The sequence below is a fragment of the Ranitomeya imitator genome, chromosome 1 (assembly GCF_032444005.1).
Source record: "Ranitomeya imitator isolate aRanImi1 chromosome 1, aRanImi1.pri, whole genome shotgun sequence".
Taxonomy (NCBI): Eukaryota; Metazoa; Chordata; class Amphibia; order Anura; family Dendrobatidae; genus Ranitomeya; species Ranitomeya imitator.
In genome coordinates this window covers 904,410,262-904,476,085 of record NC_091282.1, presented here as the reverse complement: position 1 = coordinate 904,476,085, position 65,824 = coordinate 904,410,262, and the positions used below count along the sequence as shown (strand labels likewise).

The following is a 65,824-nucleotide window of genomic DNA, read 5'->3' as shown; positions in this document are numbered from 1 at the left end:
ACTAGATGGTGGCCCGATTCTAACGCATCGGGTATTCTAGAATATGTATGTATATAGCAGCCACATACTACAGTCATGGCCAAAAGTATTGACACCCCTGCAATTCTGTCAGATAGTACTTAGTTTCTTCCTGAAAATGATTGCAAACACAAATTATTTGGTATTATCTTCATTTAATTTGTCTTAAATGAAAAAAACACAAAAAGAATTGTCCTAAAGCCAAATTGGATATAATTCCACACCAAACATAAAAAAGGGGGTGGACAAAAGTATTGGCACTGTTCAAAAAATCATGTGATGCTTCTCTAATTTGTGTAATTATCAGCACCTGTAACTTACCTGTGGCACCTAACAGGTGTTGGCAATAACTAAATCACACTTGCAGCCAGTTGACATGGATTAAAGTTGACTCATCCTCTGTCCTGTGTCTTTGTGTGTACCACATTGAGCATGGAGAAAAGAAAGAAGAACAAAGCACTGTCTGAGGACTTGAGAACCCAAATTGTAAGGAAGCATGAGCAATCTCAAGGCTACAAGTCCATCTCCAAAGACCTGAATGTTCCTGTGTCTACCGTGCGCAGTGTCATCAAGAAGTTTAAAGCCCATGTCACTGTGGCAAACCTCCCTAGATGTGGACGGAAAAGAAAAATTGACAAGAGATTTCAACGCAAGATTGTGCGGATGTTGGATAAAGAACCTCGACTAACATCCAAACAAGATCAAGCTGCCCTGCAGTCCGAGGCTACAACAGTGTCAACCCGTACTATCCGTCGGCGTCTGAATGAAAAGGGACTGTATGGTAGGAGACCCAGGAAGACCCCACTTCTTACCCCGAGACATAAAAAAGCCAGGCTGGAGTTTGCCAAAACTTACCTGAAAAAGCCTAAAACGTTTTGGAAGAATGTTCTCTGGTCAGATGAGACAAAAGTAGAGCTTTTTGGGCAAAGGCATCAACATAGAGTTTACAGGAGAAAAAAAGAGGCATTCAAAGAAAAGAACACAGTCCCTACAGTCAAACATGGCAGAGGTTCCCTGATGTTTTGGGGTTGCTTTGCTGCCTCTGGCACTGGACTGCTTGACCGTGTGCATGGCATTATGAAGTCTGAAGACTACCAACAAATTTTGCAGCATAATGCAGGGCCCTGTGTGAGAAAGCTGGGTCTCCCTCAGAGGTCATGGGTCTTCCAGCAGGACAATGACCCAAAACACACTTCAAAAAGCACTAGAAAATGAGAGAAAGCACTGGAGACTTCTAAGGTGGCCAGCAATGAGTCCAGACCTGAATCCCATAGATCACCTGTGGAGAGATGTAAAATTGGCAGTTTGGAGAAGGCACCCTTCAAATATCAGGGACCTCGAGCAGTTTGCCAAAAAAGAATGGTCTAAAATTCCAGCAGAGCATTGTAAGAAACTCATTGATGGTTACCGGAAGCGGTTGGTCGCAGTTATTTTGGCTAAAGGTTGTGCAACCAAGTATTAGGCTGAGGGTGCCAATACTTTTGTCTGGCACATTTTTGGAGTTTTGTGTGAAATGATCAATGTTTTTTGCTTCATTCTCTTTTGTGTTTTTTCATTTAAGACAAATTAAATGAAGATAATGCCAAATAATTTGTGTTTGCAATCATTTTCAGGAAGAAAATGAGTATTATTTGACAGAATTGCAGGGGTGTCAATACTTTTGGCCATGACTGTATATAGCACAGTATAGCACAGGCCATGTAGTATATAGCATACAAATAGTATGCCCACTATATATAGATAGATAGATAGATAGATAGAGATATATATATCCATAATTTCCCACGGGATCAATAAAGTGTATCGTAAATACCCGATGAGTTGTATATAATGCAGCCCACGCAGTATCTAACACTGCCCACTTAGTATATAGCAGCCATGTAGTATATAGCAGCCATGTAGTATATAGTACTGCCCACGTAGTATATAGCAGCCATGTAGTATATAGTACTGCCCACGTAGTATATAGCAGCCATGTAGTACAGTTAGGGCCAGAAATATTTGGACAGTGACACAAGTTTTGTTATTTTAGCTGTTTACAAAAACATGTTCAGAAATACAATTATATATATAATATGGGCTGAAAGTGCACACTCCCAGCTGCAATATGATAGTTTCCACATCCAAATCGGAGAAAGGGTTTAGGAATCATAGCTCTGTAATGCATAGCGTCCTCTTTTTCAAGGGACCAAAAGTAATTGGACAATGGACTCTTAAGGGCTGCAATTAACTCTGAAGGCGTCTCCCTCGTTAACCTGTAATCAATGAAGTAGTTAAAAGGTCAGGGGTGGATTCCAGGTGTGTGGTTTTGCATTTGGAAGCTGTTGCTGTGAGCAGACAACATGCGGTCAAAGGAACTCTCAATTGAGGTGAAGCAGAACATCCTGAGGCTGAAAAAAAAGAAAAAATCCATCAGAGAGATAGCAGACATGCTTGGAGTAGCAAAATCAACAGTTGGGTACATTCTGAGAAAAAAGGAATTGACTGGTGAGCTTGGGAACTCAAAAAGGCCTGGGCGTCCACGGATGACAACAGTGGTGGATGATCGCCGCATACTTAATTTGGTGAAGAAGAACCCGTTCACAACATCAACTGAAGTCCAGAACACTCTCAGTGAAGTAGGTGTATCTGTCTCTAAGTCAACAGTAAAGAGAAGACTCCATGACAGTAAATACAAAGGGTTCACATCTAGATGCAAACCATTCATCAATACCAAAAATAGACAGGCCAGAGTTAAATTTGCAGAAAAACACCTCAAGAAGCCAGCTCAGTTCTGGAAAAGTATTCTATGGACAGATGAGACAAAGATCAACCTGTACCAGAATGATGGGAAGAAAAAAGTTTGGAGAAGAAAGGGAACGGCACATGATCCAAGGCACACCACATCCTCTGTAAAACATGGTGGAGGCAACGTGATGGCATGGGCATGCATGGCTTTCAATGGCACTGGGTCACTTGTGTTTATTGATGACATAAGAGCAGACAAGAGTAGCCGGATGAATTCTGAAGTGTACCGGGATATACTTTCAGCCCAGATTCAGCCAAATGCTGCAAAGTTGATTGGACGGCGCTTCATAGTACAGATGGACAATGACCCCAAGCATACATCCAAAGCTACCTAGGAGTTCATGAGTGCCAAAAAGTGGAACATTCTGCAATGGCCAAGTCAATCTCCAGATCTAAACCCAATTGAGCATGCATTTCACTTGCTCAAATCCAGACTTAAGACGGAAAGACCCACAAACAAGCAAGACCTGAAGGCTGCGGCTGTAAAGGCCTGGCAAAGCATTAAGAAGGAGGAAACCCAGCGTTTGGTGATGTCCATGGGTTCCAGACTTAAGGCAGTGATTTGCCTCCAAAGGATTTGCAACAAAATATTGAAAATAAAAATATTTTGTTTGGGTTATGTTTATTTGTTCAATTACTTTTGACCTCCTAAAATGTGGAGTGTTTGTAAAGAAATGTGTACAATTCCTACATTTTCTATCAGATATTTTTGTTCAACCCTTCAAATTAAACTTTACAATCTGCACTTGAATTCTGTTGTAGAGGTTTCATTTCAAATCCAATATGGTGGCATGCAGAGCCCAACTCGCGAAAATTGTGTCACTGTCCAAATATTTCTGGCCCTAACTGTATATAGTACTGCCCACGTAGTATGTAGCAGCCATGTAGCCCCTGCAGTATTTAGCAGTGTGGGCACATATCCAGGTTAGAAAAAAAAAAAATTCAAATAAAAAATTGTTACATATTCACCCCCTGGGATCCAATGGCGCTGTGGCGATGGGCGCGCGGTTGCTGCCATCTTCCGGTCCCAGGATGCATTGTGAAATTACCCAGAAGACTTAGCGGTCTTGTGAGACCGCTAAGTCTTCTGGGTAATTTCGCAATGCATCGCTGGGAACGGAAGATGGCGGCGGCTCGGCGGACTACGGAGGGTGAGTATAGCAGGTTGTTTTTTATTATTTTTAACATTACATTTTTTTTACTATTGATGCCGCATAGGCAGCATTAATAGTAAAAAGTTGGGGACACACAGGGTTAATAGCAACGGTTACGGATTGCATAATATATATATTATATATATGTCTCAAACCAGCACAATAGCTCTTTTTCAGTCACTGCAATTCTCTGTAAAAATACAATACAAAAGCAATTGACAACTACAGCTCACTGCACAAAATAAGCACTTCAGAATTCTTTTTAACCCCTTAGCGACCGCCGATACGCCTTTTAACGGCGGCCGCTAAGGGTACTTAAACCACAGCGCCGTTAATTAACGGCGCTGTGGAAAAAGTCCATAGCGCCCCACAGAGGCCGATTTTCTCCGGGGTCTCGGCTGCCGAGGGTAGCCGAGACCCCAGAGAATATGATTCGGGGGGTTTTTAACCCACCCCGCATTTGCGATCGCCGGTAATTAACAGTTTACCGGCGATCGCAAAAAACAAACAAAAAAAAGCGATCTCTTTTTAATTTCTCTGTCCTCCGATGTGATCGCACATCGGAGGACAGAGAAAAGGGGTCCCAGGTGGCCCCCCAATACTCACCTAGCTCCCCCGATGCTCCTCGTGTCTCCCGGTGGGCGCCGCCATCTTCAAAATGGCGGGCGCATGCGCAGTGCGCCCGCCGGCCGGCACCGGGAGAATCTTTGGGGTCTCGGCTGCCGGGGGTAGCCGAGACCCCAAAGAGCATGATCGGGGTCGGTATTACCGACCCCTGTTTTGCGATCGCCGGTAATTAACTGTTTACCGGCGACCGCAAAAAAAAAAAAAAAAAGTAAAGTGTAATTCTCTGTCCTGTGATGTGATCGCACATCAGAGGACAGAGAAATAGGGGGATTCGGGGACCCTAGCATACTCACCTAGGTCCCTGGATCCTCTTGCTGCTCCTCCTGGCCGCCGGCAGAAGAACATGGCGGACGCATGCCCAGTGCGCCCGCCATCTGTCTCCATCTGCCGGCCGGCAGGAGAACAGCAGTTGGGGCTAAAATTAGGGGTAGGGTTAGGGCTAGGGTTGGGGCTAAATTTAGGGTTGGGGCTAAATTTAGGGTTAGGGTTGGGGCTAAATTTAGGGTTAGGCTTCTTTCACACTTACGTCGGTACGGGGCCGTCGCAATGCGTCGGCCCCACATACCGACGCACGTTGTGAAAATTGTGCACAACGTGGGCAGCAGCTGTAGTTTTTCAACGCATCCGCTGCCCAATCTATGTCCTGGGGAGGAGGGGGCGGAGTTACGGCCACGCATGCGCGGTCAGAAATGGCAGATGCGACGTACAAAAAAACGTTTCATTGAACGTTTTTTTGTGCCGACGCTCCGCCAAAACACAACTGATCCAGTGCACGACGGACGCGACGTGTGGCCATCCGTTACGATCCGTCGGCAATACAAGTCTATGGGCAAAAAACGCATCCTGCGGGCACATTAGCAGGATCCGTTTCTTGTCCAAAACGACGGATTGCGACGGATGCCAAACGACGCAAGTGTGAAAGTAGCCTTAGGGTTAGGGTTGGGGCTAAAGTTAGGGCTAGGGTTGGGGCTAAAGTTAGGGTTAGAGCTGGGATTAGGGTTAGGGTTTGGATTAGGGTTGGTATTAGGGTTAGGGTTGGCATTAGGGTTACGCTTGGGATTAGGGTTAGGTTTGGGATTAGGGTTAAGGTTAGGGTTGTGATTAGGGGTGTATTGGGATTAGGGTTAGGTTTGAGGTTAGGGTTGAGATTAGGATTAGGGGTGTGTTGGATTTAGGGTTTTGATTAGGGTTATGGTTAGGGTTGACATTAGGGTTGTTTTGGGGTAAGGGTTGTGATTATGGTTAGGGTTAGTGATTAGGATTATGGATCAGGTTGGGATTAGGGTTAGGGGTGTGTTGGGGTTAGGGTTGGAGCTAGAATTGGGGGGTTTCCACTGTTTAGGTACATCAGGGGGTCTCCAAACACGACAGCCAATTTTGCGCTCAAAAAGTCAAATGGTGCTCCCTCCCTTCTGAGCTCTGCCGTGCGCCCAAACAGTGGTGTACCCCCACATATGGCGCATCAGCGTACTCGGGATAAATTGGACAACAACTATTGCAGTCCAATTTCTCCTGTTACCCTTGTGAAAATAAAAACTTGGGGGCTACAATATCTTTTTTGTGGAAAAAAAAAATATTTTTTATTTTCACGACTCTGCATTCTAAACTTCTGTGAAGCACTTGGGCATTCAAGGTTCTCACCACACATCTAGATAAGTTCCTTGGGGGGTCTAGTTTCCAAAATGGGGTCACTTGTGGGGGGTTACTACAGTTTAGGTACATCAGGGGCTCTGCAATCGCAACATAATGCCCACAGACCATTCTATCAAAGTCTGCATTCCAAAAAGGCGCTCCTTCCCTTCCGAGCTCTGCCGTGCGCCCAAACAGTGGTGTACCCCCACATATGGCGCATCAGCGTACTCGGGATAAATTGGACAACAACTATTGCAGTCCAATTTCTCCTGTTACCCTTGTGAAAATAAGAATTTGTGGGCGAAAAGATCATTTTTGTGTAAACAAAAGCGATTTTTTATTTTCACGGCTCTACGTTATAAACTTCTGTGAAGCACTTGGGGCTTCAAAGTGCTCACCACACATCTAGATAAGTTCCTTAAGGGGTCTAGTTTCCAAAATGGTGTCACTTGTGGGGAGTTTCCACTGTTTAGGCACATCAGGGGCTCTCTAAACGTGACATGGCGTCCGATCTCAATTCCAGCCAATTCTGCATTGAAAAAGTCAAACGGCGCTCCTTCACTTCTAAGTTCTGCGGTGCGCCCTAACAGTGGTTTACCCCCACATATGGGGTATTGGCGTATTCAGGAGAAATTGCATAACAAAATTTATGGTTACATTTCTGTTTTTACACTTGTGAAAATAAAAAAAATGGTTCTGAATTAAGATGTTTGCAAAAAAAGTTAAATGTTCATTTTTTCCTTCCACATTGTTTCAGTTCCTGTGAAGCACGTAAAGGGTTAATAAACTTCTTGAATGTGGTTTTGAGAACCTTGAGGGGTGTAGTTTTTAGAATGGTGTCACACTTCATTATTTTCTATCATATAGACCCCTCAAAATGACTTCAAATGTGATGTGGTCCCTAAAAAAAAAATGGTGTTGTAAAAATGAGAAATTGCTGGTCAACTTTTAACCCTTATAACTCCCTAACAAAAAAAATTTTGTTTCCAAAATTGTGCTGATGTAAAGTAGACATGTGGGAAATGTTATTTATTAACTATTTTTCGTGACATATCTCTCTGATTTAAGGGCATAAAAATACAAAGTTTGAAAATTGCAAAATTTTAAAAATTTTCGCCATATTTCCGTTTTTTTCATAAATAATCGCAAGTAATATCGAAGAAATGTTACCACTAACATGAAGTACAATATGTCACGAAAAAACAATCTCAGAATCAGCGGGATCCGTTGAAGCGTTCCAGAGTTATAACCTCATAAAATGACAGTGGTCAGAATTGCAAAAATTGGCCTGGTCATTAAGTACCAAATTGGCTCTGTCACTAAGGGGTTAAACCACTAAAATAAAACTTTGCTTTCGGCACTGCAGGATGACACCAGTTCATTATTGCACCACACTAAATGCTGTTAAAAATGAAACCGAAAGGAACTGTGGAACTGTGTTGTGTGTATTTGTTATTTATGTATGTTTCTTTTCTGGGGGGGGGGGGGACGGGTCATTTCACTTGGAATTTTTCTTTGCCTTTTTTCAGTGTATAATATAGTAAGATGAACGGGGTCATCCAAAACTTAATTTCCTCCCCACCCCCACAAAAAAAAAAGACTGCGACAAAAAAAAAAAAAGCTGTAAGGAATAAAATAATGGACCCCAAATTTTGGAAGTTCTCATCCTTAGGGGGGCTTTGCTTATTTCTTTGTAGCATCATACTGTAGGGAGAGGCAGAGTGGGAAGCTGTAGATTACAGTTTACGGCTCGCAGCCACCGAATGGCTGGTTTTCTTCAACCTTCTGCTAGAATATGAAGTCTATAATTGTAATCTTCAACTACTGATCTTTACATAGCACTTTGTTGAAATGTACTTTTGACCTATTTTTTGACTTTGTGTCCCCAGCTCGGGAAGCTTTACCTACGTGGGACAAACAGATCCAGTCATTATGTTTCCAAGTCAATAACCTTCTAGAAAAGATCAGTCAGACGGCACCGGAGTGGACCGCACAGGCCATGGAGGCTCAGATGGCGCAGTGAAGACTATACCCCATGTTTCTCCTCACCCCTTAGGATTATACAGTAAACCTTGTCAGGCTATGCGAGAACAATGCACTTGGAGGACTTTTGTAAGAATTTTCATTTTTCTTCAACTATTGAATGTCACTGAAGTTTAACCACAATTCTAGGACGCATGTGTGATAAAAGGCAGCCGTGCTTGTGGCATGCACATGAAATAAAGGTCATTTGTTTCTCTACCCTTCCTTCTGCTTTTATTTTATTCAAGATATTGCTTCTGAAACACATCTTAAAGGGATTCTGTCAGCAAGTTTTTGCTATATAATCTGAGAGCAGGATGAGGTAGGAGCAGAGAGCCTGATTCCAGGGACAACACTTATTCTGTTGCGTTGTATTTAAACTACAATCAGTGTTTTATCAGCAGGAGATTCACTACAGGACTAGGTTTCAGGTGCATCTCAGTCCAGCAAATCTGTGTAACCCGCCTCCACCACTGATCAGCAGCTTGCACAATGTACACAGAAGGCAATCGGGGGTAAGAAACCTAGAACACAGTAATTCTATCAAAACTACACCAAGCAGTCCAGTAGTTGATCCATCACTGTAATCAGACTCCCTGCCCCTACATCATCCTGTTCTCAGATTACATAGCAAAAAAACTGCTGAAAGATTCACTTTAACCCATTCTCGACATATGTACATTTTGTTATATTGTGTACCTGACTTTGTGGGCTCCACCTGCGGCTGTTAACCTGTTAAATGCTGCTGTCAATTTCTGACACGCATTTAACATTCGCTGACAGGGCTGAAGACCTCTCCTCTCGCTCATTTGCCCCATTAAAAATAACACAAAAGCATAACTGATATCAGTAAACAGCATGAAAAAACAAAACACCAGAATTACAGGAGGGTTTGGCAGTCGCAGCATTGCAACGAGAGGCAATCAAAATGTCTCATCTGAATCCCAATAATTTAAATCGTTATGGGTCACAGGAAAATGGTGACACAAGCAAATCTTTTTCACAATTCTAAAATTGTGGAATTGCAGGTTTTTTTTTTTCGCAATTTCAATGTACTTGGATTTTTTTCCCCCACTTTTCATTGCATCACATCATAAAATGAATGATGAATGTCATTCAAAAATACAGCATTTCATCTAAAACACAAACCCTCATAAGGCCATGTGGACAGAAAAATAAATAAGTTATGGCTCTTATAAGGGGGGGGATGGAAAATTGCCCAGTCATGAAGGATTAATGGGTATGGGGCCATGATGTGGAGCATGTTAGTCCTTTGATGCTCCACTCTGCAACCTGAGGCATACTTGGAGAAGGTTTCAGAAGTGATGGTGGTCCCCTATTCTTGGCAGTCTCAAACACCAGTAGACTTCAGCAAAGGGAGAATAACCCCTTGATTTTTGTTTGCAATATCTTGGTGCGCAGAACTGGGGACAGGAGACCCCAGCTTTTTAGCTGAACAGGTATCATGTACACTTATAGGCTTGTGTGTTAAAGTCCAAGCTATTTATCTGGGTCCAGCTGTTCCAAATGTATGTATCATGCAAATCCAGATGGAAGAATGCATTGACTGCAGGATCAGGTAAAGCAGCGGTTGTATACTGTAACCATGGAGACAAATACGTCTGCATAGGATCTGTAAACACTAAATGAGAAGTCATATTTAAGCAAATTAATTAGAAAATTTGTTGTTGTATTTTTCATTTTGGGTCATTGGAATACTCATTCATAAAGTGGTTGTGAAGGTGATCCTTTCAGACACTTCCAGTAATTTTAATCTGTGAATGGCACTTTTATTCTTATTGATAGAACTATGTTTCTCCTTCGCCACATTGGGGGATACAGGACCATGGGTGTTATGCTGCTGTCACTAGGAGGCTGACACTAAGCTGAGACAAAAAAAAAGGTTAGCTCCTCCCCTGCAGTATACACCCTCATGCTGGTTTCCAGAGACCCAGTTCAAGCTTAGTGTCCGTAGGAGGCACACTGGATTTAACTTTCTCTTTTTTACTGGACGAAGGGGCGACGGAACCTTTCAAGGCTCCGATCTCCCCGAACCACCAACAGGCGAGCACGGAAGTTCACCTCTCCGTATCCTCTCCTGCGACATGGGATGCCACTGCCTGAACTGATTTTTGGGGGCGACGGGCCTTTTCTAGGGACCGATCTCCCCCACCCCCCTTACAGACGAGCACATGGAGTGTCCTCCACGTATCCTCTGCAGCCAGGTCTTTTTTGCTGGATATCTGCCCTGCCCACCAGGTTTTCTCTCGGCTGCTCAGAGGCACCTTGCTATGTGGCATCCGTGCAGCCCCCACTGCATCACCACTGATTCTGCGGTTGATGGAGGCGGACGGTTCCTCTCCACCCCCCTTCTCAGGGTTTGGTGAATGGAGGCTCCCCAATCCCTGCACCGTCCTGGTCTTCAGATCCCCGGGCACAGCTCACCTATGTGCAGCAGGAGTCGGCGTTCCCCCTCTTTTCGGGGTAAGTGCCTCAGGGAGGGGGGGGTCGGCTGTTCTGCGGTCTGGAGGGCTCCCGTTTTACTAGCGGCACGTTTTTTGGGGGGCCCCTTAGACTCCGGTGCTCAGCGGCTGCGCGCCGGGCCGAAGCCGCAAATTTAGTCCTCGGCTTCGGCCTAGCACAGGCCGCCCCCCATTTCGCGTCATCCTTTGGCGCCGCCCCCTGGTCCTGGCGCTTCTCGCTCTTTGCGAGATCTCCTCTCACTCTTGGCGGCCATCTTGGATTTTTCCCCTGCACGCCGCAGCTCCAGCCGCAGCTTCCCTCTCGTGCGTTTTTAATCGCCGACTGTCTCCAGCTCCACCGCTGCCTCTTCTCTCTCTCTCTCTCTGCGGGACACAGGACCACGGGTAAGGAGACCACGTCTGGTTCTTCCCTGCAGCGCCGCCCTCGCTTCCTTAGATACAGACCCTGGTCTATCTTACATTAGGGTGCACCATGTCCCAGTCAAAGACTAAAAAGTCCACAAAGGTGCATACTACCTTTTTTCTCTGCGTGTACCACCTGCGAGGCTCCACTTCCTCGGCCTCAATTTCCCCCCTCTGCTCAGCCTGCGATGCCCCAAGTGCCCACCACCGCCACCGAACCCGGGGTAGCTAGTCCCCCTGGGTGGGTCGCTTCTCTGTCTCAGTCCGTGGATTTTTTAGCCAATGCCATCAAATCCATTCAGAACCCCCCCTGGGGAGCGGGGCAATCCTTTTCTTGGGTTAAGAGATCCCTCTGTAACGGGAATCGTCGGCCAGCAGTGGCCGCTCTCTCCGGAAAGAGGCACGGTCATCCAGAAAACGGATCCGCAATACCTCTTCTGAGCACTCTCCTCGCCACTCAGCTTCTGGCAGCTCCACCTCTCGCTCACCCTCTGTAGGGGCTCGTAGCGTTCACGACTCTGAATATGAGTTTGATGTATCCTTAGACCCGGATGCTCTGGAGTTTAGATCTACAGTGGACTCCCTCATTGAGGCAGTCAATCACGCCCTCAAGGTGGACGATGACCCTAACTCGGCTCCGGACCACTCAGTCTCCTTTACTAGGGCCAAACGTTCTCATAAGACTTTCGCCTCTCACCCAGATTTCCTGGATATAGTCAGGCGACACAGGGAGCGTCCGGATAAGCGTTTCACGGGCAAAAAGGCCCTGGAATCGAAGTATCCTTTTTCCGCAGATCTCGTTAAAGACTGGACGGAGTCCCCTTTGGTAGATCCTCCGGTTTCACGCCTTGCTTCCAAAACTCTCTTATCCGTTCCAGATGGCGCTTCAATTAAGAACCCCACAGAACGCCAGCTAGATTCCCTAGCTCGTTCAGTGTACGAAGCCTCAGGTTCTTCCCTATTTCCCTCCTTCGCTGCGGCTTGGGTGGCCAAGGCGATGGTTTCCTGGGCAGATGCCCTAGCAAAATCGGTTCAGGAGCAGGATCTCCCGTCTGAGGTGGCGGACCTTGCCAAACAGATTGCCATGGCTGGTGATTACGTGATGTATGCATCCCTCGATGCAGCGAACTGTGCAGCAACGGCGGCCTCAAACGCCATCACCATCAGAAGAGCCATTTGGCTCAGAGAGTGGCGCGCAGATTCCTCCTCTAAAAAGTCTCTGATTTCCCTTCCTTTTCAGAGCGGGCGTCTTTTTGGAGAAAAGCTAGACCAGCTTATTTCTGACGCTACAGGGGGAAAGAGCAAGTTCCTTCCCCAACAGAGGCCCAAGGCTGCCTTTCAGCGCCAGCCATACTTTCGTTTTCGGTTCTTTCGTAGCAGTCCATCCTGGTCCAATCCTGCCGCCTCTTCCAGATCAGACCGATCCGCTCGCTCAGAGACGTTCGTCCCTCTTTCAGGCCAAATCAGTCCTGGCGAGGAAAGCCCAGGCAACCCAGAACCAGAGGGTCCAGGCCTGCCAGATTCCCTTCGCAATGACTCGAGAACTGTTCCAGTCGACACCACCAAATTAGGCGGTCGTCTACTTCTTTTTCAGCAAGTCTGGCTCTCCGTCGTCCACGACGAATGGGTCAGGGATCTGGTGTCGTCTGGCTACAAAATAAGAGTTCTCTGCCTCCCCTCCAGCTCGGTTTTTTCCCTCTCATCTCCCCAGTTCGGGGGCTCAGTCTCGCGCCCTTCTTTGCGCCATTCGTTCCCTTCGCCAGAGCGGGGTCATTGTTCCGGTTCCGGAACACGAAAGGTTCAGAGATTTTTACTCAAACCTCTTCGTCGTGCCAAAAAAGGACGGGAAAGTGCGCCCCATTTTGGACTTGAAGCTCTTGAACAAGTGCGTAAAAGTTCGACATTTCAGGATGGAATCGCTCCGGTCGGTCATCTCTTCGATGGAGAGAAGGGAATACCTGGCATCGATAGACATCAAGGATGCCTATCTTCACATTCCAATATTCCTGCCACATCAAAGGTTTCTCCGCTTTGCCACCCTAGAGGACCAATTCCAATTCATGGCCTTGCCCTTCGGTCTTGCCACGGCGCCCAGGGTATTCACGAAAGTCATGGCAGCCGTCATGGCCATTCTTCATTCTCGAGGAGTGGTCGTGTTACCTTACTTAGACGACCTCCTCATCAAGGGTCCGTCTTATCAGGCCTGCAAGGCAAGCGTCCGCATTACCTTGGATTCTCTTTCGCGCCTGGGCTGGCTGATCAACTTGGACAAGTCCTCCCCCGTTCCTGCCCGTCGGATCTCCTTTCTGGGAATGATCCTAGACACCTCAAGGGCACTGGTCTTGCTTCCTCAGTCCAAGGTCCAAGAGCCTCAGCAAGGAGCCCGGACGCTCTGCCATCCTCGCCCGCGATCCATTCGGTTCGCCATGAAGATCCTGGGCAAGATGGTAGCCGCAATAGAAGCGGTCCCCTTCGCTCAACTCCATCTCCGCCCCCTACAACAGGCTCTGCTGGACAACTGGGACAGGAGTCCCTTATCCCTCGATCGTCCTTGCCCTTTGTCTCCGCGGATCAGACAATCCCTTGTATGGTGGACCCTGGGTCCATCTCTCCTCCAGGGGAAGTCCTTTTTCCCGATCCGCTGGTTAGTTGTAACTACCGACGCCAGTCTACTCGGCTGGGGTGCGGTGTTTCTTCACCACTCTGCCCAGGGTCGTTGGACAGTGCGGGAGTCAAGACTCCCTATAAACATCCTGGAGATTCGTGCGATCAGACTCGCTCTGAGACGCTTTCACTTCCTGCTCGCGGGTCACCCAATCCGAGTCCAATCGGACAATGTCACAGCGGTGGCATACATAAACCACCAAGGGGGGGTACCCGCAGCAGGGTGGCGATGCAGGAAGTCTCCCACATTCTTCACTGGGCCGAAGCCAACCACTCCACCATTTCCGCGGTGCACATTCCGGGCGTCGAAAACTGTGCGGCGGACTTTCTAAGCCATCAGGGCCTTGCCTCGCGGGAGTGGGAACTCCATCCAGAGGTTTTTCGGCAGATCTGCCTTCGCTGGGGAACCCCGGACGTGGATCTGATGGCGTCCAGATTGAACGCCAAGGTTCACAATTTCATTGCTCGCTCTCGGGATCCCCAGGCTATCGGAGTGGACGCACTGATATCCCCGTGGCATCAGTTCCAACTCCCTTACGTGTTTCCTCCGCTTCCCTTACTGCCGAAGGTGATCTGGAAAATCAAGACGGAGGGGGTTCCGGTCATTCTGGTCGCTCCGGATTGGCCTCGTCGCGCTTGGTACGAGGAGCTCGTTCAGCTCGTGGCCGACGTTCCCTGGAGGTTACCAGACCACCCAGATCTGCTTCGCCAAGTGCCGATCTGCCACCAGAGTTCAGAAGCCCTACGTTTAACGGCGTGGCTGTTGAAACCTGGATCCTAACTCGAGCTGGTTTCTCTCAGCAGGTCATTCCCACCATGATAGGCGCTCGCAAGGCGTTTTCCGCTTCCATCTACCACCGCACCTGGAAAACCTTCTCGTGGTGCAGACTCCGAGGTCATCCTCCGCTCGTTTTCTCTATCCCTTGCATTTTGGATTTCCTTCAGTCCGGTTTGGATTCCGGTTTGGCGCTGCGTTCCCTCAAAGGTCAGATCTCAGCGTTATCCGTGTTATTCCAACGTAGGATCGCTGCCAACCTTCAAGTCAAGACTTTCATTCAGGGGGTCTCCCATGTGGTACCCCCCTACAGAATGCCGTTGGAGACCTGGGATCTCAACTTGGTCCTGGGGTTTCTTCAGGAACCTCCGTTTGAGCCTCTTCAGGACGTTCCGCTTTCTGTCCTCTCCTGGAAGGTTGCCTTCCTTGTAGCTGTGACGTCCATCAGACTGGTTTCAGAATTGGCCGCTTTGTCCTGCCGGGCTCCTTTTCTTGCCTTCCACCAGGACAAGGTGGTCCTTCGCCCATCTCCGGCCTTTCTTCCTAAGGTTGTCTCAACTTTTCACCTTAATGAGTACATCATTCTCCCTTCTTTTTGCCCGCAGCCAAAACACAGGGTCGAAAGAGCCCTTCACTCCCTGGACGTGGTAGGAGCCCTTAGGAGGTACATTTCCAGAACGGCTCCGTTCAGGAAATCGGATTCTCTTTGTTCTCCCGGAGGGTCACAGAAAGGGTTTGGCTGCGTCTAAAGCCACGATAGCCAGATGGATTCGATCTGCTATCCAGGAATCCTACATGGTCAGGGGCAGACCTATCCCGGCGGGGATTAGAGCACACTCCACTCGGTCGATGGGTGCTTCCTGGGCCATCTGGCAACAGCAGAGCAGGTTTGCAAGGCCACAACGTGGTCCAGCCTGCATACTTTTCACAAAGCACTACAAGGTCCACATTCACTCCTCTGCGGACGCGGCCCTTGGCAGACGTATTCTGTAAGCGGCCGTTGCGCATTTGTAGTCAGATGGTACACAGTTATTTGGTTTTATTGTTTCCCTCCCAGGGACTGCTTTGGGACGTCCCATGGTCCTGTATCCCCCAATGTGGTGAAGGAGAAATAGGGATTTTTGTGTGTACTCACCGTAAAATCCTTTTCTCCGAGCCACTCATTGGGGGACACAGCACCCACCCTGTTAGCCTGTTCGGCTTGTTACCTTTTTCAGTTTTTGACTGTTTTTTGGACATGTTATACTCTGTTACTTGCTGTTTTGTTATTATTCTCCTGCTTTTGCACTGAACTGGGTCTCTGGAAGCCAAGCCAGCATGAGGGTGTATACTGCAGGGGAGGAGCTAACTTTTTTTGTCTCAGCTTAGTGTCGGCCTCCTAGTGACAGCAGCAGAACACCCATGGTCCTGTGTCCCCCAATGAGTGGCTCGGAGAAAAGGATTTTACGGTGAGTACACACACAAATCCCTATTTTTTGTGAGCACAAAATAATTATACATTTTTAATAGCGCCATTTATTCCATGACGCTTTACATGAGAAAAGGGGGCAAATATAGACAAATACAATAAACATGAGCAAAAAACAAGGCACAAACAGGTACAAAAGGAGGGAGGACCCTGCCCGTGAGGGCTCACAGTCTGCAGGGGATGGGTGAAGATACACTAGGAGATGGTAGAGCTGGTTGTATGGTGGTTCAGTAGGTTGAGGATCACTGCAGGCTTGTCGGAAGAGGCGAGTCTTCAGGTTCTTTTGAAGCTTTCTATGGTAGACGAGAGTTTGATGTGTTGGGGTAGAGAGTTCCAGAGTATGGGGGAAGCACGGGAGAAGTCTTGGATGCGGTTGTGGGAAGAAGAGATGAGGGGGGAGTAGAGAAGGAGAACTTGAGAGGATCGATGGTTGCGTGTGGGTAAATACGGGAGACCATATCACAGATGTATGGAGGAGACCGGTTGTAGATGGCTTTGTATGTCAAAGTAAGGGTTTTGAACTGGAGTCTCTGGAAGATAGGAAGCCAGTGAAGGGCTTGGCATATGGGAGAGGCTGGGGAATAGTGGGGAGACAGGTAGATTAGTCGGGCAGCGGAGTGTAGGATGGATTGTAGTGGCACCAGACTGCTAGAGGGGAGGCCAGAGAGTAGGAGGTTGCAGTAGTCAAGGCACCAAATAAGGGCGTGCACTAAAGTTTTTGTGGTTTTGTGGTCAAGGAATGCGCGGATCCAGGAAGTATCTTTGAGTTTGAGATGGCAGGAGGAGGCAAGGGCTTGGATATGTGGTTTGAAAGAGAGGGCAGAGTCGAGGATCACCCCCCCCCCCCCGAGGCACCGAGCATGCAGGACTGGGGAAAGTGAGCAACCATTGACATTGATGGATAGGTCTGGTGGAGGGGTAGAGTGAGATGAAGGCAAGATGATGAATTCTGTTTTGTCCATGTTCAGTTTTAGAAAGCGAGCAGAAAAGAAGGCCGAGATAGCAGACAGACAATGTGGGATTTTAGTGAGTAAGGAGGTGGGGTCAGGTCCGGATTGGTAGATCTGCGTGTCATCGGCGTAGAGATGATACTGCATACCGTGGGATTCTACAAGCTGTCCCAGGCCGAAGGTGTAGATGGAGAAGAGTAGGGGTCCTAGAACAGAGCCTTGAGGAACACCGACAGACAAGGGGCGAAGTGAGGAGGTGGTGTGGGAGAGGGAGACACTGAATGTTTGGTCTGTTAAATATGACAAGATCCAAGATAGGGCCAAGTCTGTGATGCCAAGAGATGAGTGGACCTGTAGCAGAAGGGAGTGGTCCAGTGTCAAAGGCAGACCGGTCCAGGAGAAGGAGGACAGAGTAGTGTTGCTTGCTCTTGGCAGTTAGTAGGTCATTGGTGACTTTAGTTAGGGCAGTTTCAGTTGAGTGATGGGGTCAGAAGCCAGATTATAACCGGTCAAAGAGGGAGCAGGAGGAGAGGTGGGAGGACAGTTCAAGATGGACATGCTGTTCCAGTAGTTTTGAGGCATAAGGGAGAAGAGATATCGGGCGATAGACACAGAGGATGGGTCGAGGGAGGGCTTTTTGAGGATGGGTGTGATCTTGGAATGTTTGAAGGATGAGGGGAAGACGCCTGTTGTGATTGAGAGGTTGAAGAGGTGTGTTAGGGTTGGGATGAAGACCGTGGCAAGGTTAGGAATGAGGTGGGACAGGAGCAGGTCAAGCATGCAAGTGGTGAGGTGTGATCTTGACAGGAATGTGGAGAGCTGATCTGTCATGGTGAAGAAGCAGGTTTTGGAGAAACAGGGTTGAGCAGCTAAGAGGGGTGCTGTGGGCCAAAGCTTCGTCTGATCGTATCGAACTTCTGTTTAAAGAAAGAGGCAAAGTTTTCAGCAGAAATGAGAGGGGAGGGATGAGGTGCAGGGGGATGGAGCAGCGCATTGAAAGTGTTTGAAAAGCTGTTTAGTGTTGTAAGACAGGGAGGATATGAGATGAGAAGTTTGTTTTGCAGCAGTGAGCGTGGACTTGAAGCTGGCGAGGGACTGCTTGTATGCAGTGAAGTGGTCGGCAGAGCGGGATCGCTTCCGTCTCCGCTCAGCAACCCTGGAAGCCCGTCTCAGTTCTTTGGTCATGCTGGTCAGCCAGGGCTGCCTGTTGATTGTACGAGTTTTGCTTTGCATGAGCGGGGTGGCTGAATCGAATGTTGCTGTTATTGTGGTGTTATAAAAAGTGGCAGCAGCATCTGTGTCATGAAGGGAGCTATGTCTGTAAGAGGGAGAAGGGACTCAGAGTGATTGTAAATTGAGGTGTTTGAGATTTCTGCGAGGGTGAGTGAGTTTGTGGAGTGGGGGTTGCACACTAGGAGAGAAGAGGGAATAGAATGTCAGTAGGTTGTGGTCAGACAGGGGGAGGGGTGAGATTAGTAAGGGAGTAGAAGCGGGTGAAGATGAGGTCCAGTGAGTGGCCTCAGAGGACCATTGAGTGAGGCTGAAGGAGGCAGTGAGCGACAAAAGTTTAGAGGCAGCTGAGGTGGAAGTGTCAATGGGGATATTGAAGTCACCCATGATGATAGTGGGGATGTCAGCAGAGAGGAAATGAAGGAGCCAGGTGGTGAAGTGGTCGAGAAAGGTGGAGATGGCTAGTTCTGGGGGCGGTAGAGGACAGCCAGGTAGGAGGGGGAATAGATGCGGACGGAGTGCACCTTAAATGAGGGAAGAGTAGCGGAGGGTGGTAGCGGGATTGGAGTAAAGGAGCAGGTGTCGGACAGGAGCAAGCCAACTCCTCCACCACGTTTGTTGCTGGGGCAAGGGGTATGAGAGAGGTGGAATCCGCCATAGGAAAGTGCAGCTGGAGAGGCCGAGTCAGAGGGGGTGAGCCAGGTTTTGGTGATGCCGAGGAAGGAGAGTTTGTTGGTGATGAAGAGGTCATGGATAAATGGCAGTTTGTTGCAGACAGAGCGTGCGTTCCATAGTGCTCCAGGTAGGGGGAGTGGGGGCTGGATGAATGGGTATGAGGTTACCATGGGTGGGAAAACGTGTAGAGGATCGTGGCAGGGGGTTAGAAATGAGTGTGCGGACGTGTGAGGAGGGCCAGGATTTGGGGATGCGTCACCAGCGATGAGGAGTAGCAGAGCGTTAGAAGGTGGAAGCAGGATAGGACATGATGCGGCCGCGAATGTCTGGAGAAAAAGAATTGTATGTGGAGGAACAGTTCTGAGGAGAAGGTGAGATGGCTGGGGAGGATGGAGGGTGAAATTACTAGTTCTTTACTAGATGGGGGGTTTACAGGAGATTTTAACCCCTTCATGACCTTGGGATTTTTCGTTTTTCCGTGTTCGTTTTTCACTCCTCTCCTTCCCAGAGCCATAACTTTTTTATTTTTCTGTCAATTTGGCCATGTGAGGGCTTATTTTTTGCGGGACGAGTTGTACTTTTGAACGACATCATTGGTTTTAGCATGTCTTGTACTAGAAAACGGGAAAAAAATTCCAAGTGCGGTGAAATTGCAAAAAAAGTGCAATCCCACACTCGTGTTTTGTTTGGCTTTTTTGCTAGGTTCACTAAATGCTAAAACTGACCTGACATTATGATTCTCCAGGTCAGTACGAGTTCATAGACACCTAACATGACTAGGTTATTTTTTATCTAAGTGGTGAAAAAAATTACAAACTTTGCTAAAAAAAAAAAATAAAAAATTGCGCCATTTTCCGATACCCGTAGCGTCTGCATTTTTCATGATCTGGGGTCGGTTGAGGGCTTATTTTTTGCGTGCCGAGATGACGTTTTTAATGATAGCATTTTGGTGCGGATATGTTCTTTTGATCGCCCGTTATTGCATTTTAATGCAATTTCGTGGTGACCAAAAAAACTTAATTCTGGCATTTCGCATTTTTTTCTCGCTACGCTGTTTAGTGATCAAGTTAATGCTTTTTTTTAATTGATCGGGCGATTCTGAGCGCGACGATACCAAATATGTGTAGATTTGATTTTTTTTTTTATTCATTTATTTTGATTGGGGCGAAAGGGGGGTGATTTAAAGTTTTATATTTTTTTTTAATTTTTCACATTTTTTTTAACTTTTTTTTTTTTTTTTTTTACTTTTGCCGTGCTTCAATAGCCTCCATGGGAGGCTAGAAGCAGGCACAACGCGATCGGCTCTGCTACATAGCAGCGATCTGCTGTTCGCTGCTATGTAGCAGAATTGCAGGTGTGCTGTGAGCGCCGTCCACAGGGTGGCGCTCACAGCTGCCGAGGATCAGTAACCATAGAGGTCTCAAGGACCTCTATGGTTACTATTCTGAAGCATCGCCGACCCCCGATCATGTGACGGGGGTCGGCGATGACGTCATTTCCGGCCGCCCGGCCGGAAATGGTAGTTAAATGCCGCTGTCTGCGATTGACAGCGGCATTTAACTAGTTAATAGGTGCGGGCAGATCGCGATTCTGCCCGCGCCTATTACGGGCACGTCAGCTGTTCAAAACAGCTGACATGTCCCGGCGTTGATGCGGGCTCACCGTGGAGCCCTGCATCAAAGCAGGGGAGCTGACCTCGGACGTACTATCCCGTCCGAGGTCAGATAGGGGTTAAGAAGGAAAGTAATATGTGGGTGAAAGAAAAAATAAACCGAAACATTGTAGTGGTTTGATATTCTGTTATCTTCCAGTCCAATTCAGTCTAATTCAAAGTAATTAGAAATATGTAATTTGAAAGATACATGGATCAGACTCCTGGATCTGAATATATCTGCTACTAAGAGGACTCAGCCGTGAGTGGATGTGGGGGTGTGTGGCCAGAACACATGTTCAGAGTTAAACAAAAGGTCATAAAAGGGGGAAGGGGTTAGACTGACCGCTCAGAGGTATGTATGGAAAACACCAGAGAAGTGAAATAATCAAAGGCAACTTTAATATTCGTTTTATTTAAAAAAGTAACTTGTGCATCATATACTTCCATTTGTCACACACTGTCATTCATTGTTTCCAAGATTTAATTCTGTATTGTTGAACTGCATTCAGCTTACGACTGATAACATGGCATGTGGTGGTCACTATGAAGATAAGGATCTAGAGCAGAGGTGCACGTCCTGCGGCCAAGGACCCACATGCAGCCAGCAATGCCCTTCTGTGTGGCCCTGAACCATCTGCATGTATGGTCACATGCATTTTCCATGTCATGGAGAGGACCAGTGGTGCGTAGCACTGTAGGGACGGGTAACTGAATGGTTTGCTATTTGCCATTTCTGGGCAGCCATATTTTGGCAGAGGGTAAGTCCTGACTCCCATAGAACAAGGAGTAGAGGTGATGTGACCATGCATGATAGGCTATAGGAGAAGGGAAAGTCGTTTTTTCAGGATATGTCATATACTACAATGTGGAAAACGGAACACATGGCCTCTTCCTTTGTGGAGTGCAAACCCCATGAGAAGGGTACGGCTATTGCAGAACCAATTTAGATATTTAGGGCACATACTTTCAATATGCAGTAAATCTTTCAGAATGTAATGATTTGGTAACATTGCGACAGATGGGGTTGGTTTGATCTAACAATGTGGCCTTCAGATCTAAAGAAGTTGTGCACCCCTGATTTAGATAGATATGATAATGATCCAGAAAATGACTGACGTCTTATGAAAAGACTTGAGCCCAAGTACTGATCTTTTCATGAATGGAACTATCTGCACAAACATCTGGTGATTAGAATATGAAGTATATTTTTACGTCGCGGTCTTTCATATAGCAAATTTTATAAAATCTCCCACTGTATCACTGGTCCACAGACTAGTAATGCTTTAAAATAAACATTAGTCAGCAATAGAGTGGAACAAAAAGATTTACAGAACACTAGTGTGACTGTTGCAGAGTACCAACATGGATGCCGGACTAGAGTCCTGCGAATTTGTTTTTTTGTTCAACTCTAGTCGGTGGTCTCATATCTACATTAGCATCACTGCTGAGACCAGTGATTGGCTGCAGTGGTCAAGTGCTGTAGATCCTGTAAACTCCACTTCTGCTTTTTGATCCAACATAAAAAGCTGATGCAGATACAGTGAAGGGGTCTGGCTTAGTTGACAAATTGAGCCAGACTGCCAGCTACATACAAAGCATGTCACTTATGGAGGGTGGGGGGAGCTCGCAGCATGGTGAGAACTGGAGCTGATTGGATGACCAGTCAGAAATCAAGACCGTATTCAGGATTAAAGTACATTAGAAAATTTTAATAAGTTACATTTGGACAATAAATTTAAAGAAAAGTGATGCAAAGTATTTAGGACGTTCGTCATGGTTTAGCTGCAGGTCCCAAGTGTACAGTTGAGCACTGAATTACTTGTACTACATTCATGGCTGGAGCATTAGAATATTTTTTTCTGCTTTGGTAATTTGATTCCAAAATATTAAAATGCCAACCGTACGTCTAGACGATAATATTTCTATTTTTTTCTTAATATTCTTAAAATTTTTTGGTTTGTCTCGCCATATTCAGATAACCATAACTTTTCCATCAACTGCGCTGGCTAAGAGTTTGTGATGGGGTAGGTATTATTTTTTTTAATTACAGAATGGGAAACTGGTGATCTAAACTTTTTTTTATCTCTCTGCTAGGGAATAGTAACTTGTGATCACTTGTACAATACACTGAAATACTTCTGTATTGTATTTTGCTATTTTACCAATCTTGTATGAATTCTTATCATATCGGACACATGGCTGTAGAGTTAGCCCCAGGGCCGTAGAGTTGGTAAGCCAAACCTCCGACCCCTCAATTTTCATGATTCCGACTCCACCAAAATGGGCTCCGACTCCAACTCCACCGCCCTGGTTAGCCCCCCCAGCTGGTATGATAACCCTTTGGTACCTTGCAATTACCCTACTTGATGATGGGGGTTAGAAGAATGCCTACCCCCCTCTTAGATGCTGCGATCGCTATTGACCATGCCATCTAAATAGTGATACTGCTGCAATCGGAGAACCATGCCAGTTAGGAGCGGGAGTCGGCTGTATAATTCGGCTGGCGCCCACTATTTATGGAGTGGACTTGGCTCCTGTGCTCACATTTTGCTTATGAGCTCTGGGTCAATGAATCTTTTACTTCATTTGTTTCTTTTGATTTCCACAAATTGCCCAACACAATGCCTAGGAACAGTAAAAACCCTACTGTCCGATTAGCTGTAAACTTCTTCCAGCAGTCAGCTGCATTATTGATATCCAAGGTATAAATCTAGAAATGAGAGCAGACGAGAGAGTTACTCCGGATGGATTGCAATAATAGTGTTGGCCAGAAGCGTTCGATTTTTGTATTATTTCATTAGAATTTAGAAAAAATATATGTATAAGAGCAGACAAATCTTCACCTGAAAGCTAAAATGAACGATCCCACACCATGAGATTCACTTAAATGAAAAAAAAAAAAAAACTATACAACTTTGGTTTTGCGATTTTCATACTGAATTGGAAAAATCCTATTTCTAGGTGATTTTTACTGCACAATAAAATCTATAAATACAAAACCCCCAAAACAATCCTTGGGATTATTTTTAAATTTTTAAGTACATTAAATATTGTCATTCAAAACTACAGCTTTTCTCACAAAAAACAAGCCCTCGTGCCGTTATGCCGATTTAAAAAAAAAAAAATGATGGCTTTTTTGAAAAGAGGAGAAGGAAAAACCAAAAGCGCAAAAATAAAATTTGCCCACAGCGGGAAGGGGTTAAGCAACTTTCTAAATAGTCATACAGCATCTTTCCACTAACCCTCTGACATGGAAAATCTGTCAGAGCTCTGTCGACTGGTGCTTTTGGCTTTTCTGTGCAAGATAGAAGTTGGGAGGATAAGGAAGTAGGGGGGAAAGCATTCAGGGTATTAGGGAGGGCGACTCACTCTGGCTGTAGCTTGTGCGGCCATTGGCTAGCTATCTTGACAGCATACATTTAAATGATCTAGGTTAAATTCAGACTTTTTTTTTTTTTTTTACTGTCAATAGGTACCTGGTGGACGAGGTGCCCCCCGATGAGTGCAACAGCTGCATAATAGGGCAGAGTCTGGTCACAGCTGAGTCCGGTTAGTGTCAGTCCGGAAAGCATGGCCACACTGAAGCCACTGAGCCAAGGCTTTGTCTGCTCATTAAAGCGTAGCGCTGTCGACTTCACCCCCACCAACAGATCATCTGCTTTGTCCTAAGTATAGAAAAAGAGAATTTGTGGTGCATTATCAGCCAGCAAAATAAATGGCCTCAAGAATCGGTAGTATTTATTACAAATATATGCGGTATGAATATTTACTATACTATATATACCTGATGAGCGTAGATGGTATCATATATTAGCGTCCACATAACTCCCGAAGCATACAAGGGGAGGCAAACCGACCAATCACAGGATCCTTGAACAGCAGCCCAGCCTAATAGGGCTCCCCAGTTAAATGTCAGTCCTGTGTAGTAGACATTGTAACTAGAGATGAATACATTCATATATTGGTAGGAGTAGAATTATCAATGACGATCATTATATCAGGACATTACTAGGCCGTGACTACAAGTTTGCTCATTAAACCTCTTCTCTGTAATGTATGCAAGCAGGAAAACCTGATGTTTGCCAAGGGGGTTACAGGGAAAAAATGTTTTGGGTTTTTTTTTTTTCTTTCCCGCCAATGTTAATTATAGGCTGTATCTGGTATTGCAGATAAGGCCTTTTCACCTAATCTATGAAATATGGATGATTTTAAGTCAAAATAACAATTATTTGTAAATTACCTAATACAAGCTGGGGCCAGTAAGTAATCCGCTTCATTAATGGATAGGTGAGTACCAGCGACAAAGAGGCAGCTCCTAAAGCAATACTAAAGAAAATGGTACATAGTAAATAACGTGTATCCCCGGTAGTGCTCGCCATTTCTTATTCATGGCCATGTACTGATATCATATACCATATATCAGTGTGTTACTTTAGTCCTACATTTAATCTTACTAATATTACATAAGAAGAAACTGCTTTTTTCCAGCATTCTCTATGGGATATGCTTGTATTACAATTGTTGAGTAGCACTGGATGTTTAGGTGGGGATCAGCAGGCGTGCAATTCACTTTATGGAAGTTACCTTACAAGCCCCTATAAGTAAAAATACAAAAAATAAATGAAATAATACCTGTAATTATTAAGACATAGGAGCACACCCAATGCAAGACTAAGCTGTCCTCCCAGGAAAACCAAAGACTGAAAACGGGTGATGTCACCTGCAGCGATAGGGCGATTAGCTGTTCTTGCCACCTTGGAAAAGAAAAATGGCGATATATTCAAAAGAAAAGTACGCCGTCAGGATAGGCCAAAGATATAATCTGCACGGAGGTCTGAGGACTCTGGGTCAAGTAAAGGCCCCCACATACATTAATGTAAGCCAAAACTGCTGATTCGACAGGTTTGGGCGACACTAATCTGTATGGGAGCCCCGGATAACTGATCATTGGGGCACATGTCAATCAGACATGTTTGATTTAAGACTTCTGATCGCTGTTTTCCCAGAGATAAGCCATTGCCAGACATGTCTTGCGACTGTTTTCTCAGGGCACGGGAGCTCTCAGCTGAATCAGCAGTCCTGAGAATGGTGGAGCAAACTGACAGCCATCTTACAAGTATGGCCGGCTTCAGCAGGTCTTGATGGTATTGGAATTCTACATGGAGTATAACAATGAGGTTTTTTTCCCCACTGTCTACCCTGTATTAAACTTGCATATTTATGGTGGTCAGCAGAAATGGTTATACTGTCTATGGCTGTAGCCACATTTATGGCCATATTTGCCAAATGGAAATGGAGCACCTTTATCCATACGTGTCCTCATGGCCAACATGAGAATGACGTTTCTGACATCTCTCCAGCAGTATAGCAGACCGGGAAGTGGTGGAGTGATTTCGATATATCAACGCCTGCCATATAGTGCTCATCTTTGATGAGTTTAGGGTTCATATAATTGCCACCTATTGAAGTTTAATGGTAACCTGTCTTGAGCAAAAACACTTTATTAGCAGATATACTGTTAATCTGCAGTAAATAGCATTAAACTGCTGCCTGTTCGCCTTACTGAAAGAACAGCTACCAGAGGGAAGTGAACATATATCCTCACTTGCAGTCTTAGGGATTACAGTCACTGATTATTGACCGTTTGCCTTGCAGCGTGGGTGAATACATTTTTTCTATTATACCTTTTTATCAAAGTCTTTATCCCACATATCGTTAATCGTACATCCAGCACCACGCATTAGTACTGCACCAGTGCCAAATAGAGCAAGCATATAGAAATCTGGGAGGCAGCCAGGCTGGGCTGCAAGGGCTATACTCCAAGTGCACGGCAGGTATAACAACCAGGTTCCTAGAAAGCAGAAAAAATAATAATGAAGGAACGTTATAAAGAGTGCATACCAAACTATACAACAGTACAATATACAGTGGCCTGCAAAAGTACTCACCCACCCTGGGCATTTTTACTGCTTTTCTTCCTCACAACCTGGAATTTTACTGTTTTTTTGAGGGTTGACATCAGTTCATATAAAGAACATGCATACAACTGTGAGCACTGGGATTTTCTTTTATTGATCTGTGTCAAGAATCGCAGCCCGGTAAGGTCACACAGAACCACCCGCTATCATTATCTGCACAAAGGAACAGCGCTCCACCGGGTGTATTAGTCCAAGAAAATCTTTATTCAGCCATCTAGCATAAGCAACGTTTCGACCATATGCTGGTCTTTTTCAAGCATACAAACATGGCTATAAGGCGGTCTTAAATTGTGTGGACACCACGCAGGGAACCAATCACTACCAAGTCCCGCCCATCTCACAATGTGCAATATCATTATAAAAACATATAGAAATAAACATCAGGTACTTCAGTGCATATGTACACATCACAAAACAGTCACCATCACCTACATAATGATAATAGTATATATAGAAATATAAAATCAGGCTCTTGTTTACAACTCTCCTTTATCGATTCCTCCATGTGTCATCGTTGCCATAGTGATCGGTAGCCAATGTGATGCAAAACTTCCTGCATGTTGTTCCATCATGAGGCTAAACAGCGCCAAAGATCTTATGTGGCCAATCGGATTTATCCTTACTCTAGGTTATTTAGGCTCCCCCAATCAAATAATCCCTTGTACCTGTAAATCCAAACATCTTCGTCGGACTCCACCGACGTCATCCCCGCTCGACAGGCACAGCGGCAGGGGAGCGCAGGCACAGTCCCGTCATACCGGAGTCGCGCCTCGTCACATGACCCGACAGAGGCCGTGCCCGGAAATGACACAGGCCAGTGCCACACGTCACTACCTCCGTGTATCTGCAGACCGGGCAGGTCGTCAAGGGAACGCAGGTAAACAATACCGCGTCATCCTTAGACCTCACCTGACAGACAGTTCAGGACACGGCATACCAGCGCAGGCGCAGTGCGTCATGACCGGGACACAAAGGACACGCTCAGACGCAATGCATACCTACGTAGCCTAGCATCCATATCCAAACCCCGCCTAGCAGGCTGGTAACCAAGGAAACATATATACATAATGGGGCTTATCCTTTATAATCCATGTGGTGGAATATGTGTATATATATTATATATATCTATATGTGTGTAGTGACCTCTGACATCTGTCTAGTGATAATGTAGCTCTGTCCTGAAGGCCAGTGGCACCTAGGTGTTAATATGTACTTCCTTGGGAAGAGTAGGAATTCTGTCTCCATATCTCACCAGGGGGTCTAGCTAGAGCCAAGAACAAAGGAACACTTGACACTTCTGAGGTCTTGGAGGGGAGATGCTAAATGCTGAAGAATCCATAGCCTAGAGGTGTGTGAGCCTTATGAGTGATAGACATATTTTGATTAGTTATTTCTGGGACTCATCGCCCGTGTATTCGATGAGTGGTGGCAGCGCGTATGAGCGGGTGTGTGGCCTGGGTCGGTGTGTGATTTATGCTCCCATTACAGCATAGGACAGAGGTTGAATGCTGGACGGAGAGTGGGGAGATAGATTAACCCTTGCAGGCACAACCCAAAGTCACGTGTGAGAGCAGGCACGTGACGAATAAGTGACACCACGGAGCAGCGATGCGTGACAATTGGTGGCAGAGCGGTGGGATAGAATTATTTCTATTAGAGCATTAGTGCATGGTTTAAGTAATTATTCCCTGTACTAAAGAATTGGTATCCTTGCGAGGAGTGCACCAGTTCTTCAAGGTTCAACTCAGTGCTTACATAGACATACTTGCAAACAGTCCCCCCCCCCCCCCCCGTTTTTCTTTTCTATCTTTTATTTGGCAAAGGCTGTTCATCGATATGGCAGCCCAGTACAAGAAGCAGAGCAAAGAGGCTCTGACCGACCTCTGTGAGCAGAGAGGAATAGAGACAGCCGACAGATCCAGGGAGCTGCTGATACGCGCCTTGGTCGAGCTGGACATAGAGCAAAGTGCTGGAACATCTGGGCAAGGAGAGAGCCCACCTCAGAGAGACCCAGCAATGCCAGCTCTTGCACCGGAGATGCCTGATGGAAATGTCAGCAATGCCAGTGCTGAGGAGCCTATGGACTGTACTTTGCAAATGGACTTACAACGGCTGGGAACAAGTGATCCCAATCTGCGCATGCAGCTAATTCTACAGTACCGACAGGCTGCTGCTGCAGAACGCCGGGAGGAGAGAGCTTTCCAGCTTCAGATGGCTCAACTAGAGCGGGGTATCAGTCCTCAGATAACCCCCTCCCAGGACATAAATCCAAGGAGGCCACGTCTTGAAAACTTCCCTGTAATGGAGAAGGATACGGACTTAGATACTTTCCTGCGGGGATTTGAAAAAACCTGCAGGCAGTACCATCTACCCCGTGAGCAGTGGGCACAGTATCTAACCCCAGGGTTGAGAGGCAAAGCCCTGGAAGTTTTTGCTGGCCTCCCACCAGAGCTAGATGCGAACTATGAGGCCATAAAAGAGGCCCTGATCAGGAAATACAACCTGACACCAGAAGTGTATCGTAGAAAGTTCCGGAACCTACAACGTGGACCAACTGACAGCTATGCGACTGTTGTGGGCACCTTGAGGACCACGTTCCACCAATGGATTAGGGGACTTTCTGTCAACAGTTTTGAGGACTTAACAGATCTTATGGTGAAGGATCAATTTCTTCACATGTGCCCCACGGATGTACGACAATTTGTGTGTGATCGGGAGCCACAAACTGCGGATCAGGCTGCAAGGATTGCAGACTGCTATGTGGCTAACAGGATGCCTGAGGTGCGGAAGCCATCGGGATTCAGCTGGAGGGGAGGTAAGCCAAATGGGGACCCTTCTCCCTCTGCCGGCCGATCACCAGTGCTGTCCAAGCCCACCTTTTATGGGGCCCCGAGAAATAGACATTCTCTAGGTGATGCACGCCGGTGCTTCTCCTGCAACAAAGTGGGACATGTTAGCGCTGTCTGCCCTGATAGGGAGAAACGCCCAACTACCACCACAAAGCCGACTGTGCCCCCACCGTCTGTCCTCTTTGTAGCCGGCTCTGATGTGAGGGCAAATGAGAACTGTCAATCTGTCACTGTTGGCAATAAAGTCACCATTGGTCTCAGAGACACTGGGGCAGAGGTGACCATGGTGCATCCAGCAATGATAACCCCTGCCGATATCATACCAGGAAAGACGATGTCTATAACCGGGATTGGAGGGGTCAGCCCTGCCGTGCCAATGGCCCGTGTGTACCTGGACTGGGGAGCAGGGAAAGGACTGAGAGAAGTGGGAGTATCAGAGGCTATTCCCACCAATGTGTTGCTAGGCACGGACCTGGGGAGGATGGTGTCCCACTATGTTCCTCCCTTGCAAGTGAATGATGCAGAGAAGGTGGAAGAAAGTGACCGACCTGAGATCCCGTGCGAGGAGGGAAAATGTCCCAATGCACAGGACTGTAAATATGTGGCAGCTGTGACCCGGAGTCAGGCTGCGGCTCAGACTCAGGCCCAGAGATTAGAGGATGAGTCTCAGACAGAACTGCCAGAACAGGAGGCCCATACTGTGGTCCCGGAGCCTCCATACATGGCAGACCCACCAAGGTCCCTGATAACAGACACTGAAAACTCGGCTTCATACCAGGGCCTGGCAGTCACACTAGGCCGGGGCCTGCAGGCTGACCGTCAGAGCTTCCAGGAGGCCCTGCAGACAGATGCCAGTCTGGAGGAGCTCAGATGTCTTGCAGACCAACCCCCTGCTGCTTCTGGCAAAGAGAGAGTATACTGGGACCAGGGCAGACTGTATACAGAGACTATCCCCACGGATACTACAGAATCTTGGGACTATGAACGGCGGCTGATCGTCCCTTATCCATTTAGGGAACAATTATTGAGGATTGCCCATGAAATTCCTTTGGCCGGACACAATTGGAATACAAAAGACTAAAGCTCGCCTGACACATAACTTCTATTGGCCCAAGATGGGGACAGATATTGCCAATTACTGCCGATCGTGCGTAGTTTGTCAGCGAGTTGGAAAGTCCGGGAATATACAGAAAGCCCCATTGATACCACTGCCTGTGATCGATGAACCTTTCCAGCGAGTGGCTGTGGATATCATAGGGCCACTTGCAATCCCTAGCTGCTCTGGCAAAAAGTACATCCTCACAGTGGTGGACTATGCTACACGATACCCGGAAGCTGTGGCACTGTCCTCCATCCGAGCAGACAAAGTGGTGGATGCTTTACTGACTGTGTTCTCTCGTGTGGGTTTCCCCAGGGAAATGTTGACCGATCAGGGAACCCAGTTCATGTCTGATCTGATGGAAAGCCTCTGTGAAAGAATACAAGTACAGCATCTTGTGGCCAGCGCCTATCATCCCCAAACCAACGGACTCTGCGAGCGCTTCAATGGAACATTAAAGCAAATGCTCAAAATGTTGGTGGAGACTGAAGGGAGAGACTGGGAGCGGTACCTTCCCCATCTGCTGTTTGCCTACAGAGAGGTACCCCAGGCATCTACTGGATTCTCCCCCTTTGAACTTGTCTATGGGAGGAGGGTCAGGGGGCCACTTGATTTGATTAAGGACTGTTGGGAGGACGACCCCAGCACTACTGGAGTCTCAGTGGTCGAATATGTACTGCGGCTCAGAGAGAGAATGCAAAAACTGAGCAACCTGGCCCATGAGAATGTGGCCCAGGCCCAAACCAACCAGAAGGTCTGGTACCACCGTAATGCCAGACTGAGGGCCTACGAGGAAGGGCAGAAGGTTTGGGTGTTGGTCCCTATGTTACAGAACAAATTGCAGGCCGCATGGGAGGGACCATATACTGTACATAAGCGGCTGAATGATGTTAATTATGTGGTGACCCTAGATGAGCATGCAAAGCGTCAGAAAGTGTTTCATGTAAATATGTTGAAGGCCCATCATGACAGGGAGACCTGTGTCTTACCTGTCTGTAGCCTGCCTGAAGAGGGGGAGGCTGATCTGTTATTAGATGTGGGGGCTGGGACTCAGTGCATGGAGTCCCTGGAGTCAGCAGAGTTTAATCCTGAGCTATCCCACAGTCAGAGGTCTGAGCTGATGGGGGCGCTCAGCGAGTTCAACGAAGTCTTCACAGGGGAGCCTGGGAGGACACACTTAGCAGTTCACCATGTGGACACTGGTACTAATCCCCCAGTACGGCAGTCTGCATACCGTGTGTCAGCAGAGGTGAAGGCACACATGAGGGAACAGGTAGAGGAGATGCTGAAACTCAAGGTGATACAAAAATCCCAGAGTGCCTGGGCCTCGCCTGTGGTTCTTGTCCCCAAAAAGGACCGTACTACCCGATTCTGTGTAGACTACAGGAAATTAAATGTATTGACTACATGTGAGGTCTACCCCATGCCGAGGATAGATGAGCTGTTAGAGCAGCTAGCTAAAGCATCGTACCTTACCATCATGGACCTGAGTAGGGGATACTGGCAGATACCCCTGACCAGAGAAGCTCAGGAGAGGTCTGCCTTTATAACGCCATTTGGGCTGTTTGAGTTTCTGGTGATGCCCTTTGGTATGAAGAATGCCCCTGCCACCTTCCAGAGGTTGGTCAATCACTTATTGGAAGGATGTGATGGTTTTGCCGTTGCTTATCTTGATGATATAGCCATCTTTAGTGATTCTTGGGAGGAACACCTCGTACATCTTTCGCAGGTGTTGCAAAAGCTTAAAACTGCAGGTCTTACTGTTAAGCCAGGGAAGTGTCAGGTAGCCATGCGGGAAGTTCAATACCTGGGACACCGGGTGGGGGGAGGACTGCTAAAACCTGAGCCAGGGAAGGTAGAAGCCATTACAGCCTGGGCCACCCCACGAACCAAGAAGCAGGTACTGTCCTTCCTGGGTACGGCTGGCTACTATAGGAGGTTTGTACCAAACTACAGTGCTCTGGCCAAACCGTTAACTGATCTGACCAGGAAGAGACTTCCTAAAATTGTCTCCTGGAGTCCTCAGTGTGAGGAATCATTTTCTGCCCTAAAGTCGGCATTGGTTAGTTCACCCGTCCTGCAGGCTCCAGATTTCACTTGCCGGTTTGTAGTGCAGTTCTCAGCCAGGTGAACCAACAAGGAGAGGAACACCCAATTCTGTACCTAAGCAGGAAACTCCTGCCCAGAGAAGTGGCTTATGCCACCATTGAAAAAGAATGTTTGGCAATTGTGTGGGCTCTGCAGAAGCTGCAACCATACCTTTATGGGCGCAACTTCACCGTGATCACAGATCATAACCCACTGAGTTGGCTCAACCGAGTAGTTGGGGACAATGGGGAATTGCTTAGATGGAGTTTGATACTTCAGCAATATGATTTCACAATTCAGCACAAGAAGGGAGTTGATCATGGCAATGCCGATGGCCTTTCTCGCCAAGATGGCACAGAACCAGATACGTGCTCGGGAGCTGACCTGTAAGTCAACCCCCATGCACGTTCATAAGGAGGGAGGTGTGGTGGAATATGTGTATATATATTATATATATATCTATATGTGTGTAGTGACCTCTGACATCTGTCTATTGATAATGTAGCTCTGTCCTGAAGGCCAGTGGCACCTAGATGTTAATATGTACTTCCTTGGGAAGAGTAGGAATTCTGTCTCCATATCTCACCAGGGGGTCTAGCTAGAGCCAAGAACAAAGGAACACTTGACACTTCTGAGGTCTTGGAGGGGAGATGCTAAATGCTGCTTGAGGGAAGGTATCCCTGGGAACCATTTCACACATGTCTCCAGAGGAAAATAATATATATTCATTAGTAGCGCGGCCGTGGCCCAATCAAACAGGCAGCAGTTATGATATTGGCCTGAGGGGCCGGTCTAGAAACCTGACCTCAGACCAAAGTTATAAATTTAGGCTGCAGACAGAGAATGGTGTTCACATGATGAGGGCAGCCTGAAAAGCTGATGTGTTCCACAACTACACTCACCCCCCCTCAGGGAGCAGAAAGCAGACTACAAGTTAGATGATTTCTGTAAGTTTTCTCCTTTTTATTTTATACTGTTTTGCATAAGTTGTATGTCTTTTTATTATCATATTTTTATACCTTTTTCTTGTAAACATTTAACCTTTTTCTATTAAAGTATAAACTTTAATAAGTTGAACCTTGAATGTTCTAAAGAATCCATAGCCTAGAGGTGTGTGAGCCTTATGAGTGATAGACATATTTTGATTAGTTATTTCTGGGACTCATCGCCCGTGTATTCGATGAGTGGTGGCAGCGCGTATGAGCGGGTGTGTGGCCTGGGTCGGTATGTGATTTATGCTCCCATTACAGCATAGGACAGAGGTTGAATGCTGGACGGAGAGTGGGGAGATAGATTAACCCTTGCAGGCACAACCCAAAGTCACGTGTGAGAGCAGGCACGTGACGAATAAGTGACACCACGGAGCAGCGATCCGTGACAATCCACTATATTACTATCTCAAAAATCCCTCAGTATACATTATTCCCAGCAGCATATAATCCATCAATAGGGACATATCTCAGCTATTTATCATTGCTGGCTACATCATATCATTAGGCAATATATAAGGTGATCACAGATCAGAACATATATGGGAATCAAAAAATAGCCTATATACTACATCACTCCCACCAAAATCAATAGTGAACATATACCAACCACACAGCGGCAGCCGGGAATTAGGTGAAGCATCATCCTTAAAGACAAAAAAACTTTTTATCCATATAAATAGTCCAATTTTAATATATTATGACATCTTCATCCACATTCATCCACCGACTGTCACATGTGTGGCTGATCTAATAAAAACATACAAAAATCAATTAAAATACCTAAAATGTTAAAAACATGACGAGCAACATATATCATCAGGGGATACTAGGTTCAATGAGTACATCCTTGAAGATTGAAATCTATATTCAGACCCCCTGGTTGTAATGAACCCAGGGTATAGATCCACTTCATTTCTTTTGTTTTTAACATTTGTAACCTGTCCCCACCCCTTCTCAGAACAGGAACATTATCAATGACCCTGAACCTAAGTTGATTCACCGAATGTTTCCTATCTACAAAGTGTTTTGGGCCCGGCAACTCAGTAAGCCCTGTTCTAATCGTGCTTTTATGTTTAGTGATGCGGGCCTTCACCTCCATCGTGGTCTCGCCTATATAGGCGAGTCCACATGGACAGGTGATCATATAGATGACATAACTAGATGTACACGTATATCTTTCTTTCAAGAAAAATTTCTTCCCAGTATGGGGATGGCAGAAAAATTCTCCCTTGAGCATGTTATTACAACAAGCACAGCCAAGGCATGAGAAATTCCCATACCTTGGTGCACTTAACGTTTTTTGGCTCATATTTTTGGAAGTACCAAAATCAGATCTAATCAATCTGTCACCTAGATTCTTACCCCTCCTGTATGACATCATGGGAGGCGATTTAAAACCTGTCATCTGAGGTAGTCCTCGTTGCAAGAGGGCCCAATGTTTTTTTATAACACCACTAATCCGATTACTCATAGAGTTGTAGGTAGAAACAAACGGAAAGCGATCACATACGTTTTTAGAGGTTTTCTTACGGACACTCTCTCTTGATGAATTTCGAGCCTTGATTTTAAAGGCCTCAACACTTTTTCTTGGATAGCCCCTAGCCACAAACTTCGAGCACATGTCTTCCAGACGTTGGTCCACCAAATTTTCATCGGACACTATTCTCCGTACCCTTAGTAGTTGGCTCCATGGGAGCGAATCAACCATCTTTCTTGGATAGAGCAAAAAGGGGGAGAAGCCAGCGCAGCCTAAGGTTAAGACGCAATACATAAAGTGCAAATGCACATATTAATTTCTAACTGTATTTTCAAAATGAGACATTTAGCAAACAATTGATCAATTCTTTGAGCCACCCCGCCTCTTCACGGCAATCTCATATTGGGGCAGTCCTACACTACGTTTTTTATATTCGCTGTGCCATAAAGGCCTCCTAAATGAACTAAATGCAAGACCACATTAAAAACATGCTGTACCTGGATCATATACTGAGTCACCCCCATGGCGCCAGAGTAGGCAAGCGAGGATAAAGGTTGACCAGGTCCAGACAGACATTTCGGATCCAACCTCCACACTGCCCATCCAGAGCCACAGATGAAAAGTGAAACAGGCTGAGGCACAGGTGCATAATTAAACAAAGCCTGAGGCAGGGCAGGGCTGCTGTGTGTGGACAGCAGCCTATCAATCACTGAGACACAGAAAGAATGGCGCACATAACCAGGCGCGGCGCACGGCAACAGTGGTGGTCAGCCACTTACCAATAACAGAGCAAAAAGGGGGAGAAGCCAGCGCAGCCTAAGGTTAAGACGCAATACATAAAGTGCAAATGCACATATTAATTTCTAACTGTATTTTCAAAATGAGACATTTAGCAAACAATTGATCAATTCTTTGAGCCACCCCGCCTCTTCACGGCAATCTCATATTGGGGCAGTCCTACACTACGTTTTTTATATTCGCTGTGCCATAAAGGCCTCCTAAATGAACTAAATGCAAGACCACATTAAAAACATGCTGTACCTGTTGCCGTGCGCCGCACCTGGTTATGTGCGCCATTCTTTCTGTGTCTCAGTGATTGATAGGCTGCTGTCCACACACAGCAGCCCTGCCCTGCCTCAGGCTTTGTTTAATTATGCACCTGTGCCTCAGCCTGTTTCACTCTTCATCTGTGGTACTGGATGGGCAGTGTGGAGGTTGGATCCGAAATGTCTGTCTGGACCTGGTCAACCTTTATCCTCGCTTGCCTACTCTGGCGCCATGGGGGTGACTCAGTATATGCTCCAGGTACAGCATGTTTTTAATGTGGTCTTGCATTTAGTTCATTTAGGAGGCCTTTATGGCACAGCGAATATAAAAAACGTAGTGTAGGACTGCCCCAATATGAGATTGCCGTGAAGAGGCGGGGTGGCTCAAAGAATTGATCAATTGTTTGCTAAATGTCTCATTTTGAAAATACAGTTAGAAATTAATATGTGCATTTGCACTTTATGTATTGCGTCTTAACCTTAGGCTGCGCTGGCTTCTCCCCTTTTTTTGATCTTTCTTGGATGGTTGCTGTCGAAAGACAATAAACTGTTTCTGTCTGTTTCCTTAATAAAGATGTCCGTTTTTAGTCTGCCTCCATCTTTGTAAACCAAAGTATCTAAAAACTGAATCTGTACTGCCGAGTGTACTAAAGTAAATTGCAATTCTGGATAAACCTCATTGAGGCTAGCATGAAAATGCTCTAAGTCTAACAGACTACCCTCCCAAATCACAAAAATATCATTAATGTAACGCCACCAGCCTCTAACGTGGCGCCAAAGGATGGAATGGTACACAAACCTGTCCTCAAATACCGCCATATAGATGTTGGCATAAGTGGGGACCACATTGGACCCCATGGCGGTAACTCTCAACTGAAGGAAATACTCATGCCCAAAGAGGAAATAATTCCTCCTTAGGATGAGTTCCAACAGTGTGAGGACAAGCTGTGCACACTCTGGGGCCACGTCAGAGCCCGATAGCGCACAATGGACGGCTTCTAGACCCTTGTTATGTTCGATTGACGTATACAACGATGTCACATCGAACGATGCCAGAATAGATGCATCAGACACTGTCAAACCTTCGATTTTCTCAAGGAAATCACTCGTATCTCTCACAAAAGATCGTGCTGCTACAGCAAAAGGACGTAACACTTTATCTAGACACATAGCAGTTTTACTAAATAATGAACCCCTCCCAGAGACTATCGGTCTACCGGGGGGGTTAAGCAGATCTTTGTGGATTTTCGGTAACACATACAGCACCAGTGTAACTGGTGCTTCAACAATCAAAAATTCTGACAGCTTGTGATCAATCAATCCCATGGCCCGGTCTGCAGATACACGGAGGTAGTGACGTGCGGCACTGGCCTGTGTCATTTCCGGGCGCGGCCTCTGTCGGGTCATGTGACGAGGCGCGACTCCGGTATGACGGGACTGTGCCTGCGCTCCCCTGCCGCTGTGCCTGTCGAGCGGGGATGACGTCGGTGGAGTCCGACGAAGATGTTTGGATTTACAGGTACAAGGGATTATTTGATTGGGGGAGCCTAAATAACCTAGAGTAAGGATAAATCCGATTGGCCACATAAGATCTTTGGCGCTGTTTAGCCTCATGATGGGACACCATGCAGGAAGTTTTGCATCACATTGGCTACCGATCACTATGGCAACGATGACACATGGAGGAATCGATAAAGGAGAGTTGTAAACAAGAACCTGATTTTATATTTCTATATATACTATTATCATTATGTAGGTGATGGTGACTGTTTTCTGATGTGTACATATGCACTGAAGTACCTGATGTTTATTTCTATATGTTTTTATAATGATATTTCACATTGTGAGATGGGCGGGACTTGGTAGTGATTGGCTCCCTGCGTGGTGTCCACACTATTTAAGAATGCCTGATTGCCATGTTTGTATGCTTGAAAAAGACCCGCATATGGTCGAAACGATGCTTATGCACGATGGCTGAATAAAGATTTTCTAGGATTAATACACCCGGTGGAGCGCTGTTCCTTTGTGCAGATTGTGACGTTTTACCCAGGAGGGTTCCCTGGATATGGAACGAGCGCCAGAATGAGAGAGTGCTGTCGGTCACCTGCATTTTCTGTTTACAGAACCACCCACTGTGATCTTTGTGTCAACAGCTCTCTGCTGCCACCGGACAATTACTCGATTGATGATTAACGGAGGAGTCCACAGGATGTTTCCACTAAAAGGCAGGTTACTGGGGAACTAACAGTGAGCATATGGTATATACACATCCAATTCCAACGCATGGAATATATAGTTGTGCTCAAAAGTTTACTACATACCCTGGCAGAATTTTTGCTTTCTTGGCCTTTTTACAGAGAATGATAACACCAAAACATTTTCTCCACTCATGTTTAGTGGTTGGGTGAAGCAATTTATTGTCAAACTACTGTGTTTTCTCTTTTTAAATCATAATGACAACCCAAAACATTCAAATGACCCTGATCAAAAGTTCACACACCCTGGTGATTTTGGCCTGATAAAATGCACAGAAGTTGACACACATGAGTTTGAATGGCTACTAAAGGTAACATCCTCACTTGTGACCTGTTTGCTTGTAATCAGTGTGTGTGCATAAAAGTTGAGTGAGTTTCTGGGATCCAGACAGACTCTTGCATCTTTTATCCAGCCACTGATGTTTCTGGATTGTGAGTCATGGGGAAAGCAAAAGAATTGTCAATGGATCTACTGTAAAAACAGGAAAGGGATACAAAAAGATATCCAAGGAATTGATAATGCTAGTCAGCAGAGTTCAAATTGTGACTAACAAATGGAAAATCAGGGGCTCTGTAAAAACAAAACCACGGTCATGTAGACCAACAAGAATGTACTCCACAACTGCCAGGAAAATTATTCTGGACAACCCCCCAAATAACAAGGTGAAATACAGGACTCTCTGAAAACTAATGGTGTGGTTGATTCAAGATGCACAATAAGGAGGCACTTTAAGAAAAATGGGCTGCACGGTCGAGTCGCCCGACGAAAGCCATTACTGCGCAAATGCCACAAAGTATCTCACCTACAATAAGCAAAACAGCACAGAGACAAGCCTCAAAACTTCTGGAACAAGGTAATTTGGAGTTATGAGACCAAAATTGAACTTTTTGGCCACAACCATAAACGTTACACTTGGAGAGAGGTCAACAAGGCCTATGATGAAAAAAAAACACCATTCCTACTGTAAAGCATGGAGTTGGATAGCTGATGTTTTGGGGATATGTGAGCTACAAAGGCACAGGAAACTTGGTCAAAGTTGAAGGAAAGATGAATGCAGCACGTTGTCAGCAAATACTGGAGGCAAATTTGCACTCATCAGCCTGGAAGCTGCGCATGGGACGTACTTGGACATTCCAACATGATAATTATCCAAAACACAAGGCCAAGTCAAGCTGTCATTGGCTACAGAACCAAGTGAAGGTTCTGGAGTGGCCATCTCAGTCTCCTGACCTCAATATCATTGAGCCACTCTGGGGAGATCTCAAGCGCGCAGTTCATGCTAGACAACCCTGAATTTATAGGAACTGGAGGCTTTTTGCCAAGAAGAGTGGGCACCTTTACTATTTGAGAAAATAAAGAACCTCATCCACAACTACCACAAAAGACTTCAAGCTGTCATTGATGTTAGAGGGGGCAATACACGGTATTAAGAAATGAGGTATGTGAACTTTTGATCAGGGTCATTTGGATGTTTTGGGTTGTCATTATGATTTAAAAAAAGAAAACACAGTAGTTTGACAATAAATGGCTATACCCAACCACTAACCATGAGTGGAGAAAAAGTTTTGGTGTTATCATTCATATTCTCTGAAAAAAAGGCCAAGAAAGCAAAAATTCTGAGGGGGCATGTAAACTTTTGAGCACAACTGTATGTATATGCCTCCGATACTGTCACTGCGAACCCCACAGTATCCCAAAAAAGAATATTAGCTGCCACCAGTCGGGTAAATTTTATGTTTACGTCGACTGGATGCCTGGTAGGTAGTGTATGGCTTCAAGGCACAGTTTACAGAACAAAAGTAGCAGAACTATTACCGTACATTTTATATTTAATCCAAACAATAGGCAGTGTTTCTAAAAAAAAAAAAAAAAAAGTACAAAAGATTTTACAATCGGGTCAAACAATACAGCATATACAATTACAGAAAATAAAAAGGATTAACAAAATACTTACTAAACTGATCACAGAGATGATTCAGCTAGCGAACAGAAACCGATTGAAAACGTCTGGTTAATGGAATCAAGCCTACACTAACATTGAACAAAGATAATAATTTGTCTTGTCCTTGTATCAGTATCTGAGTTACGCCCACACACCTTCCCGTGATGACCTCATGTAGGCTGGGTTGTTTTGAGTCCCTCAGGATTTTATGAAATTCTCAACTTATGAAATAACTTTACTCCTGATGATCACAGAAGTTTGAGATCGCCGCCATATTTTTCATCATATTTTTTTACCTTTACCCAGAAAGCAAACATGACATGGCTGTTATCAGTTATCTGGCCACTATAGATTTGGGGCTTAAGGCCCCGTTACACATAGCGACGCTTAAGCGATCCCGACAACGATACGACCTGTTAGGGATCGTTGCTGCGTCGCTATGTGGTCGCTGGTGAGATGTCACAGTGTGATCTCCCCAACGACGCAGCAGCGATGCGGCGAACTGTAGCGACCTGTAGAACGATGCTATTTCATGATGATTCAATGGGACGTCCTGTCAACGAGGTCGTTGGTAAGGTGTCAAACACAGCGATGTGTGCTACCCAGCGGGACCTCAACGATCAAAAAATGGTCCAGGCCATTCCGACACGACCAGCGATCTCACAGCAGGGGCCTGATCGCTGCTACGTGTCACACATAGCGAGATCGCTACTGAGATCGCTGTTGCGTCACAAAACTTGTGACTCAGCAGCGATCTCGCTAGCGATCTCGCTATGTGAGACGGGGGCTTTAGAGGCAGGGGTTACAGTTATGAAAAACATGCATCTTCTTCCCTGATTAGCTGTGAAGCTGAAAGTGTATGGCCATCATAATCGGATTTATACCAGACACAATATTCATAATTTTCTACTGATGCCCAGACATCTGGCAAAGAAGTTTGGATGCAAAGAATGCGCACCTGTGAAGATCAATAGCTATCTCAAAATGGTGTGAGATATTTGCTTCAATCCTCTTAAAACTTAAAAGGCACCTGTCACCAGGTTTGGCCAATAACTGATATGGCAATCACCTTTCAGGGCTGATATACAGCTTTCTATAATGCTGTATATCTGCCCCCAACCAGACCTCTAAGAGAAGAAAAATATCACCTGCGGTACCGTTCTCCTGCTTGCATTGTGTGGATGACGTGTCTCCTCGGCACTGCGCTCCTGCGCAGGCGTACTTCTCTACCCTGTTGAGTACAGAGCAAAGTACTGCACTGCGCAGGTGCTAGGAAAGGTCAAAGAACCCAGGTGCATGTGCACTGCAGTACTTTGCTCTGCCCTTGACAGGGCAGAGAAATACGCCAGCGCAGGAGCGCTGTGCTGAGGAGACTGTGTGGATGACAAAGGGTCGTATCATCCACACGAAACAAGCAGGAGGATGGGGATCATAAGAAGATGGGAGGCGCCGGACCAAGACCAGCGACACCCATTGGACCGAACCGTCCTGCAGTTGAGTATAATAAAAGTTATTTTTCTTCTTTTTCCGGTCTTAAAGGGAACCTGTCATGTCATTTTTAGAATCTAAACTGTCCCCAAAGTGTTATTAGTGATGCAATGTGTGTCAATAACAATGGCTTTGTAATCGTGTGCAAAAAGCACTTCATATACACTGCTCAAAAAAATAAAGGGAACACTTAAAACACAATGTAATTCCAAGTCAATCACACTTCCGTGAAATCAATCTGTCCAGTTATGAAGCAACACCGATTGTGAATCAATTTCTCCTGCTGTGATGTAAATGGTACCAACAACATGTAGAAATGATTGGCAATCAGCAAGACAATCCCTATAAAGAAGTGATTCTGCAGGTGGTGACCACAGACCATTTCTCTGTTCTCATCCTTTTTGGCTGTTGTTTTGGTCATTTTTGCATTTTGTTATTGCGCTCTCCCCTACAATAGCATGAAGCGGTGTCTACAAACCTCAGAAGTTACTCGGGTAGTACAGCTCATCCAGGATGGCACATCAATGCAAGCTGTAGCTTGCAAGGGTAGCTGTGTCTGTCAGCTTCACACTGAGGATGTGACAGTCTGGAGATGCCGTGGAGAACGTTCTGCTGCCTGCAACATCCTCCAGCATGACCGATTTGGCATTGGGTCAGAAATGGTGTGGGGAGGCATTTCTTTGGAGGTCCACACGGCCTTCCATGTGCTAGCCAGAGGTACGCTGACTGCCATTAGACACTGGGATGAGATCATCAGAACCATTGTGAGACCATATGCATGTGCAGTGGCTCCTGGATTCCTTCTGATGCAAGACAATGCTAGGCCTCAAGAGACTGAAGTGTTTCAGCCGTTCCTTCATGAAGAAGGCATTGATATTATGGACTGGCCCGCCCGTTCCCCAGACCTGAACCTGAATCGAGCACATCTGGGACATAATTTCTCGCTCCATCCACCAACGCCATGTTACACCACAAAGCGTCCAGGAGTTGACTGATGCTTTAATCTAGGTCTGTGAGATCCCTCAGAACATACACGCCTCATCAGGAGCATGTATAGCGTTGAAGGGAGTTCATACAGGCACATGGAGGCCACACAAACTATTGAGCATCATTTTGTTGTCTTGGGGCATTTCCACTTAAGTTGGATCAGCCTGTTATTTGATTTTCCACTTTAATTTTGAGGATCATTCCAATTCAAGACCTCCATGGGATATTCATTTTGATTCACATAGATCATTTTTAGGTTTTATTGTTCTCTATGCATTCCACTTTGTAATGAATAAAGATTTGCAACTGAAAATTTTCATTCAGTGATATCTAGGATGTGGGATTTTTGTGTTCCCTTTATTTTTTTCAGCAGTGTAGTTAGATCGCAGATGCGTATTTAGTCATAGGTGTATGCTTCATTTTGTTCAGTCATGGTTGTTGCCGCCCACGTAATTTGAATGATGTTCCCAGGGTTGCGCTGATGTCACTCGAATACGTGCCAATGTTTAGTTATTTGATCCCATAAATGCAATTTATGCCTATATTTTTCTCACTTCACTTCCCCAACTTAGACTATTTAGTGCTGATGCATCACACACAAATCGGATTCCAAAAATATTTACAAATAGGTTGTAATGTAACAAAATAGGTAACAAGCCAAGGGGGAGAATACTTTTGCAAGCCACTGTATGTCCATAAGAAAATTCAGTCTTTAGAGTTCCTTTTTCTCCAATATTTGAAAATCGAAAAGAGCTATAGCAGCCACTGACAGCGAGACTAAGTAAAACCAGAAAACCTTATCAAAGAATATGGTTTGTGTGTCTTCCCTCTTTGACTCCTTCGACATTGTGAACCCGATAGTACCTAGGAGGATTTCTGTCCAAGTGATAACCACCAGTGCCATCTACAGTGCCGGTTACAGGCTCCCACATTTTGCTTACACTGACCGAACATGTGGAGCTTATGGACACGTCAGATAAAATTTCAACAAATCACTGCAATCAAATCATAAACTATACTGGGATTTTTAGCAACGGAGAACCTTCATACTCATTAATGAGGCCAAACCTGCCTATTCGTTTGGAGGCTTCCTCAGTCACCCCAGATAAATAATTTCCATGGAGAGAAGGGCTGGACTTGATGAATCTGAATGTCTGCTCTATTTGTTCCCTTCAATACACGACAGGCGATCAGTGCTTGTTCATGTGTATGAGGGGTTGGTTACCGTATTTTTCGGACTATAAGACACACTTTTTTACTTCCAAAATGTGGTGGAAAATGGGGTGCGTCTTGTAGGCCGGAAGTATGGATGGTATGGACCACTATGGCTGTGGTGGGGAGGTGTGGGAGCGGTTTCGGTAGAGCATCGGGTCACAGGAAGCTGGAGCCGGCGGCTCCAGCTAACTCCTGTGCCCGCTGCTAAAGAGCAATGAATATGCACTGCATTCCATGCCCATGGGCGTGGAGGGCAATGCATATTCATTTTTCTGGCATCCTGGTATAAATGGCCCCATCCCGTTCCTGGTATGCATGGCCCAATCAGGAAAGATTAAAAAAAAACCAAAAAAACATTACACTCACCTACACGGCGCTCCCTCGCAGAGTCCTGCTCCGGTGCCAGCAGCTGCTTAATGCTTGTAAGCACGCATGTCAGGGGCATCATATGCTGCTCACAAGCAGAGCATAGCTGCCAGAATACTCAGAGCACAGCTGCCAGGGACCATTCATTGCAGAGAGCGGTGAGTATCCATTTCTCTTCAGTAGCGCGCAGTGTCAGCCAGCGGCTTCTTGCTGCGGCCGGTGGTCACGTATGCTGATACGTAAGATAAATGAATATTCAGAATATTCATTTCTCTTATCGTACGTATCAGCACACGTGACAGCCGGCTGCAGCAAGAAGGCTCGCGCGCTACTGAAGAGAAATGGATACTCACCGCTCTCTGCAATGAATGGTCCCCGTGAGTATTCTGGCAGCTGCTGGCACCGCAGCAGGACACTGTGAGGGAGCGCCGTGTAGGTGACTGTAATGGTTTTTTTTTTTTTTTTTTAAATCTTTCCTGATGGGGCCATGCATACCAGGAACGGGATGGGGCCAATTATAAAAGAAAAAGGATGGGACCAATCCTACCAGGAACAAGATGGGGCCATTTATACCAGAAAGAAGACGTGGCTAATCATACCAGGACAGTGATGGGGCCAATCATACCAGGACTGGGATGGTGTCAATCATACCAGGATAAGGATGAGGCCATGCACACCAGTATACGGATGAGGGGGCCATGCATACCAGGATAGGGATGAGGGGCCATGTGTATCAGAATGGGGATGAGGGGACCATATATACCAGAATAGGGAATATTACAGTATAGATTTGACACATTTTTTTCCTAATTTCCTCCTCTAAAACCTAGGTGCGTCTTATTGTCTGATGCATCTTATAGTCCGAAAAATACGGTAAGTTGTAAACTTCTAAAAACTATACCCTGTGAGGAAAGGTTTGAGATATGTGTGATATTGATGTGCTGTAAGAGGTCTTCTTACCAATAGGTTTATCCAGTCTCATAAGTCGTAGGTAAGGCTGGACTTTACTTGGCATACCTTCAACCATTCCAGCGGCAGAAAACCTCCGCCTTGTCAAAATATTAAGTGTGGTTTTCAGACGAGTACTCTGACTAACCATGGAGCACAAACATTTTGGATAAATGCTGGATGCATTGTTTGTGTGCTGCCATTTGGATTTCAGAAATGTCTTCTCGTTGTAGTCATCTTTCCAGTAGAGGGACGCCATAGTAGTAGACAAGTTACGGGTACATGCGCTGTACACGGCTCTGTGGATAGGCACACATATCCGGGTCATCTTAAGTGACAAGGCCATCAGTTCTCCTAGGAAGTCAAAGGATAAGGTTATTACTATGGTCACCTCTTCTCTGTATACAGTGCATCACGCTATATGTGATTGATGCATTCACAACACAAGCCCACGAACAACCACAGATCTGCCCTTAACATCCCCTCCACCACTCTTCCTACCTCTCACACTCTCAGAGGACAGGAATACGGCTGAATTATAACAAGTATATTATGGCCATGAAAGCCAGATCAAAATGAACAAAACTCAGGGATTTAGCCTGATCACTTTCATTTCTTTCAACATTCACAATATGAGATAAATATGCTATTTTATTAGTTTGGACGGTTATGCTCACAGCAATACCCCTTTTTTAATTTTTCTTAGATTTCAATTATATCCTGAGAAAAGGGGATGATATGAATTTGTATTTTTATTAAAAAAATATTTTTATTTTTTTAACATTTTTTTTTTTTTCTTGAACCCCTCTTGGAGATTTCACCACTTGTACAATACACTGCAATGCTGTAATGCTGCAGCGTATTGTGAAATCGGCATCGGAGGCTGGGTTCACATTAGCGTTTGAGTCCGCAGTGTGGTGCTGCGGACGTCTTTCCTTAAGCTCCACCTACTCTGGATGCGTCATGCGTACCTATCTTTAGCAATGTGTACGCGGATGCGTCTGCGTGTGTCGCTTTAATGTGCCCTCCGAACGCAACTTGTTGCACATTCTTATGTTTGGCGGGAACGTCAAATCAACGCACGCGGACGCATCCGCATAGAACGCATGTCCCTGCGTACCCAATGTTAAAGATAGATAGGCAGGACGCATGCAGAAGTAGGTGGAGCTTAAGAAAAGAAGTCCCCAGCACCACGCTGCGCACGGCTAGGCTAATGTGAACCTAGCCTTAGCTTTCACAGGTATGAAAACATGGCAGACACAGGGGCCTTCGGTAGCTACCCGGCTGCCACAACAACACTAATAGTACCTCGTAATCTTGTTTTGTGAGGGCTTGAGGGGTGTCAGAAGGGTCACCTTTCCCCCATTTCCAACCTCTTAACTGCTGCTTTCAAAAGGCTAAACTGCAGAATTTAGACTCGGGTGCTAGTTGTATAAAACGCCCAGCATCCCCACTGCATGGAGACGGCTACATGTATTGTGCATATCACAAGTCAGGCCGGCTTCACACTTGCGAGTTTTACGGACGTAAGAGCGCAGAAACTACGTCCGTAAAACTCGCAAAAAATACGGCACAATTATTCTCTATGCCCCTGCTCCTATCTGCCGTATTTTACTGATCAGTATTATACGGCTTTCTACGGCCGTACAAAATCGCAGCATGCTGCGTTTGTCACCGTACTGCGCAAGAAATACGCCAATGAAAGTCTATGGAAGCGTGAAAAATACGGATTACACACGGACAAGCAGTGTGACTTGCGAGAAATACCCAGCGCTGTTAGAGAGAAAAGCCGGCAATTCAGTGCGGTGTACAGTAAAATCACACTGACAGCTTACAGTAGAATAGGTAGAATAAATGTGTACACATAGAATAGGTATATATATATATATATATATATATATATATATATGTCAGTGAGACACATATATGTATATATATTAATATTTATTCCAGCGCTATACAGCTTGAAAGCCGGTAATTCAATTACCGGCTTTTTCTTTCTCCTTCCTAAAACCCGACATGATTTGAGACATGGTTTACATACAGTAAACCATGTCTTCTCTCCATTTTTTTTGCAGATTCCACACTACTAATGTCAGTAGTGTGTATCTGCAAAATTTGGCCGTTCTAGCTCTTAAAATAAAGGGTTAAATGGCGGAAAAAATTGGCGTGGGCTCCCGCGCAATTTTCTCCGCCAGAGTAGTAAAGCCAGTGACTGAGGGCAGATATTAATAGCCTGGAGAGGGTCCATGGTTATTGGCCCCCCCCTGGCTAAAAATATCTGCCCCCAGCCACCCCAGAAAAGGCACATCTGGAAGATGCGCCTATTCTGGCACTTGGCCACTCTCTTCCCATTCCCGTGTAGCGGTGGGATATGGGGTAATGAAGGGTTAATGCCACCTTGCTATTGTAAGGTGACATTAAGCCTAATTAATAATGGAGAGGCGTCAATTATGACACCTATCCATTATTAATCCAATTGCAGTAAAGGGTTAAATAAAACACAAACACATTATTTAAAATTATTTTAATGAAATAAAAACAATGGTTGTTGGAGTATTTTATTCTACGCCCAATCCAGTCACTGAAGACCCTCGTTCTGTGAAAGAAAAAACATAATAAACCAACAATATACTTACCCTCCGCAGATCTGTAACGCCCAACGATGTAAATCCTTCTGAAGGGGTTAAAACATTTTGCAGCAAGGAGCTTTGCTAATGCAATGCTACTCCTCGCTGCAAAACCCCGGGGAATGAGTCTAAATATAGATCAATGAGCTATATTTAGCTTCATTTGCGGTGAGGCGCCCTCTGCTGGATGTTCATAGATCGTGGGAACTTACCTAGAAAGCTCCCAGGTTCCCAGGCTTTCTAGGAAAGTTCCCACGATCTATGAACAGCCAGCAGAGGGCGCCTCACCGCAAATGAAGCTAAATATAGCTCATTGATCTATATTTAGACTCATTCCCCGGGGTTTTGCAGCGAGGAGTAGCATTGCATTAGCAAAGCTCCTTGCTGCAAAATGTTTTAACCCCTTCAGAAGGATTTACATCGTTGGACGTTACAGATCTGCGGAGGGTAAGTATATTGTTGGTTTATTATGTTTTTTCTTTCACAGAACGAGGGTCTTCAGTGACTGGATTGGGCGTAGAATAAAATACTCCAACAACCATTGTTTTTATTTCATTAAAATAATTTTAAATAATGTGTTTGTGTTTTATTTAACCCTTTACTGCAATTGGATTAATAATGGATAGGTGTCATAATTGACGCCTCTCCATTATTAATTAGGCTTAATGTCACCTTACTATAGCAAGGTGGCATTAACCCTTCATTACCCCATATCCCACCGCTACACGGGAATGGGAAGAGAGTGGCCAAGTGCCAGAATAGGCGCATCTTCCAGATGTGCCTTTTCTGGGGTGGCTGGGGGCAGATATTTTTAGCCAGGGGGGGGGGGCCAATAACCATGGACCCTCTCCAGGCTATTAATATCTGCCCTCAGTCACTGGCTTTACTACTCTGACAGAGAAAATTGCGCGGGAGCCCACGCCAATTTTTTCCGCCATTTAACCCTTTATTTTAAGAGCTAGAATGGCCAAATTTTGCAGATACACTCTACTGACATTAGTAGTGTGGAATCTGCAAAAAAATGGAGAGAAGACATGGTTTACTGTATGTAAACCATGTCTCAAATCATGTCGGGTTTTAGGAAGGAGAAAGAAAAAGCCGGTAATTGAATTACCGGCTTTCAAGCTGTATAGCGCTGGAAAAAATAGTAATATATATACATATATGTGTCTACTGACATATATATATATATATATATATATATATATATATATATATATAGACAGTATATATATATTTTTTTTTCTTTTTGGGACACATGGATCATTTCTATAGCGGTATGTTGGTTTTGCAAGCCTGCGAGAAAACCACGCAGTACGGATGCCATACGGATTACATACGGAGGATGCCATGCGCAAAAAAACGCTGACACACCCTGCCTACGGAGGAGCTACGGACCACTATTTTCGGGACATTTCAGCGTATTACGGCCGTAATATACGGACCGTATTTTCATACGCTGAGTGTGAAGCCGGCCTCACAGTGAGCCTCGACACTTGCCAGGTGCTGGCGGCGGCCCTGCCACTTGTTCTATTGACACCATGATTAAGGCACTTTGCTGAAACGCCTCGGTTTCTATACATGCCATCCTCCGAGGTGGCCAGTTTTTATATTTCTTATGTTGAGAAAATAAAAGGCAATTTTTTTTATTCCAGCCAGATCGTCAATTTATACTGTGGATATTTGCAGCTGGAGGACCTCCTGGACTGGGACGACTCCGTGTGGCTTCACCTGATACAGCAAGGTGCTTCTGGATGTGGTGACCGGACTTCCATTCCCTTTCCCTTCTTTGGGTTATTGAACTGAACTTAGATCACCTTAGGTCCTAAGGGGGAATAATGTGGTGAGGGTAAACGAATGTGACAGTCATTTTTCCACAGCAAATCTGCAGGAAAATCTTTAGAGGAAAACTCAAATTTCCAACAGTTTCAGAACAGAAAAAGAATGAACAGAAAAAAGCAATGGATTTTTGCTTAGGATCAGGTAATCTGCGGCAAAATCAACAAGAATACATATTATCAGAGAAGATGTGCAACTCATCTGACAATATGGTCCCTTAAGGAATCATCAAAGACATGGTCATGATAAGTGTGTTCCCTCCATGCAGTCATGCAGTACAGGGTTAATGATGGGATATTATAGATGTGCTCACCACCTGCAGTACAGGGTTAATGATAGGAAATCACAGATGAGCTCCCTCCCTGCAGTACAGGGTTAATGATGGGACATTATAGATGAGCTCCCTCCCTGCAGTACAGGGACATTATAGATGTGCTCCCTACCAGGTTTTTTTTAAATTTTTACATGTCCATGGGGTCATCAACGGACGATCAGCCAGGGAGAGTCCCAGGGAGGGCTCAGTGCTCAGTATAGGCCAATTTTGTGAGAGGTTGGTTTTTGGAGCAGCGGGCGCAGGGCCCGCTGACCATGTGCTGTGCTGGTGCAGCACCTCGGGGATTTTATAGCTGTGGTTAATACAAATCCCATAAAATTAACTTATCGGTATGATGTACACAAAATTGACTTTTTGGACGTCAGTCATCCAGACTGATGTGTTTTGTAAATCTATATCTGTTAATGCTTTAATACACTTCCTGAGGATGAGGTGAATTTGCTCCACGGATAATAAATTTGAAACACAGGCTCAAGATCTTAAAACTCGGTTTGAACAACGTGGGTATAGTAAGCGATGCATCCGATATAATCGAGCAAAATCTAACCACCGAAATCATTTACTTTATCAACACAAAAAGATGGAAAAGGGAGATGAGGCAATTCGCTTTATATCTGTATTCAACCACTCCTGTGCCCCTCCTATATTAAAATATCTCCCTGCAGTACAGGGTTAATGATGGGACATTATAGATGAGCTCCCTCCCTGCAGTACGGGTTAATGATAGGACATTATAGGTGTGCTCCCTCCCTGCAGTACGGGGTTAATGATAGGACATTATAGGTGTGCTCCCTCCCTGCAGTACAGGGTTAATGATGGGACATTATAGGTGTGCTCCCTCCCTGCAGTACAGGGTTAATGATGGGACATTATAGGTGTGCTCCCTCCCTGCAGTACAGGGTTAATGATGGGATATTATAGATGAGCTCCCTCCCTGCAGTACAGGGTTAATGATGGGACATTATAGATGATCTCCCTCCCTGCAGTACAGGGTTAATGATGGGACATTATAGATGTGCTCCCTCCCTGCAGTACAGGGTTAATGATGGGACATTATAGGTGTGCTCCCTCCCTGCAGTACAGGGTTAGTGAAGGGACATTATAGATGTGCTCCCTCCCTGCAGTACAGGGTTAATGATGGGACCTTATAGATGTGCTCCCTCCCTGCAGTACAGGGTTAATGATGGGACCTTATAGGTGTGCTCCCTCCCTGCAGTACAGGGTTAATGATGGGACATTATAGGTGTGCACCCTCCCTGCAGTACAGGGTTAATGATGGGACATTATAGGTGTGCACCCTCCCTGCAGTACAGGGTTAATGATAGGACATTATAGATGTGCTCCCTCCCTGCAGTACAGGGTTAATGATGGGAAATTATAGGTGTGCACCCTCCCTGCAGTACAGGGTTAATGATGGGACATTATAGGTGTGCACCCTCCCTGCAGTACAGGGTTAATGATGGGATATTATAGATGAGCTCCCTCACTGCAGTACAGGGTTAATGATGGGACATTATAGATGATCTCCCTCCCTGCAGTACAGGGTTAATGATGGGACATTATAGATGTGCTCCCTCCCTGCAGTACAGGGTTAATGATGGGACCTTATAGATGTGCTCCCTCCCTGCAGTACAGGGTTAATGATGGGACCTTATAGGTGTGCACCCTCCCTGCAGTACAGGGTTAATGATGGGACATTATAGGTGTGCACCCTCCCTGCAGTACAGGGTTAATAATGGAACATTATAGGTGTGCTCCCTCCCTGCAGTACAGGGTTAATGATGCGACATTATAGGTGTGCACCCTCCCTGCAGTACAGGGTTAATGATGGGACATTATAGGTGTGCTCCCTCCCTGCAGTACGGGGTTAATGATAGGACATTATAGATGTGCTCCCTCCCTGCAGTACAGGGTTAATGATGGGACATTATAGGTGTGCACCCTCCCTGCAGTACAGGGTTAATGATGGGACATTATAGGTGTGCACCCTCCCTGCAGTACAGGGTTAATGATGGGACATTATAGGTGTGCTCCCTCCCTGCAGTACGGGGTTAATGATAGGACATTATAGATGTGCTCCCTCCCTGCAGTACAGGGTTAATGATGGGACCTTATAGATGTGCTCCCTACCTGCAGTACAGGGTTAATGATGGGACATTATAGGTGTGCACCCTCCCTGCAGTACAGGGTTAATGATGGGACATTATAGGTGTGCACCCTCCCTGCAGTACAGGGTTAATGATGGGACATTATAGGTGTGCTCCCTCCCTGCAGTACGGGGTTAATGATAGGACATTATAGGTGTGCTCCCTCCCTGCAGCACAGGGTTAATGATGGGACATTATAGGTGTGCTCCCTCCCTGCAGTACAGGGTTAATGATGGGACACTATAGGTGTGCTCCCTCCCTGCAGTACAGGGTTAATGATGGGATATTATAGATGAGCTCCCTCCCTGCAGTACAGGGTTAATGATGGGACATTATAGATGATCTCCCTCCCTGCAGTACAGGGTTAATGATGGGACATTATAGGTGTGCTCCCTCCCTGCAGTACAGGGTTAATGATGGGATATTATAGATGAGCTCCCTCCCTGCAGTACAGGGTTAATGATGGGACATTATAGATGATCTCCCTCCCTGCAGTACAGGGTTAATGATGGGACATTATAGATGAGCTCCCTCCCTGCAGTACAGGGTTAATGATGGGACATTATAGGTGAGCTCCCTCCCTGCAGTACAGGGTTATTGATGGGACATTATAGATGTGCTCCCTCCCTGCAGTACAGGGTTAATGATGGGACCTTATAGATGTGCTCCCTCCCTGCAGTACAGGGTTAATGATGGGACCTTATAGGTGTGCTCCCTCCCTGCAGTACAGGGTTAATGATGGGACCTTATAGATGTGCTCCCTCCCTGCAGTACAGGGTTAATGATGGGACATTATAGGTGTGCTCCCTCCCTGCAGTACAGGGTTAATGATGGGACCTTATAGGTGTGCTCCCTCCCTGCAGTACAGGGTTAATGATGGGACATTATAGGTGTGCACCCTCCCTGCAGTACAGGGTTAATGATGGGACATTATAGGTGTGCACCCTCCCTGCAGTACAGGGTTAATGATGGGACATAATAGATGAGCTCCCTCCCTGCAGTACAGGGTTAATGATGGGACATTATAGGTGTGCTCCCTCCCTGCAGTACAGGGTTAATGATGGGACATTATAGATATGCTCCCTCCCTGCAGTACAGGGTTAATGATGGGACATTATAGGTGTGCTCCCTCCCTGCAGTACAGGGTTAATGATGGGACATTATAGATGTGCTTCCTCCCTGCAGTACAGGGTTAATGATGGGACATTATAGGTGTGCTCCCTCCCTGCAGTACAGGGTTAATGATGGGACATTATAGGTGTGCTCCCTCCCTGCAGTACAGGGTTAATGATGGGACCTTATAGATGTGCTCCCTCCCTGCAGTACAGGGTTAATGATGGGACATTATAGGTGTGCTCCCTCCCTGCAGTACAGGGTTAATGATGGGACATTATAGATGTGCTCCCTCCCTGCAGTACAGGGTTAATGATGGGACATTATAGGTGTGCTCCCTGTTGTGAATTCTGTGGCTGAATTCACTCCTGTGGTCACAAGTGGTACTGCAGCTTCTGAGCTTCCTCCCTCAGGTGTTCTGGTGAGCTCGTTAACTGCTTCATTATTATAGATGTGCTCCCTCCCTGCAGTACAGGGTTAATGATGGGACATTATAGGTGTGCTCCCTCCCTGCAGTACAGGGTTAATGATGGGACATTATAGGTGTGCTCCCTGTTGTGAATTCTGTGGCTGAATTCACTCCTGTGGTCACAAGTGGTACTGCAGCTTCTGAGCTTCCTCCCTCAGGTGTTCTGGTGAGCTCGTTAACTGCTTCATTACTTAACTCCGCCTGATGCTGCTATCCTTGCTCCTTGTCAATGTTTCAGTGTTGGATCTGAGCTTCTCCTGATTGTTCCTGTGACCTGCTGCTCTGTATAGCTAAGTGCTTTTTGCTTTTTTGTTGCTTTTTATCTGTCCAGCTTGTCTTTTGTTTTTGCTGGAAGCTCTGAGACGCAAAGGGTGTACCGCCGTGCCGTTAGTTCGGCACGGTGGGTTTTTTTTGCCCCCTTTGCGTGGTTTTGCTTTAGGGTTTTTTGTAGACTGCAAAGTTCGCTTTACTGTCCTCGCTCTGTCCTAGAATATCGGGCCCCACTTTGCTGAATCTATTTCATCCCTACGTTTTGTCTTTTCATCTTACTCACAGTCATTATATGTGGGGGGCTGCCTTTTCCTTTGGGGATTTTCTCTGGGGCAAGTCAGGCCTATTTTTCTATCTTCAGGCTAGCTAGTTTCTTAGGCTGTGCCGAGTTGCCTAGGTATTTGTTAGGCGCAATCCACAGCCGCTTTTAGTTGTGTTTAGGATAGGATCAGGTGTGCAGTCTACAGAGTTTCCACGTCTCAGAGCTCGTTCTTGTATTTTTGGGTATTTGTCAGATCACTGTGTGCGCTCTAATCGCTAAGCACACTGTGTTTCTGGATTGCCTTCATAACACCTGTCATTAGCAAACATAACAGTACAAGGAGCCAAACTAATGATTCTCAATAGAGGGAAAGAAAAAGTTCTGACATCATTTTTTTTTTTTTTTCTGCTCTGTGTTCACTTTTTTTTTTTTTTTTCCCCTAGACATTTGGGTGATTCTGGACACAGGTGTGGACATGGATATTCAGGGTCTGTGCTCTTCAATGGATAATCTCGTTATAAATGTACAAAAAATTCAAGATACTATTGATCAGAAATCTATGTTAGAACCAAGAATTCCTATTCCTGATTTGTTTTTTGGAGATAGAACTAAGTTTCTAAGTTTCAAAAATAATTGTAAGCTATTTCTGGCCTTGAAACCTCATTCTTCAGGTAATCCTATTCAACAGGTTTTGATTATTATTTCTTTTTTGCGCGGCGACCCTCAAGACTGGGCATTTTCTCTTGCGCCAGGAGACCCTGCATTGAGTAGTGTCGATGCGTTTTTCCTGGCGCTCGGATTGCTGTACGATGAGCCTAATTCAGTGGATCAGGCTGAGAAAAATTTGCTGGCTTTGTGCCAGGGTCAGGATAATATAGAAGTATATTGTCAGAAATTTAGGAAATGGTCAGTACTCACTCAGTGGAATGAATCTGCGCTGGCAGCTTTGTTCAGAAAGGGTCTCTCTGAGGCTCTTAAGGATGTCATGGTGGGATTTCCTATGCCTGCTGGTTTGAATGAGTCTTTGTCTTTGGCCATTCAGATCGGTCGACGCTTGCGCGAGCGTAAATCTGTGCACCATTTGGCGGTACTGCCTGAGGTTAAACCTGAGCCTATGCAGTGCGATAGGACTATGACTAGAGTTGAACGGCAGGAATACAGACGTCTGAATGGTCTGTGTTTCTACTGTGGTGATTCCACTCATGCTATTTCTGATTGTCCTAAGCGCACTAAGCGGTCCGCTAGGTCTGCCGTCATTGGTACTGTACAGTCCAAATTCCTTCTGTCCATTACCTTGATATGCTCTTTGTCGTCGTTTTCTGTCATGGCGTTTGTGGATTCGGGCGCTGCCCTGAATCTGATGGATTTGGATTATGCTAAACGTTGTGGGTTTTTCTTGGAGCCTTTGCGGTGTCCTATTCCATTGAGAGGAATTGATGCTACACCTTTGGCCAAGAATAAACCTCAATACTGGGCCCAGCTGACCATGTGCATGGCTCCTGCACATCAGGAAGTTATTCGCTTTCTGGTGTTGCATAATCTGCATGATGTGGTCGTGTTGGGGTTGCCATGGCTACAAACCCATAATCCAGTATTGGATTGGAATTCCATGTCGGTATCCAGCTGGGGTTGTCAGGGGGTACATGGTGATGTTCCATTTTTGTCGATTTCGTCATCCACCCCTTCTGAAGTCCCAGAGTTCTTGTCTGATTATCAGGATGTATTTGAAGAGCCCAAGTCCGATGCTCTACCTCCGCATAGGGATTGTGATTGTGCTATCAATTTGATTCCTGGTAGTAAATTCCCTAAAGGTCGATTATTTAATTTATCCGTGCCCGAACACGCCGCTATGCGCAGTTATGTGAAGGAATCCCTGGAGAAGGGACATATTCGCCCATCGTCATCACCACTGGGAGCAGGGTTCTTCTTTGTAGCCAAGAAGGATGGTTCGCTGAGACCGTGTATTGATTACCGCCTTCTTAATAAGATCACTGTTAAATTTCAGTATCCCTTGCCATTGTTATCTGACTTGTTTGCTCGGATTAAGGGGGCTAGTTGGTTCACTAAGATAGATCTTCGTGGTGCGTATAATCTGGTGAGAATCAGGCAAGGAGATGAATGGAAAACTGCATTCAATACGCCCGAGGGTCATTTTGAGTATCTAGTGATGCCGTTCGGACTTGCCAATGCTCCATCTGTGTTTCAGTCTTTTATGCATGACATCTTCCGTGAGTATCTGGATAAATTCCTGATTGTTTACTTGGATGACATTTTGATCTTCTCAGATGATTGGGAGTCTCATGTGAAGCAGGTCAGAATGGTTTTCAGGTCCTGCGTGCTAACTCTTTGTTTGTGAAGGGATCAAAGTGTCTCTTCGGTGTGCAGAAAGTTTCATTTTTGGGGTTCATCTTTACCCCTTCTACTATCGAGATGGATCCTGTTAAGGTCCAAGCCATCCAGGATTGGATTCAGCCGACATCTCTGAAAAGTCTGCAAAAGTTCCTGGGCTTTGCTAATTTTTATCGTCGCTTCATCTGTAATTTTTCTAGCATTGCCAAACCATTGACCGATTTGACCAAGAAGGGTGCTGATTTGGTTAATTGGTCTTCTGCTGCTGTGGAAGCTTTTCAGGAGTTGAAGCGTCGTTTTTGTTCTGCCCCTGTGTTGTGTCAGCCAGATGTTTCTCTTCCGTTCCAGGTCGAGGTTGATGCTTCTGAGATTGGAGCAGGGGCGGTTTTGTCACAGAGAGGTTCTGATTGCTCAGTGATGAAACCATGTGCTTTCTTTTCCAGGAAGTTTTCGCCCGCTGAGCGTAATTATGATGTGGGCAATCGAGAGTTGCTGGCCATGAAGTGGGCATTCGAGGAGTGGCGTCATTGGCTTGAAGGAGCTAAGCATCGCGTGGTGGTATTGACTGATCATAAGAACTTGACTTATCTCGAGTCTGCCAAGCGCTTGAATCCTAGACAGGCCCGTTGGTCGTTATTTTTTGCCCGCTTCGACTTTGTGATTTCGTACCTTCCGGGCTCTAAAAATGTGAAGGCGGATGCTCTGTCTAGGAGTTTTGTGCCCGACTCTCCGGGTTTATCTGAGCCAGCGGGTATCCTCAAGGAAGGAGTCATTGTGTCTGCCATTTCCCCTGATTTGCGGCGGGTGCTGCAAAAATTTCAGGCGAATAAACCTGATCGTTGTCCAGCAGAGAAACTGTTCGTCCCTGATAGGTGGACTAATAAACTTATCTCTGAACTTCATTGTTCGGTGTTGGCTGGTCATCCTGGAATCTTTGGTACCAGAGAGTTAGTGGCTAGATCCTTCTGGTGGCCATCTCTGTCACGGGATGTACGTACTTTTGTGCAGTCCTGTGGGATTTGTGCTAGGGCTAAGCCCTGCTGTTCTCGTGCCAGTGGGTTGCTTTTGCCCTTGCCGGTCCCAAAGAGGCCTTGGACACATATTTCGATGGATTTCATTTCTGACCTTCCCGTTTCTCAAAAGATGTCAGTCATTTGGGTGGTCTGTGATCGCTTTTCTAAAATGGTCCATCTGGTGCCCTTGGCTAAATTGCCTTCCTCCTCTGATTTGGTACCTTTGTTCTTTCAGCATGTGGTTCGGTTGCATGGCATTCCTGAGAATATTGTTTCTGACAGAGGTTCCCAGTTTGTTTCAAGGTTTTGGCGAGCCTTTTGTGGTAGGATGGGCATTGACCTATCCTTTTCCTCGGCTTTCCATCCTCAGACTAATGGCCAGACCGAACGAACCAATCAGACCTTGGAAACATATCTGAGATGTTTTGTTTCTGCAGACCAGGATGATTGGGTGTCCTTTTTGCCGTTGGCTGAGTTCGCCCTTTATAATCGGGCCAGCTCGGCTACCTTGGTTTCTCCATTTTTTTGCAATTCTGGGTTCCATCCTCGTTTCTCTTCAGGACAGGTTGAGTCTTCGGACTGTCCTGGTGTGGATTCTGTGGTGGATAGGTTGCAGCAGATCTGGACTCAGGTAGTGGACAATTTGATCTTGTCCCAGGAGAAAGCTCAACTTTTCGCTAATCGCAGACGCCGTGTGGGTCCCCGACTTCGTGTTGGGGATCTGGTTTGGTTATCTTCTCGTCATATTCCTATGAAGGTTTCCTCTCCTAAATTTAAACCTCGTTTTATTGGTCCGTATAGGATTTCTGAGGATCTCAATCCTGTGTCTTTTCGTTTGACCCTCCCAGACTCCTTTTCCATACATAATGTATTCCATAGGTCGTTGTTGCGGAGATACGTGGCACCTATGGTTCCATCTGTTGAGCCTCCTGCCCCGGTTTTGGTGGAGGGGGAATTGGAGTATATTGTGGAGAAGATTTTGGATTCTCGTGTTTCTAGACGGAAACTCCAGTATCTGGTTAAATGGAAGGGTTATGCTCAGGAAGATAATTCCTGGGTTTTTGCCTCTGATGTTCATGCTTCCGATCTTGTTCGTGCCTTTCATGCAGCTCATCCTGGTCGGCCTGGGGGCTCTGGTGAGGGTTCGGTGACCCCTCCTCAAGGGGGGGGTACTGTTGTGAATTCTGTGGCTGAATTCACTCCTGTGGTCACAAGTGGTACTGCAGCTTCTGAGCTTCCTCCCTCAGGTGTTCTGGTGAGCTCGTTAACTGCTTCATTACTTAACTCCGCCTGATGCTGCTATCCTTGCTCCTTGTCAATGTTTCAGTGTTGGATTTGAGCTTCTCCTGATTGTTCCTGTGACCTGCTGCTCTGTATAGCTAAGTGCTTTTTGCTTTTTTGTTGCTTTTTTTCTGTCCAGCTTGTCTTTTGTTTTTGCTGGAAGCTCTGAGACGCAAAGGGTGTACAGCCGTGCCGTTAGTTCGGCACGGTGGGTTTTTTTTGCCCCCTTTGCGTGGTTTTGCTTTAGGGTTTTTTGTAGACTGCAAAGTTCGCTTTACTGTCCTCGCTCTGTCCTAGAATATCGGGCCCCACTTTGCTGAATCTATTTCATCCCTACGTTTTGTCTTTTCATCTTACTCACAGTCATTATATGTGGGGGGCTGCCTTTTCCTTTGGGGATTTTCTCTGGGGCAAGTCAGGCCTATTTTTCTATCTTCAGGCTAGCTAGTTTCTTAGGCTGTGCCGAGTTGCCTAGATAGTTGTTAGGCGCAATCCACAGCCGCTTTTAGTTGTGTTTAGGATAGGATCAGGTGTGCAGTCTACAGAGTTTCCACGTCTCAGAGCTCGTTCTTGTATTTTTGGGTATTTGTCAGATCACTGTGTGCGCTCTGATCGCTAAGCACACTGTGTTTCTGGATTGCCTTCATAACACCTGTCATTAGCAAACATAACAGCTCCCTCCCTGCAGTACAGGGTTAATGATGGGACATTATAGATGAGCTCCCTCCCTGCAGTACAGGGTTAATGATGGGACATTATAGGTGTGCTCCCTCCCTGCAGTACAGGGTTAATGATGGGACATTATAGGTGTGCTCACTCCCTGCAGTACGGGGTTAATGATGGGACATAATAGATGAGCTCCCTCCCTGCAGTACAGGGTTAATGATGGGACATTATAGGTGTGCTCCCTCCCTGCAGTACAGGGTTAATGATGGGACATTATAGATGTGCTCCCTCCCTGCAGTACAGGGTTAATGATGGGACATTATAGGTGTGCTCCCTCCCTGCAGTACAGGGTTAATGATGGGACATTATAAGTGAGCTCCCTCCCTGCAGTACGGGGTTAATGATGGGACATAATAGATGAGCTCCCTCCCTGCAGTACAGGGTTAATGATTGGACATTATAGGTGTGCTCCCTCCCTGCAGTACAGGGTTAATGATGGGACATTATAGATGTGCTCCCTCCCTGCAGTACAGGGTTAATGATGGGACATTATAGGTGTGCTCTCTCCCTGCAGTACAGGGTTAATGATGGGACATTATAGGTGTGCTCCCTCCCTGCAGTACAGGGTTAATGATGGGACATTATAGGTGTGCACCCTCCCTGCAGTACAGGGTTAATGATGGGACATTATAGATGAGCTCCCTCCCTGCAGTACAGGGTTAATGATGGGACATTATAGATGAGCTCCCTCCCTGCAGTACAGGGTTAATGATGGGACATTATAGGTGTGCTCCCTCCCTGCAGTACGGGGTTAATGATGGGATATTATAGGTGTGCTCCCTCCCTGCAGTACGGGGTTAATGATGGGACATAATAGATGAGCTCCCTCCCTGCAGTACAGGGTTAATGATGGGACATTATAGGTGTGCTCCCTCCCTGCAGTACAGGGTTAATGATGGGACATTATAGATGAGCTCCCTCCCTGCAGTACAGGGTTAATGATGGGACATTATAGATGAGCTCCCTCCCTGCAGTACAGGGTTAATGATGGGACATTATAGATGAGCTCCCTCCCTGCAGTACAGGGTTAATGATGGGACATTATAGATGAGCTCCCTCCCTGCAGTACAGGGTTAATGATGGGACATTATAGATGAGCTCCCTCCCTGCAGTACAGGGTTAATGATGGGACATTATAGATGAGCTCCCTCCCTGCAGTACAGGGTTAATGATGGGACATTATAGATGTGCTCCCTCCCTGCAGTACAGGGTTAATGATGGGACATTATAGGTGAGCTCCTTCCCTGCAGTACAGGGTTAATGATGGGACATAATAGATGAGCTCCCTCCCTGCAGTACAGGGTTAATGATGGGACATTATAGGTGAGCTCCTTCCCTGCAGTACAGGGTTAATGATGGGACATAATAGATGAGCTCCCTCCCTGCAGTACAGGGTTAATGATGGGACATTATAGATGAGCTCCCTCCCTGCAGTACAGGGTTAATGATGGGACATTATAGATGAGCTCCCTCCCTGCAGTACAGGGTTAATGATGGGACATTATAGGTGTGCTCCCTCCCTGCAGTACAGGGTTAATGATGGGACATTATAGGTGAGCTCCTTCCCTGCAGTACAGGGTTAATGATGGGACATAATAGATGAGCTCCCTCCCTGCAGTACAGGGTTAATGATGGGACATTATAGGTGAGCTCCTTCCCTGCAGTACAGGGTTAATGATGGGACATAATAGATGAGCTCCCTCCCTGCAGTACAGGGTTAATGATGGGACATTATAGATGAGCTCCCTCCCTGCAGTACAGGGTTAATGATGGGACATTATAGATGAGCTCCCTCCCTGCAGTACAGGGTTAATGATGGGACATTATAGGTGTGCTCCCTCCCTGCAGTACAGGGTTAATGATGGGACATTATAGATGTGCTCCCTCCCTGCAGTACAGGGTTAATGATGGGACATTATAGATGAGCTCCCTCCCTGCAGTACAGGGTTAATGATGGGACATTATAGATGAGCTCCCTCCCTGCAGTACGGGGTTAATGATGGGACATTATAGATGTGCTCCCTCCCTGCAGTACAGGGTTAATGATGGGACATAATAGATGAGCTCCCTCCCTGCAGTACAGGGTTAATGATGGGACATAATAGACGAGCTCCTTCCCTGCAGTACAGGGTTAATGATGGGACATTATAGATGTGCTTCCTCCCTGCAGTACGGGGTTAATGATGGGACATAATAGATGAGCTCCCTCCCTGCAGTACAGGGTTAATGATGGGACATTATAGATGAGCTCCTTCCCTGCAGTACAGGGTTAATGATGGGACATTATAGATGTGCTTCCTCCCTGCAGTACGGGGTTAATGATGGGACATAATAGATGAGCTCCTTCCCTGCAGTACAGGGTTAATGATGGGACATTATAGATGAGCTCCCTCCCTGCAGTACAGGGTTAATGATGGGACATAATAGATGAGCTCCTTCCCTGCAGTACAGGGTTAATGATGGGACATTATAGGTGTGCTCCCTCCCTGCAGTACAGGGTTAATGATGGGACATTATAGATGAGCTCCCTCCCTGCAGTACAGGGTTAATGATGGGACATAATAGATGAGCTCCTTCCCTGCAGTACAGGGTTAATGATGGGACATTATAGATGTGCTTCCTCCCTGCAGTACGGGGTTAATGATGGGACATTATAGATGTGCTCCCTCCCTGCAGTACAGGGTTAATGATGGGACATTATAGGTGAGCTCCTTCCCTGCAGTACAGGGTTAATGATGGGACATAATAGATGAGCTCCTTCCCTGCAGTACAGGGTTAATGATGGGACATTATAGGTGTGCTCCCTCCCTGCAGTACAGGGTTAATGATGGGACATTATAGGTGTGCTCCTTCCCTGCAGTACAGGGTTAATGATGGGACATAATAGATGAGCTCCCTCCCTGCAGTACAGGGTTAATGATGGGACATAATAGACGAGCTCCTTCCCTGCAGTACAGGGTTAATGATGGGACATTATAGATGTGCTTCCTCCCTGCAGTACGGGGTTAATGATGGGACATAATAGATGAGCTCCCTCCCTGCAGTACAGGGTTAATGATGGGACATAATAGATGAGCTCCTTCCCTGCAGTACAGGGTTAATGATGGGACATAATAGATGAGCTCCCTCCCTGCAGTACAGGGTTAATGATGGGACATTATAGATGAGCTCCTTCCCTGCAGTACAGGGTTAATGATGGGACATTATAGGTGTGCTCCCTCCCTGCAGTACGGGGTTAATGATGGGACATAATAGATGAGCTCCCTCCCTGCAGTACAGGGTTAATGATGGGACATAATAGATGAGCTCCTTCCCTGCAGTACAGGGTTAATGATGGGACATAATAGATGAGCTCCCTCCCTGCAGTACAGGGTTAATGATGGGACATTATAGGTGTGCTCCCTCCCTGCAGTACAGGGTTAATGATGGGACATTATAGATGTGCTCCCTCCCTGCAGTACGGGGTTAATGATGGGACATAATAGATGAGCTCCTTCCCTGCAGTACAGGGTTAATGATGGGACATTATAGATGTGCTCCCTCCCTGCAGTACGGGGTTAATGATGGGACATTATAGATGAGCTCCCTCCCTGCAGTACGGGGTTAATGATGGGACATTATAGATGAGCTCCCTCCCTGCAGTACAGGGTTAATGATGGGACATTATAGATGAGCTCCCTCCCTGCAGTACAGGGTTAATGATGGGACATTATAGGTGTGCTCCCTCCCTGCAGTACAGGGTTAATGATGGGACATTATAGATGAGCTCCTTCCCTGCAGTACAGGGTTAATGATGGGACATTATAGGTGTGCTCCCTCCCTGCAGTACGGGGTTAATGATGGGACATAATAGATGAGCTCCCTCCCTGCAGTACAGGGTTAATGATGGGACATAATAGATGAGCTCCTTCCCTGCAGTACAGGGTTAATGATGGGACATAATAGATGAGCTCCCTCCCTGCAGTACAGGGTTAATGATGGGACATTATAGGTGTGCTCCCTCCCTGCAGTACAGGGTTAATGATGGGACATTATAGATGTGCTCCCTCCCTGCAGTACGGGGTTAATGATGGGACATAATAGATGAGCTCCTTCCCTGCAGTACAGGGTTAATGATGGGACATTATAGATGTGCTCCCTCCCTGCAGTACGGGGTTAATGATGGGACATTATAGATGAGCTCCCTCCCTGCAGTACGGGGTTAATGATGGGACATTATAGATGAGCTCCCTCCCTGCAGTACAGGGTTAATGATGGGACATTATAGATGAGCTCCCTCCCTGCAGTACAGGGTTAATGATGGGACATTATAGGTGTGCTCCTTCCCTGCAGTACAGGGTTAATGATGGGACATTATAGATGAGCTCCCTCCCTGCAGTACAGGGTTAATGATGGGACATTATAGGTGTGCTCCTTCCCTGCAGTACAGGGTTAATGATGGGACATTATAGGTGTGCTCCCTCCCTGCAGTACAGGGTTAATGATGGGACATTATAGATGAGCTCCCTCCCTGCAGTACAGGGTTAATGATGGGACATTATAGGTGTGCTCCCTCCCTGCAGTACAGGGTTAATGATGGGACATTATAGATGAGCTCCCTCCCTGCAGTACAGGGTTAATGATGGGACATTATAGGTGTGCTCCCTCCCTGCAGTACAGGGTTAATGATGGGACATTATAGATGAGCTCCCTACCTGCAGTACAGGGTTAATGATGGGACATTATAGGTGTGCTCCCTCCCTGCAGTACAGGGTTAATGATGGGACATTATAGGTGTGCTCCCTCCCTGCAGTACAGGGTTAATGATGGGACATTATAGATGTGCTCCCTCCCTGCAGTACAGGGTTAATGATGGGACATTATAGATGAGCTCCCTCCCTGCAGTACAGGGTTAATGATGGGACATTATAGGTGTGCTCCCTACCTGCAGTATAGGGTTAATGCTTCCTCCCATTTGTTGCGCTTTTTGCTTCAGTTATAAAACTACAAGAACCAATATGTCAGACATGCGCAGGCTCTCATGGCATGCTGGGATTTGTAGTCCCTAGACCGAGTAGTAGATAGAAAACTCACAGCAGCGCGTCCGCGATCTACACGTCATCATAGAGGAAGGCGCCAATGCCCGGACTGCGGAACTTGGGCGTTTCTGCAAGTCGGTAAAACTCCGGGCCCGTGATGATGACGTCACTGCCTTCGGAGAGCGAAGCATGCCGGGACTTGTAGTTTGTGTACTATGGCAGATACGGGCTTGTGCTCACCGGAGCTGCCAGTCAGGGGCGCTAACTACAAAGACATGCGCAGTTCGGCGTCTGTATCCCGCGTTCCTCCACACGGGGGCGCCCTATTCCGGGCCTTACATAGGCGCTTACTAATATTGCGTTTGCTGGGAATGTTCCTGGGTTTAGATATATTCAGGGATGGAGGGGGGCGGTCTATGTCCTCTGTCCTTAGTTCCTTATCAGCCCTGGTTCAGCAGAGATGATGTTGGTCAGTAGGGGGTTGGTGCTGCTGCCTGTGTGCAGATGCTAAAATGCCAAGGGGAAGTTCTTTCACATCTCCATTGGTACAGGGCGGTCGCAAACCATCGGCCCGACGTACCGACGGACGTTGTACACATAGTGCACAATTTGGGCAGCGGATGCAGTTTTCATTATGAGTTCCGGGGAGGAGGGGGCGGAGTTCCGGCTGCGCATGCGCGGTCAGAAATGGCGGTTTCAACGGACGAAAAAAAAACGTTACATTGAACATTTTTTCATCACCCATCTATCTACTTCTAGTTCTCAGATACTCAGCTATATTGGTTACATTTACACCAGGACCATGTATACTTTTAGGGGCTCAAAGGCCTCTTTGACTCATGTAACGAGAAGCCATGAGACCTCTAGAGAACTCGAACAGGAAGGGCCATTAATGAGCAGACACTGCCATCTGCTGGCCAGCCGAAATCAAGCCGAGTCAAAGTACGCTGGACGATTTGCAGAGGGAGCGACCTCGTGTGCAGGACTGGATCAGGTGACCCACAATAGGACTTCACTGATAAAATAGCCCTTCGATCCCAACCACGAGGAGACTTGGGGCCAGAGAAGAGAGCGGAGCAGACATGCTCCAGAGACACTGCT

The 65,824-nt window shown here is 46.1% G+C and overlaps 2 protein-coding genes across 2 annotated transcripts in view; one reads left to right on the top strand and one right to left on the bottom strand.

Annotated features, from left to right (window-relative positions):
- The window catches only part of COPS4 (COP9 signalosome subunit 4), a 22,069-nt gene extending 13,610 nt beyond the window's left edge, over positions 1-8,459 (top strand). The window contains exon 10 of the mRNA XM_069743393.1: positions 8,108-8,459. Coding sequence (XP_069599494.1) covers positions 8,108-8,241 — 134 coding nt within the window. The 3' untranslated portion in view covers positions 8,242-8,459. The remainder of the gene's footprint in view (positions 1-8,107) is intronic.
- A 12,459-nt stretch (positions 8,460-20,918) lies between these two features.
- COQ2 (coenzyme Q2, polyprenyltransferase) lies at positions 20,919-64,900 on the bottom strand. The gene is made up of 8 exons (XM_069743391.1): positions 64,779-64,900; positions 45,285-45,626; positions 26,226-26,392; positions 25,174-25,295; positions 24,782-24,867; positions 24,326-24,459; positions 24,018-24,206; positions 20,919-23,251 (listed from the first exon to the last, which is right to left on the bottom strand). Exons 2-8 carry the CDS (start codon positions 45,616-45,618, stop codon positions 23,093-23,095), a joined length of 1,191 nt encoding a protein of 396 aa, XP_069599492.1. The 5' UTR covers positions 45,619-45,626; positions 64,779-64,900; the 3' UTR covers positions 20,919-23,092.
- Between the last annotated feature and the right edge of the window lie 924 nt (positions 64,901-65,824).

Bases quoted from the DNA above. Each gene is read 5' to 3' on its own strand.
- COQ2 (XM_069743391.1), bottom strand. From the start codon at position 45,618: ATGGCCTTGTCACTTAAGATGACCCGGATATGTGTGCCTATCCACAGA. The intron at 24,460-24,781 runs GTAATTTACAAA...TCTACTACACAG, and splicing joins CTGGCCCCAGCTTGTATTAG to GACTGACATTTAACTGGGGA. The intron at 24,207-24,325 runs GTATATATAGTA...TTCTATACTTAG, and splicing joins ATACCATCTACGCTCATCAG to GACAAAGCAGATGATCTGTT.